At 36.4% G+C, this 72,089-nt stretch overlaps 1 protein-coding gene across 2 annotated transcripts; it reads right to left on the bottom strand.

Moving 5' to 3' along the window:
- Positions 1-2,117: 2,117 nt before the first annotated feature.
- On the bottom strand, positions 2,118-25,463 carry VSTM2A (V-set and transmembrane domain containing 2A; the record flags this gene model as incomplete). 2 transcript variants are annotated; one of them, XM_080340428.1, is made up of 5 exons in its annotated part: positions 2,118-2,206; positions 17,823-18,159; positions 21,820-21,870; positions 22,781-22,947; positions 25,385-25,463. In XM_080340428.1, 5 exons carry the CDS (start codon positions 25,461-25,463, stop codon positions 2,118-2,120), a joined length of 723 nt encoding a protein of 240 aa, XP_080196554.1. The 2 variants fall into 2 exon arrangements, with proteins under 2 accessions (XP_080196554.1, XP_080196555.1); XM_080340429.1 differs by lacking the exon at positions 2,118-2,206 and adding an exon at positions 2,252-2,328.
- Between the last annotated feature and the right edge of the window lie 46,626 nt (positions 25,464-72,089).

The following is a 72,089-nucleotide window of genomic DNA, read 5'->3' on the forward strand; positions in this document are numbered from 1 at the left end:
TTCAGAACACTTTAACGGTAACTGTTTTTATTTACTTTGTCAGTAGTCTGATAAACTGTTACTACTATGGAGCAAAACCTTTTCAATACACAATATGCCTAGTGGATCATTAATTTTATGTTGATATAAAATAACTTTTTCTCTTTTTCTCCTGACAGTTATTCCTAATTTGTCTGTATTAGACCAAACTTTTACTCTCTTTATTACTGCTAAACATTTTCTAAAATCAAAGAAAGACTGACTCTTTCCAATCAAGTTTACAGTACAGAATACATGGTTAAGGGAAATAAGATTTGCACTAATATGTTGTCCTCTTCCAAAGCATTAGTGTGTTACAGTTTGATTCTATGCTACTATTTGTTCTTTCTCCTGCAAAATTAATGAATTAACTTTAGACTTACGGGCATTTTGAAATAAAATGTTAGACCTGTAGGCCATGGACTGGTGAGATATTAAACACAGTTTTTAAACTTCCTTCTACATTACTTACAAAAAGAGGAGAAATGGCACAGCTGACCACACTGCAGTTACTTAACGCTGCTCTAAATAGTTCATAATAAGCATGTGGTACATGTGATTGTGCTGATAAATGAAAGGGTGTGGATTGTTCATCATCAGTGGAAAGAGTGGAACAAGAAAAAAACCTTCCTGATTGCAGCTGCAAATGATAGCAATTTTTCCTTCCTGCATTAATGAATGTAATTCATGTACTGCATATTACTTCATTCAACAGCAAAATTCTTACATTCTATTCACAGGCTTAAAGTATTTTAATTAAGAACATCAATGAGTAATGACAATCCACTTACAGAAAAAGCAGAGAAAGATGCTTCTTTGGTCATGTAGAAGGAGCTGTGATCTGAATATATTTTATCAGTGTAAAAACTCATTTTTCTAAAACTCTTTACCAAAATAATATCATTGGAGACATGTTCTGTTTTATTTGTCTGTTTTCCCCTTCTAACCTTCCTTTACATGCAGTATTTGACTGCAAACCTGCATTTTACACTCTAATGATCAAATAACTTCATTCTCTATAAACATCAGGAATTAAAAGAGCTTTCAGCATCTGAACTTGAACACAACATACACAAAACTAAAATAATTCATTGTCTAGAGACTATAACAAATTTTAATGTGCATTTACAGAGTAAACAGAGGGCTGAAAGGGGTTAAATCAGTGGAAGTGAAGGTATGTATTACAAAATCCACACAGTACTGAATTACAAACTAAAAAATGGTATTTTGTCAAAAAAAGGAAATAAGATGTCTATTGGTGGCACGACATATAGATAATATTAAAAACTGGCTTGCATGAGGACCAAAGTATGTCTACTCTGAAGTTATATCACACAGACTGTAAGCAATTTACAGAATTTAAGTTAGTTTTGCATATACAGGAGTTGCAAAATTAGAGAAAACACACTAAAAATAGAACGCACACACACACAAAAGAAAAGGTGTATATATATATAAACCTCCATGTAATCATCAGGGGTTGGCCTAAATCAGGAACTGCCACCATTAAATAAGAAATAAACAAAAATTAAGAGGGGAAAAACCCATGGAGGAAAAGAATAATTAAAAGAAAAAAATAAAAATATCCTCATCTGTTTTCCAGAAACAACATCTTCTACTCTGCTTAGCTGCTTTGTAGAATTTCTTTTCTCCTCTCTATTCCTCATGAAAAAGAAAAAAAAAAAAAAGACTTTTTGATAAAGTTTGTGGAGTGTTTTATTTGGATCAATATTAAATCACTATGTTTTGTTTCATTATTTGGCCTCTGTTTGCTTCCAGGCTGGAACGGTTCTTTCAGCGTAGGAAACCAAATGTCATCCATGGTTAATTCTGTAATACTGATGACTCGCAGGCCAACCCCTGAGAAGTAAAAGATGAGGCTTCTCCTTGCCGAAAGAAAAGGAAACTAGGTCTTGCTGTTACAAAACATTCGATTACATCACACCAGTTCTCTTCAAATGAAAGATCAGTGATACGCCAAAGAAAATAAGATATATCAAGAAAACATGTGGTATCCTCTTCTTTATTATATTTATTTATTTTATTTATTTAGTATTTTTATTTGTACTTCCTGAAGAAGGTGCTCCTTGTGTAGAGATTTAGAGTACATTGGGTGCAGAGTGGTGGTTGGAGGTTAGGGTCAACTTTGCTGTCCGCTCCGTGGATTTTACAGGCGATTTGCTCTTTGCTTTAAGAAGAGAAAGTGATATTGGAAAAAGTCAGCACTTTTAGATTAAAGCAAAGCACCCTTCACAAAGCCACAAACAAGAAGCAGGACAGAAAGTCCATGGCTTGTAGCTATCCTCGCACCTGCGGAAGAAGTTATAAGATATTCGCTCATCTTGCAGATTTCCAATGCTCCTTATAAGGCTGTTTTAAACACATACATTTATATATTTAATTAGCTTGCCAGGTTGGCTCTGGTGCCCATGAATGTCTTGGCATGCACTGCAAATAACAACACATACAAAGTATTTCAGTCCCAGGGAGGTTTTTTGTTTTGCTTTGCTTTTGTTTCTTATCTGTCTTTTTAAACAACATTATCCAGTGAAACCATATACCAAGAGGAACAAATCCAAACATCTTCAACCTCAGAGTGTTCTTTACAAAGTAATTTTCAGCATCACATCATTGACTGCTAACAAAAAAGTCATCTAGTGGCTAGTTAAAGAATATTTTCTTGTAAAACAGAGAAGATATTGGCAAATGGCTATGCTATTTACAATGGTGAAACAATGCTAAAAGATTTGGAGTATTTATTTTTAAGATTTTTTTTTCTTTTTTAAAAGCTATGAAAACAATGATACATGTCATTATTTTTTAAAAACATGACTTTATATTTTGTGTGTTATCAGAATAAAAACATTCACGACTAGACTAATTAAACAGAAAGCTTTTCACACTAAGGACATGAGTATTTAGATGTCTTACATACCAAGTCTCAGTGCTTGATAACTCCCTATATAATAAAGGATTACATTCAGAATTTGAAACGTTACTTGAGCTGAAAATCATAAATTTAATTTGGTTATGCTATAAATAAAAATCAAATTATAACAGGTTTATGCATGATTAACAGATTTTATATCTGTGTTGTATACTTGAAAAAGATGAATGTTATCGATGGTTGCAGGCATCAATTCTATAACAAATACTGGCGTTATAACCAGTCCATAATAATGCTGGACTTTTAATAACTGGTTATTTTTTAAAAAATCTAGTTATCATGTATAAGCTATTTTTGTAATGAATTTAATATTAAACTGAATGCTGGATTTCATCGCAGCCCCCAAAAGCACATTTATCTTCTCATTAAGAGTATACACAATGAAAGCAAAAAGAACTCAAGGCAAATGCTCATTTTTAAAAAAGTTTTCAGATGTTTATCAGTAAAACATTTCTCTGTATCTGCTCTGTTTGTAAGTGTAGCCAGAAGTCTTTATGTTCCTCTCTTTAGCAATTTTTCCCTTCCAAAGCAGGAATTAAACTAAATCCTGAATCTCTGAATACTGCTTCCTTTTGGAAATACATGATGTGAGATGTAGCATATGTAATATTTGCCATAAAAGACTCTTAGTCCTCTGTCACATACACAAGGGCTTCTAAGTAACAGTGATATTTCAATTATCCATGTGTGAACTGCATTTCTAAATGAATATTAACTTTTAAATGGAAATGTGTCTCAAAGAGATTACTAAGATTTTTGAAGAAGTCCAAGGGAACTCTGAGCTTAGTTCCTGCTGGACATAGACAGGAGTGGGAAGCCTGCTTTTCTCCTGCCCATCTGATAATGCTAGCCTACCTGTACTACACTGCAGTAGTTTGCTGGGCTTCTCAAAACACTTTTTCTGTATTAGAAAGAAGAAAACACACAGGCGAATTTCCTTCTTTACATGGTTTGTTCTCATATAGGTAGTATTTACAAGCTTGCGCCCAAGAGTTGAGTTCAATTTCTGGTTGTGATTTTATTTCAGCGTGGCTTTGTTCTCTCTTTTCTATAATGTGTAAAATTTGTCATTTGATAGATTTTTATAAAGGCTTTTCTTTCCTTAACTAGGTTAGCAGAACTTAGTTAGAACCTTTGTTAATGTTAGATCATGTTGTGATGTATTGAATTATTTTCACACATTTTATTCTATTTGAATATTTTTTTGATTGAACTAGAGAAATACAGTGCTCAAGACAATTCTAAAGAGGTCTTTGGAGATACATTTCCTCTGCACAAAATATGTACAATGCAAATAAGCATAAATACTCAGAAGAGTCTCATGAATATTTTTAAAAGAGCTCTTCTAACAATTAATGGCATTATAATTTGAGAAGTAGAAAGCTGTAATGTGTGGAAGAGAAATAGTATGACATAAAATACTTCTGACTTAAAACACTTTTGACTTAAAACTATTTCACAGTGGGAACAGTAGTACCATAATACTTGCAGGCATACATTCTCTGATTGTTGACTCCTTTTTTTTCCATACAAAAAATCTGTAGAGCCCAAATTTAGTGGTCATATTTTGCAAACAAATGACAAATTTTTTATTTCTAATGTTCAGTCTCTGTATAAATCACAACCTCCCTCCAATTCATATTACATGTTTTACATGCATATTTTTCTGTAAACAGCAAGTTCTTTTTTCTTTATCTTGCAAGGGATTTAGCTTAGTATGCATGCTGAAGTGCTAAAGCATTTTGTTTGTTTGTTTTCTGGAGATGTGTAAAAGAGCTGTATTTTTTTCTCTCATGAGCCCAAGTATTTATTTAGATTTTGGGAGGGTGAAAGCTGAAAATATAGAATAATGACATAGCAAAACTGAAAGCAGCCTTTTTAGATTTTTTTTCCTTTTTCTATTCTAACACATTTACTCATACTCTATTATTTTGCTTTCCATCTCAATAAAGGATAAGCAAGCATAAATAGTCAGAAATTTCCATTTTGACTGCAAATCTAAAAGTTATAGGGTGTTTAAATCAGAGATTTACTTTCATTATTTTTAGACTTAAATCAGAGGCAAAGTACAGATCAAGATCCGAATACAAATGTCTCAAAAATACAGACTATCCAAATTCAGAGCTTATCTTTTTGTGTACAATTCTGATCAGTACATAAGTAGTATTACTGGAACTGTGAGCATGGTAATATAAGTAAGAAATGGTCAATCTGGCTGTGAATTTGCTAAATCAATTACTCATTTCCCTGAAGTTTCTAACATTATTTTATAATTAGCATAATGAAAGGTAAAAGAAATTTTATTGCAGATCAAGAACACTGGGAAAAACTGGACTACAGTTTTGTTACCTTCAAAGACTGCGACCTGGAAGAAGAACAGTAGTATGTATGCTTATATTCTTTCTATGTTATTAGTGAAACTCTACTTGGTGTGTGGATCAGAGATTCTCACATTTTGACCTATCGGCCACAGGGATCCAGTTAAATTCTTCCTGACAGATGTAAATGTTCATGTGTTGTCCTTTGTTTCCTGCCCCTGACATACATCCAAAAGAGAAAACATCCATGAAAACCTTAGTCTTCTCCTGTACACAAATGCTGTATTGCCAAAGGCATGTGATCATGAAATAAGTTTCTGTGTAACAGCATGAAAGAGTAGTTCATGCCATTAAACTCTTTGAAACTGTGATTTATTCCAATATATGGCTTATTTAAATGCTAGGCAAACAGAGAAAAAACAGAGTGATAAATAATTTTGATCTTAGTGTTTAAAATAATAAACTAATCTGTGAAAAATGCTGAACCATATTTCATGGCTCATAATTTATGGATCAAATAGCTAAACATCAATTTTGTTCTGTTAACGAGATTAATTTTAGAGCATCTAAGTATAAAATAAAGCCAACAGAAGTTGTAAATTGTTAGTAAATCCTGACTGATCAAAAACTAGTTACTCACTGCATGCCTGAGTAGCTATATCCTTTGCTTTCATTAAGATATTGATCAGAAAAAATTTGCGTAAAAATACATGGGATTTTGGAAATCAGACAGAGAAAAGCAAATGCCGGTTTCACAATTTTGCCCATTTATGTGTCACAACTGGACAAAGTACTGATTTGTAAACTAAGTAGCTGTCTCAGGCCCTACAGTTTTAGCGTTCCCTATTTGTAAGAGTACCATACATGGTTAACCACTTTGGATCTCAAGTAGTTTGCATATGCATGAGTTGAAGTTCAGCAAATTTGGCATTCCTTGTGCTTGCTGTGGTTTGGAAGGTCTTTGGGATATAATAGCCTCCTGCACTCTGAGCTTCAATAAGCATCAGAGAGTCTGAAAACTAGATTCTTACAGTTATGCTTTGAATGAGTAGCATATTGTCATATAAATAACAGAATGAATCTGTGAATTCAGCAGCACTGCTTTAAAGTTTTAATAAACATATAGGTTTAGTGAGTGTATCCTTGTGTTTCCTTTAGCTAGTAAGCCATTGACTAAAAGGGAAGACTAAAGCTTGAGTAGAGTCCCCGTTTTGTGCTGACCAGGACAGGAAAAATACAGCCAGTCACACAGAAGTCCATCCTAGATCCTCTGTGTGTATTACATGATGTCAAAATACCCCTTTGTGTATATGGGGGATATATGAGTTAATTTTGTTGTACTACTGGTTTCTGAAATCACAGGTGTGTTGAAACCTTGGAAGTCTCATTTATGAGGAATTTGTGCTGATATTTTCCATCTTTACGTGCCTGGTTTGATGTTTTGCAACACTTGGTTTTGCTTGGTTTTGCTTTTTTTAGGTTTGAAATAGCCTTCTTGTCAGTGCCACTTGAAACCACATGAAATCATAATTTTCCATTATTTCCATGTAAAGTAAGTAAAAATTTGTGAAATACCAGCTTTATTTTCACTGGGAATATTGATGAACCATAAGACTTTTTGGAACACATTTACAGTTTTACATCCATAAATACAGGTGAAATCAAGTACAATTTACTTTATTTGAAGTTTTATTTTATTATGTCTCACACAGATTTTACATAAATAGATTCTTCCCTTCTGGTTTGCCAATTACTATTTTTTTTTCTTCCTTTGAATTGCAGAAACCACAATTACCTGTAGATCTTCTGTACTGCTAGAATATATACCTACACTCGGGAAGAAAATTTCCCTTCCACTAACATAAAATCCTCCTTTCTCTCCTCGGGGGAATTATTCCTCATGTGTCTTTTAAGGTTTAACCACCTGTGTTTGATTTTGGGGAACTGAATGACAAAAGACGAGCAAGTAAGTATCATATTCAAGCCTCCTTGCACCCTCGCACAGACACATTTGCTTAGGCTTCCAGTTCATCTTTCTCCATTGGCTGTACAGTAGTCAGCCTAAAACTGTATCAATGGCTCATTACTGTCACCATACAGGGCAAATGAATTTATCTTACATGCCAGAAATTCTGAAATTCTAGGTTTTTTTTGCATTTTGGAAGAAAACTACTGCTTTAAAACCCTAAACATATAACTGCAATGAGAAGTACATCAACATTTATAGATTTCACACTGTTCTGATTAAAATAATAAAAAATCACTTTTGAGTTTCAGTACAATGTTTCAGGATGATGAACTGGACAGTGTAGTTGGCTTAGTCCACCTCTAGTGTAATTTTTGCTCCTTCTTATATCCTTTATCCTGTAAGTCACAACTTCTTTCTCATGAGTGTATTTCCTTCTGTTTTCATATGCAGCTTTGTTTAAATTGTATTAATAAGCAGTTCAGGACTAAATAATATTTTGCATACTAGCATGATTAGGAAATCGTGATACAGTTTTGAGTAGACTCATGAGTGTCATTCATTTCTGTAGCAGTGATCCTAAGCTTTCTTCAAATATTTATGCTTCTCAGAAACTTATTTAGGCTATTTTGGTCTTAAAGTAAGTCTAGCTATCTGGACAGACTATTCCATCAAAAATTCAGCTTCTGAAATTTTCATCTTTCTAGCATTTTCATGTAATATTCTCATAAACAAGCTTAGAGTGGCAAGGTAGCACTAAGTTAGATACTCATTCAGTGAAATTAAGTGTAGATGAACTGTCTCTGCAGGTAATATATTGTGTAAAGCATGTCAGAGTCAAAACATTTTTTGAACATAAGGCACACAGCTTCAGATATACCCAGAAGCATATTCCTCCTTCTAGCAGCTTAAAACTTTTTGTGTGTGTGTAGCTACCTCAAATGTCATGTGTTCAGCCAAGGATATAGTGAGTTCTTGATGTCTCTGAATTGTTTAGTAGCTGTACAACTATGGCTACTTCCATCACTATATATTTACTATACTGTGGAAGCTTTTTTTGTCTTGATACTCAAATTTCCCTGACTGACTTTCTTTTCTTAGAAGAATAAAATTCTGCCTGCCTAGGCCTCTCAGTCACAAATGTTCAGACATCAGCCATTTGTAGCAGGTATCCTAATTCTCTTCCTCCCTTTGGCTGGTGTTTGAGCCTGCAAAGTTTTAAAGTTTTTTGTTTCTGAGTTGGGTTGTTTGGGTTTTTTTCTTTACATGTAATCTCTTCAAATCTATAAGTAATGCATTGACTTCAGCTGTTTCTATTTCAGTGAGAAAGTACTTTGGAGAAAATGGTTTCTGAGAGAAGTGTTTGCAAATAGTCTGTGAAACACCAGTGTTAGTTACTTAAATAAAAATAGTGTGAGAAGCAGTCAAATATCCAGTGCCCATTGCAACACTTAAAAGCTGAAGGAGAGTGGCACAAGCTCAAATAAATGCAGGCCCTAAATTGGTTAATTGATATTGTTTGAAAACCACTGGTAACTGCTTTATGATTGCTCTTATCAGCACTGAGTACCTTTCACTCTCATTCTATCCCTGAAAACCATGGATGCAAAATGTCTTACACCTTTTCATAATGTGTGACAGAAAAATATTTAAACCAGTACATTTCTATGTATCTGTAGAAAATGTCTGATTCCAAAGCAAATGTAGTTTTTTTGTGATTGTCCTGTGGTAACCAATCCTCATCCATTTACTTGCATATAATTATGGCCTATCCTGAATCAAGGTGGGAACTTAGGCTGTTAACAAAAAATCTTCTTGAATTGACTCTTTTGTTAGTAACTGACTTCTGCTGTTGTAACTAAGCATGGCTCCAGCACAAATTGCTCAGCATTTTTGTGATATATAAAATTGTGTGGATATTTGATATATGCCACATTATAATTAAACTGTTAACAGAGCCATTTCTGAAAGACACCTTAAAGTTGCAACAAGAATTTTATTTGAAGAAAAACAGAACTGATCTTTTCCTCCTGTGCTTTTTGCATCCTGTTCATCCTTTCACCTATTAGGAAAAAATCTTAAGTGGGATGATACTTAACATTACTCTATCATCTTCAACAGCACTGTCATACCAAGAAAAACATATACAAAGAGGGTTATTAGAACATAGATAGAAAGAAAATTATCATTCTTTGTAAATATTTCAGCATGAGATATTCAATCCTTTTTCTCCTTTTCACACCTGACACAGCTTAGGCTTATGTTTGACTTCCAGTCAACCTGATCTCCTTCTATTTATATAATTTATGTAAGAGCTATTTTCATGCAACTCAGCTAAGCTCCCATTTATCTGTATCCATCTGACTGGATGACTCTGTTTTCTTCTGACTGATTCCTAGATGGTAAGTGTTTTGAGGCAGGGACTGTTCTTCTGATCCTTTGTTTGCCTGGTGGATAATGCAGTTGTTAAGGAGATTAGAACAATGCCTCTGACTAACAGAACATACCTCTGCCTAAGGGCTGTGACTCACCAGCTCTTAATGGTTTTAGCTGGAGCAGTTGAAGATCATAGTACCTCCCTCTCTTCATTTATCTTAATTTAACAACCAGATGTTTCAACTTATCAGCCATCACAAAGGCTTTATTTAATGCTTAACATTGTGAGCTGGATAGCAGGTATCTATTCTGTCATCCAGGTTTGGGGCAATAACTTCTGCAGGGACGTTGAGTGTTAACATTTTAAACTGCAAGGGCTAAATCGGAGTTCACAAGTCAAGATTTCACACTTCCTGTTACTGTGATATTAATACAAATTAAAGAAGACGTTTTCACCCCTTCAACAACAGTACACTGGTTTAAAAATGGTAGATTGTGAGAATGAAACCTGATGTATTTGTGCCAAATCCTGTATTAATTCTATCTCCCCCATGTTCTCTATTGTTTTGGTTTTGTTTTTTTTTTTTTAATTTCAGATTATTTTACCTTTCTCGTTACAGTTCTGAGATGTGGGATGAACTGTCATCATGAAATTTGTTCGTCACTATTCAAAGACTCTTCAGATATAAGATGGTCACTGATCAGCGCATATTGTATGCATGTGAATAATTCAACAGAGTACAAAATTGGTAACTGACCTATTATTTTGGCAGAGTTTCAGACAAGCATAATGCTATGTGGCTGTATTCTCAAACAGTATTATTCTACTAAGCAGCTTTGCACCATGTGAATGTCTAGCTCACTATGAGACTTACTGGTAGTTCTTGGCTTCAAAACTGATTTATTATTGCTTCTTGATAAAACATCTTGCCCTTTTAACTGTTCTTTTTTTTTTTTTTTTTCAGTTGCACAGAATGAACTGGAGATACACTGTGTTTTGTAGTCATGTAGAAGTTACTTCTACAGTCATTATAGACCTATAGCAGTGATTTGGTGGCTCAGTCAGTGTCTCAGGCAACAGCAGCAGCTGAGGGAATAACAACAGTAGAAGTAGGACTGGCAGCAGAAGTAGCATACCGATTGTTACCTGTATTTTTGTTGCTGTTGATGAGTACATGAATTGCATGTATGAAGCACTGGCAATGCTGACTGTGACAGTTAACTTTCACATTTTTATTCTTCTCAGCATATTAGGCAGCTTTGTTCCAAGACAGTAGCATTTGTCAGTAGGTGGGGGACCAAACGTCAGTGAGATGGATCAGACAGGGCAGCAAGTTGCACTGCCAAAAAAGTATGATGGTAGCTTCCTTATGATAAGGTAAAAATAAGGGTTTAGAGCAGAGTCTTCACAAGGCCAGTGGAAAGATAATCAGATACTCTTCAAATGACATCCAGCTTTATCATCAGTAAAGCAGGATTAATTGATTATTACTGTAGTTGTAAAGAAGGTTATGTGTCTGGAATATCTTTGAAGCTCATTAATTTTTAGTCAAATGGAAAATCCCTGTACAGAGAATAAGAAAATGCTAAGAGTGTTGAGCTTTCTAGCTAGTCCAGTCTGCTGGACTAGCTGTTTCAAAGACAAACACTAGAAAAATGTTGATCAAAGTTAAAGAAAAAACACACAAAAAACCTGAAGCAATAAAATACATTACCAAGAATGCCCTTTCCCCCTGAATCTGGATGAGCTGAAAAGAACAATTTTCAGGTATTTTCCTTCCCTTCATTCTGCTTCCAGACAGCTTTGCTATCTTAAACTTCTTTAGGTGGTATAAGTAAAGCTTAGATTCTTCTCATAATTCACTTTCACTTTATGAAAAGAAGAGAATTCATCTTCATCCTTTTTTCTATTTTAAAGGAACTCTGTTATTGTGGCTTCAGCAGAGATGTATCCATTCTCCATAGGAGATCCTTCTACCCATTCTTTTTTAATTGTAAGTGATGCAAAGAATTTTTATAATGAAGTAGGGCACCATACGTGGGAAAATTTCTGCTTCTCATCTGAAACAAGGGAAAATGTCTTCTGCTTTGCTGTAGATGTGTCAAGTAACAAATGGGTTGTGTTTGGACGCAAGGAAATCCCATTATTTGTTTCAAAAGCAGGCAGTCACATATGCTGCCATCTCTGATGGCCCAGTGCAAACTGCCGGATTGTGTAGCAATGAAAGGCAATTTGAGTGAGCTGACGAACAACTCATAAACAGCTCCCCTCGGTACCACCTGCCCCCGCACCCCTGGAATTTTTCTTTTCTTCTCTTTCTTTACTAAGTGTGGCACATCTGCAATCTTTCCAGTGGTTAATTACCAAAGATATTTATATCAGGCAGGTAGAACAGAATGACTGTGATTCTAATACTCAGGGAACTCCTGTGAGATCCCCTACCAGATCTTAATATATCAGTTTTGCTCTAAAGACGAGGTGAGTCTGAAAGGTTCATTTTAAAATAGATAAAAGAAAGGAAGAGATGTGATTAAGTGCATATGTAGCAATGACAGATAGAGAAATATACTGGTAAGGTTACTAAAAGAATAAGAAAGATCTCAATATACATGTGTATAGATAAACAACAATTTACATGGAGACAGGACAAAATTAATTTCTTAAACTTTGTGCATTTAGTTCCTGCTATGTCTGTCCTTACTGTTTCTGGATTGGCTTCATAGGAGGCAAATATGTAGTTCAGCATTCAAAGACAGTTTTCCATGTTTTCATTCATATAATCTACATGATATATGGGTAAGAAACTGCTCAAGAGTATTTGAGGCTATGTTTTAATAATAATAATGGAAATCTCTATGGAGTCTCCTTTCCTGCAGTAGGCTGTTTCTAATCTGCAATTATCTGCTTTCTCAAATTCTTTCCTACCCCTGTTTGTGATTAGCTAAGGTTACTTAATGTTTCTTCCCAAACACCATCACTTTTACAGGAATATGAGTTACAGCAGATATAACAGGTTTAAGGACAGAATCCTTTACTATCTCAACAAATCTGAGATTATTGTGATTTTCTTCTGTCATTCAGTATTAATGCTTAACCATAGGATAACTAATGATAAAAAGAATATCTCTGATTTCAGAGATGTTACATTTAAAATTAAGTATACCCAGTACTCAGTCTGGCATGGGCATGTAGGATTGAACAACTGGTAAAACTAGTAGAAAACCAGAAATGAACACATATTAGTTGGAGAGTGCTTTCCTGAACTTGTGTTTTTGTAAGAGGAATAGAAATTAATAGAAAGGTGACAGTGGTGTAGTATCAGCAATTGACAATGTCAGGGACAGATGTTTACAAAAAGTAGACACCATTTTGCTTGTGATAACAGTTAGAACTTCAGATCCACCAAATCCAGCTTGTTTAGTACTGGGTTGAGTTATACTAGGCACTAGGAACAGGAATTTAAACACTTAAACACATTTGGTTCTAAGTATGTACATATAAGAAATTAAGGTATGAGGTTTCTTGAAAGAAACATAAGACAGTAGTGAATTAATTCTGTATTGGAAATCCCGACCTGAAAAAACAAACAAACAAACATGCAAAAAAAACACAGGTCCTAGCTGCTCTTAAGACCTTGTTTTGCCAAATGAAGTTATTTAGAGAAGATTTCAGTTCTCAGAAGATGCTTACAGTTTCAAGGTCAACAACTAACTGGTTAATAAGGCTACATAAATTAGCATGGTTAGAATTCATCCGTTGTTCAGAGAAGCTAAAAAAGTAGGGTGACTTTATTGCAGAAGAGAGAATTAAAGTGCAAATTTGAAGTAAAACCAAAGATTGCAGTGTGTATGGGTGTAAAATAGGATAGTCCTTGCATCATCTTTTTGCAAAAAAAAATCTGAGAATGGCTGAATAAGTTTCAGAACAAGAAGAAAAAAACTCTCATTTGGCTTTTGCTTTAAGGCAGTCCTAAGGAAACACAGAAATTTTTGCTGTTCAACAATCACAGTAATGATTGCTGCCTCCCAGCCTTATGAGAGCTCACAGGTTCTAAAACAGCAACTGCAAGAGCCAAATTCTTTCTCTTATTGAAAAAAAGCAGAAATATTGGCTGTCACCTTGATGAAGGCTAAAAGAGACTTTTTGTCCCTTCACTTTAAGAAGAGATGTAACACAAAAGAAATCCCAGAAAATCCCAAATTGGACATAAAACCTGTGCTTACAATAGGTTGATATTAAAAGATTCCCGGATTCCGTAGGTAAAAATGGAGGCTGGAAGGAATGTCATCAGTTTATCGGTATCAAAAGACTGAAGAAATGCATTTGTCTTCTCCTCTTTGCATTCTAGCCTGATGATCAGCTTCACAGTGTGTTTTATGATGTCAAGAAAGAATCCAGGTTGTTCTATCTTAGGTAAGCACTACCTTTTCCTTTGTGCTCCTTTTCGTGTCACTCACTGCAATTCTGCCATCATCACAGGGACAATTTTGGCATGTAGTTAGGTCAATAGTTGAATTTGTTACTTCAGGAAAGAATGAAACGTTGCTAGAAATGCGAAGAATCTGTATGTAAGCAGTCAGAAAATGGACTTAAAGTCATTCATTTGTAGCTATTCCATCTTGAGTTCTCTGAGCCTGCTCTTCTTGACTCTGAAAAGCAACTAGTGGCTTTGTGTGATTTAACAGAGCATTGGCAGAACAAGAAGAGTTTGGAGGATATACACATTGTCAGCACATCAAATTCTGCAACCCCTTGTGTTGCTGTAAATGCTGAGTGACTTGAATGCAGATAGCAGGGTTTATCCAGATCTGTATCTTTGAAAGAGTAAGATTTAGTGCAGCCTGTAGATTATTTTGCATCCTTTTATATGAATTCATTGCAGCTCTTGGGTCTCTGTTAATTGCAACATTGCTTAGAGTTATAAGGCTCTGTGATAACTTTGTACTTTTACCTTTTGACTAAGATACGTTGTTACGAATTATGCAGAAAAAAAATGTCTGTCACTCCACCTACATAGGACATTTTCTGGATATATGCAGATTAGCCTGTCAAATTACTCAGATTCCTCTTAAACTGTGATGACTTACTTCATTTGCTGCAACCCATTAATATGAAATGAAAGGGTCAATCTATGTTAGTGATGACTTTTACTTTTGTGACTTTTTTGACTTTGAAGTAGATGTTTAGTGCTTCTCAGTATATTATTTGAAGACTGACTGTGGGAGATGCTCCCATTAGCTCTTTCTTCCTATACTGAATCTTCATTATGCTAACAATAACAAATATATTTTTTACACTCATATGGCATTTTTCAGAGCAGTGCAAAATGCTGAATGGACCTCATATCACTTTAATTTGTCAGTCCTGGCTATATAACTCCCTCATAGTTATCACAGATATTCTTACTTTTGAGTAAAATAAGAGAATGGCAGAAATTTCTGTTCAGTTGGGAAATGCTGATATTTTAAAATGGCAGTGACTGTACACTGCTTTTCTAGTACTACCTATTAAATACCTGTTGTTAAAAAAATAAATGAAATACTGCCGTGTGCTTCAGGATATAAGGAGTTACACAGAGTGCTATCTACCTTTCGAAAATAAATTTTGGGGACAAAATAATTATATATTCAGAATCAATTTTCTTATATTAGTAGCCAGGTTTTTCAGAAAGAACTAAATACAGATTTTCCAATAATTTTGCAGTGTCACCTTTCCCTCTGCTGCAAATGTATTTCAGAATAGTCTCTGAGAATGGCAGTAAAATTTATTGCTTGCCAATAACTATGTACCAGGTCTCTAATATTGGAGAATATTTGATACAATTACCTGTGATTAATAGTACTTCTCTCTTCAAGCAGTATTGATGAAGTCAATGTATTACTCAATGTGAACAAACACATCATGATGACCCCCTATGTCTTTCAAATACAAGCATGTGGTTAATAATGATAAATTTGTATTCAGCTATGTATCCATCCTAGGCTGGACGGATACATTGTTTGCATGTAATGTATTTACACAGCAGTCTTGTGCATGCATATATAGTTGGCATGATGCTGAAGAAGGGAAGAGTTTCTCATTTGACAGCATGAGGAGATGGTGCTGATTCAATATCAGAAAAAGAAGGACTAATAATCTCTACGACACCTCCTTTCTGTTTTTCTGAGGTCTCACAAGCCATCTGTCCTTCCTCAGCTGAAACTCCTCAAAGCTACATAGAGCTAAAAACCCAGTAGCCTTGTGATCCCATTGGTATTTCTGTTGGTATAGAGTGAGCATAAAATAGAATGAAAATCCAAATCACACCATACCTGGAAAATCCAGCCCAGTTTTTCTCAAGTAAAGGAAAGCAAATCTTGGTTCTCAAGAGTTAAACTGATGTTAATAAAAAATATCACCAAGAATTGCTGTGTAGAAAGTTGCCACTACATTGAAATTAAGCCTAACAGATAAGTTTCACCTGTGACAAATACAGCATTAATCTGTGCTTCATAGTAAAACAAATTAATTAATAAACTAAATGACATTATAATCTGTTTAATTTTTAATTTCTTTATGATTGGAATTGTCTGTACTTGATCTGTAGTAATCTTTATTTAAGGAAAAAGATAGAAATTAAGTTTTTCTATGGTTTTTGGTTTTGTTTTTTATTTTTCTTAATGGCATCTTTCCATGTATTACCCTACTAGCTCTCAAATAACAAATGTCTGTTAATCAGGCAAGACATTGCTTGAACTAAAGACATAAACAATGTTATATATTCAATTATATATCCAAAGTGATTTAGTGAATGAGCTGTTGTGTGCATACTTGGGCCACAATGCAACATAGTCTATAGCTACATATTTCATAAACTCGTGAATATTTTAATTAATGTCACATAAATTAAAGAGACGCCAGAGTTTTCTCTTTATGGACAAGTCAGTGACTTTGAAATGTGTGAGTCCAATGGAAAATAAGCAATATCTACATTTCTCTGAAAGGAAGGCTATGGTAGAATGATGATTTTCATAGAATCATAGAATTTTAAAACTATTGAAATATTTTTTTCTTTTAACAGTTTAAACATTTTTAGAAGAGCTAAAAATTGAAAGTGGCTCCATTTCAGGGAAAGAGAACAAAATGCAACTATTAAATAAATATTTTAAAATGTATACAGAGGTAAAATGGTGGTAGTATGTGCATAATATTTTCTAATATAAATAAGAGTTTTCATATGAATAATCATATTGTTCCAATCTGTAATGAAATGCATTTTCCATATCAAAACACTTTTCAAATAATATTTCTGTAAGATGAAACTGATTTCACAATAAGTGTGCTCTGAAATTTGTTGTATTTCCAGTTTATTTTGATGACATGGCATTTGCTAGCAGGAAAATGATGCATCAGAACAAACTAGGTTAGCTTCCACTATAGATTTTAAGCTAGCTTGTGATCTCCTGCCTTACATTGGGCTCTTGGCATATACAGAAATAAACCAGAAACCCTTAAACTTGCACCATTTGTTCTCCTGAGGATTTTTGATCATTTACAGTGTCTCAATTTTTTATCCTATTCATCTCTCTATTCCTATCATAAAATGGTCAACAGCTCCTGTATATTCCTGTACCTTTCCATAACTGTGAATTTTACTGTATCAATGTAGCAAATGCAGACTTACATTACTTATAGATTATTTATATCATGTTGTACAAAATCTCCCAAACAAAATAGGTAAATATGTTCATTTCTACGTGAAAGATAATTCAGACATCATTGCCATTTAATGCCTGATTTGAAGCTAATGCTCAAACAGCTGAAGATGACAGACCCACATTCTCTGACAAATGCATGGTCTTTCTGAAGCCTAACACAACATACAAACAATCTGGGGTATCTAAGGTCTGTTTAGAGTTAGAAAACAAGTTCAATAGGATAGATAAACAAAGTAGATTAATTTCACTAAATGTTAAAGGAACAAAAGTTAGGTGACTGGAGTAAATCAGCTTATGAAGAAACACTTCTCAGTGGGTGTTTTATTTATTTTATCATGCACATCCATCTTAAAATGACATGAGGAATAGGCCCAGAAAGAAGGAGGAATAAATGAGCATCACACTCTTCCTAGTCACAATTCCTGGTTACCTTGTTGAGTTAGCCTCCTTTTACATGCTGGTAAGCAATCAAATGAAAGCTCAAAATGCTTTACCATACCTGATTGTGGACTTTGTTTGGGGATTTTGGCTGCTGCTTCAGGGCTGGAGGTGGCACGCACACGCTGATTGGCAGAGTTATGGATGCTACTTGGAACAGCTGCTGAGACATTTTTGCGAGGTTTCATGTCTTGCAACCACATTGGAGATGCCTCAAAGGCTTGCATTCGCCGAGAGTGGCTGTTAGCGTTGACTTTGAGAAATGCCTGGGCCTTGTATTCCTGAAGGTCTCCATAGTTGGCATCGGTCACCCTGCACTCATACAAGCCTTCATCCTTTTTCCTCACTTTTGAAATCTGCAGCTTGTGGGAGATGTCATTCCCTTGTACTTTCACTGTCTGTAAATTTTCCAGGAAAAACAAACAAACAAACAATCAAATGTGTCGTCAGGTATTATTCCTTCTCTGGGAAGACTCTACCAATATAGAGCCTGTTCAGAAAAGTCAAGTGCCAAAATAATCAGTAGTGTAATTGTGCTTACTGCAGGGAAGTTGCATCAAGGATGAGTATGATTATTTTTATCTGTGAGCATGTCTGACATCTTCTTTCCAAAACTGTTTAGATCGTTTGCTCTGACATGCTAATTGGCCTCAGAAAAAAGCCAAACTACCATGCTCATTCCAATTAATTGCTTAAGATCATGAACATTCTTAATGAGCTTTCTTATATAAACTTAATATCTGTGTACTTCATTGGTTAAACTTTTGCAGTTAATTGGCTTTATTGAATAGTTCAGTTTTTGAACTAGTGCACTGACAATTTTGTTGGAGATGTTTGCCAATATTTAAACTTCTTTAATAACATTTTATTAGATTAGCTTGTAGTCTTTAATTACATTGAAACTACATATTTGACATTCAATTCGTCTCCTTCAGGCATGTCCAGACTTTTGGTATTTTTTGTTTATTAACCATAACAAGACATCTTGTCTCAGGCAGTTCCTTTTGTCTCATTTCTGTAAGTGTGTACTTACAAAAACTCAGCCATCATTTCTGCAGCACATATTCTAGTAGCATGTATTCAAGATCATTTTAAAAGCTGTCAGATAAAATAAGACTAATTTATTTTTAATTTGTTTTAATATCTAAGGGTAACACGATATACTTTTGTCTCATATAATTAAAGCACACGTGAGTAAATTATACATCCAGAAAAGTGTGATAGCTATTAGGGTGCATTAGGGAAAGTAACATAGATTCCTTGCTGTGTGTTTATCACATTAGAGAATTTATATTTAATTAATTGGCTATTACTCTTTATCTGCATTAATATCTGTTGCCCCACAGGAAGACAGTTGGAAGGGATTCAGGGGGATAGAAAACTTCAGTTTTGAAGAACTCCTAAATCTGATTTACTTCCACCATTACAGAAACTTGGATGCAAATGTTGCTTTGTCTCATATCAATGACAGGCAATAAGGAAAAATCAGAGTGATGAATATATAGTAGATCACAAAAAAGGAGAACTGTTAGATTGAAACTAAGCATGTGTTATTGGTGATTATACAACACATTGTTTCTAATAGTTTGGCATGCTGCAGTAACCACTGTTTGCAAAGCACCTGTTCTACGTTCTTGATAAATTTAAGGGCAATACTTGTGAATATAATATTCCTTTAAGTTACTGGATGGACTTTACAGCCCGTTGTGTTGTATCCAGCTCTGAATTTTTACTTGGCAAACTGAGTTGGAAGTATGGATTGCATACTTTCAGGCATAATGTATGCAATATTAACTACACAGAAAGGGCTGGATAGTTATTTAAATCTTATTCAATAATAATAAATCTCTACAGAACAGCTGATCTTCAGCAAAAGGATTAAAGACAGAAAGTAGAAAGAGGATCTGTAGGTCATATTCTGTCTTCGTTTGCTCCCATGCAAGATATGCAAAGTTAGAGGTGTCCCACAGTACTAATGAAAACCCGTATTTGTTCCGGGTTTTGCATTTGAAATTCAGAAATTGTTGCAGTCAGCTTGTATGCATGTTATCAATTTATGCCAGATTACTATTTAAAACCAATAGAAGTAGTGTATTTCAGCACAGTTTAACAATACATTTAGTATATTTTAGCATTTCTTTAAATAATTTACTAAATGCACTTATAACTTTGCTCTTCTTTTCATGAAGATACTTTGCAGTAGTACTAATGGTGACTGTGTGTCATCGAGAGGGAAAAAAAGAAAGGCTATGTTTGTAACAAGTAAATTTAGACTGTTAGCCTAATGTTGACTTTTATTTTTAGTTTCAAATATAAAATGGTTTACACTGTATAGATATCCCATAGTAGAATCATAGAATGTCCTGAGTTGAAGGGACCCACAAGGATCATTGAGTCCAACTCCTGTCCCTGCACAGGACAATCCAACATTTCACACATTGTATCTGACTGTGTTGTCCAGTCTCTTCTTGAACACTGTCAGGCTTGGGGCCATGACACCTCCCTGGGGAGCCTGTTCCAGTGCTCCACCACCCTCTGGGTGAAGAACCTTTTCCTAATGTCCAACCTAAGCCTCCCCAGCACATCTTCCTGCCATTCCCTTGAGTTCTGTCATTAGTCGCCATTGTGAATTATCATATATAATGAAAAAGATACTTAACTTGAAAGATGGAACAAGCTTTACAGCCTATACTGCGTCACAGATTGTATAGACTACTATGGGGATTTTGAATGAGCCACTATTGACAAAGAATAAATTGTCTGCTAGAACTTCATATAGTGGAACAGTATCCAAAGACCACATGTAGGCTTCGTTTGTAAGATAGTCTACAAATATAACTACAGATATGGTTCATGACACAAATTGTTTATAGTGTATGGTGAGAAGTATCATAGGAAATATATGGCTAAAACAGATATATTTTGAATATAATGTATCTGAATTCTCATTTATAAATGCATTTCTGCTATACCTAGCTGCACTTTGACCTGATGTAGTCATTTGGTTAGTTATTTGCAGGCATCAAAGAGCAGCAGAGTAAAGAATTTAGCAGAAATTATTCACCTCTGTCTGTTTTAAGCTGTTTTAAACTTTGCTGGTACTTACAGCCTTGGCTGCAGCTAAAAGGCACTTCTAAAGGGGTTGTGTTTGAGAAAGAGAAACCCGCTTTGGGCTCATAAGGACTACTCATGCTGCAGTAAGTATCCATGTCTTTCCACTGCAGTAAGCACCACACCATGACCGCACCACTATACATTTCTTGGCATATTGAGGGAAAAGGGTCTAAATGCTTCTGAGGTCAGTGGCTGTGGCTGTGCCTAACTCAGGATACAGGTCTGCTGGGGAAGGCACCCTTTCCCTGGACAAGGGCTGGAGGAATGTTACTCATGATTTTGTCAAGACAACATTCTGGCTCAGTCTCCAGATTGGTAGCTCTGGTGTCAGAACCTCAGTTTCCTAAGAGTCTCAGTGACCAAGAGTGGAGATCAGTCCTAACACGGAGGTCTTGTCTAAAGACTTTTTGAGCTTTTTTTTTTTTTTTTTTCCTGCCAGCAGACATGAACCTGGGAAACCACCTATTTAACTAGTTGCACAACCCACTGAAGGAAAGTGCAGCTTCATGGCCAAATGTCAGCCTTAAAACCAGCTTTGGAGCGCTAAAGCAGATTCAGTAGTCGCCCAAGGTAAAAGAAAAGAGGTAACAGGATCAGTGCAGCCTATCTGCTTCACGGAGTGGAAACAGAGTCTGCCGAAGGTCTACCGCTTGGGCGTCAGTTGCTGACGCCTTCGTGCTCAGGGGTCCCCAGGGGTGTAGGCTGTGTGGGGCAGGCCTGTCCTGGCTCCCTCTGTCGGGGTCGGCGAGGAAGGAGCTGCGGGCTGCCTGCTCTCTTCAGCTTGCAGAGCGGATGGGGAGTGGATGCGGGGCGGGGGGAACTGCCCCTCCGCACCCCGCCGTGCCTGCTCCGAGCCGGCCGCTGGCAGCGCCCGTGGTGGGCTCTGGCTCAGGAAAGTCCCCCCCGGCTGGCGGGGGCTGCCCGCACCCTGCGGCGCCACTTACGCTGATCTTCGTGCCGTCGCTGTCCAGGTCCCGCTCGGGCAAGAGCTCCACCTGCAGGAAAAGGAGCGATGCCGTGGGTTGCCGCCGCTCGCCCCGCCGCTGTGGCCACCCTGTTCCGCGCCCCGCTTTCCGCTCCCCGCCGTGGAACCCGTGGAGCTGCGAGCCGCGTCTGCCACCTATGGGCCACGCCGGGGACAGGCGGTACCGGTCGCGGGGCACCCCCGAAACGTGGCAGGGAGGCACTGCCCCACGAACGCCTGAAATCCGCCCGACTCTCTTGGGCGTCTTTTCGAGGCGGCTGAACGCCGAGAACGGTGCGGAGGTGGCAGTGGAGGACGGGAAAAGCGTCCCTGGATGGCAGTATAAGTGGACATGGCCAACTCTGAAGGCTGAAATTGCTCTGCTGTATGATTTTTATTTTTTTTTCTTCTCTGGGGCATAGGTTTTATTCTGCTCCCTACCCCTGCCCCCTCCCGCTCCCCAACTCCCTCCCGCCTCAAATGTGTATCCTCCTGTGGTAGCTGCATGCAGACTTGGAGCTGCCAACTCAACTGCACTAGCTGAAAATTGAAGGGCACTTGTAGGATCTTGCCATTTGGGAAATAAAAAATTTCCTCAAGGAGTAGTCTCTGAACAGCTGCTTTCCAAAGGGAAAATAAGAGATGGGAAAATAAATAAATAAATAAATAAATAAGGCTTTGTAAGTCCATGTGGTTTTGTGAACATTCCTATCTGCCTCCTGAGAGTGACAGGCACCAAAGGCACCATCCCTTGAGATGGGTATTTTTCTCTGTAGGTTCATGAACTATGATTTCATGGTTAAAATTAAGTCCCTGGGGAGATTCAGAACCTCTCTCTGCTCCCTCCCTCACCCCCTTCTCTTCTTCCCTCCCTTTCTCTCCACCCCTTCTCCTGCAGCATTTCCACGTGGTTTGGGGACCCCATGGCTGAGGATCAGTACCTGAGTGCCTGTCACCTCAGCTCCAGCCTCTTGGTCCTCAGCCGCCCGCAGAAACCACCACTGGATTTCAAGGTACACCGAAGAAGAACCACTTTGGAAAGCACAAGACATCTCCACGTTCTGCCCTTCAGTGGCAGTGACGTTTCGGGGAAACTCAGTGAATTTTGCTGCAAAACAAATGCATAACATGTTGGGATCTCCTGTTACCTACTCATTGTATATTCTCTATTTTTTCTTCTTTCTGTCTCTCGTTTTTCTTTTTAAATAAATTATCTGTTTTCTTTTCTCATTCTCCCGCTTTTCTGATTTTCCAGTTTTCCTACACATTATCTCCTCCAGTTTCTCTCATACCCAGGTATGCCTTTCTTGCTTTATGCACAAATCCACCTTCTTCACACTCTAAACTCATGGGAGATGCGACAGACACCCCCACACACTCCGTGCTCCCATGGGCTAGGAAAGTTTCACTTAATTAGGTCCAAATACCCTTGGGCAGAATGCAGTATTTCACTAGACTCACTGAGGGATTTTGTGCAAGATCAATTTGGAAGAGGAAAAAAATAGACCAATTTATTGTATTTTGTAGGGCTGAGCTACAGATGTGCAAATTGTTAAACCTTCCACAGCCAGCTGGAGCAGCTGTTGGAACAGACAGTTTCTTGAGGTGTGGGTTATGACCACTCATCAAAATGCTTATTACAAAGGCTTTACCTGCGCTAGTTACTCTCTTTGAGAACCTCTACTTGCATAATCAGAGCAAGAAGAAATACATCTTCTGTTAGCAGTCCTGACAGACACTTTCTTGAAGTAACCTTCACCTTTATATCTCAGTCATTTAACAAACGGGATCTACCCATTTCAGCATACCACTGCTAGGCTTAAAATGTAATCCTGATGGACCTAGTCCAGGACACAAGTCTTTTTAAAGGTCTCAGTCTTTACTTTCTTCTCATCCTCTCCTATAACTTACTTTAAAATTGTGCAACATAATGAACCATGATAGCCAAGTAGAGGGGGCTACAGATAATAAGTAAAACCTATGTTTCAAGAAGAGGAAAATGTTGAAATACACTGCAATGTTATTTTCTGTTATGAATTGTTACAGATTGACTAGACCACATTATGATGTGAAAGAAAATATTGCTCATTGTCTCCTTCTCTCTTTATCCAGTCTTCCTAGCCAACCTGGAATCGGTGGGATAATCTGGCAATACACTCAGCCAGTGTTACTCCATTCTCCCCTTATGTTCGAGCTTGGCAACAGATACTTAGCAAAGCTACCAGCTTTATATTTCACAGTGTCCCTTTTTCTGCATCCCCTGGCCCTCAGCAGTTAGTGACTGGTAGTCACTGGTTAAACTGACAAAAGGACTGTGCATTTTCTATATTCGAGGTTCCAAGTTGCTTTTGTTGCTTGTTTGTGTTTTTTGTTTTTTTTTTTTTGTTTTGTTTTGGTTTGGTTTGGTTTGGTTTGGTTTGGTTTTTTCTTTTTTTCTTTTTCTGTCTGTTCGTTCCGTCGCCTCCTGGTCAGAGCGTGTGAGTGGCATGGGGGCGCGGAGGGGGAGTACTGCCAGCAACCTCCCGGTGCGCACCGCCGAGCGCAGCCCGGCAGAGGCTCGCAAAGCCGGCGGGGAGCTGCCGACAGGGAACGGCGGGCGGGGGGCACGGAGCCGGGGGCGGCGGGCATGGACCGGCGGGCGGGGACAGGGGGCGGCAGGAGAGGGACAAGGAGCAGGGGTCGGCGGGCGGGGGGCGGCGGGCAGGGAGCAGCGGCCGGCGGGCAGGGGGCGGTGGGCGGGGGCAGCGAGCGCAAGGGGCGGCCCCGCGCGATCTGTCCATGGTGCTGACACGGTCGCCGCAGCCTCGAGGTCCCAAACAACTGGTTCCTGCGGCGCCGGGGCTGCTTGAAATGCAAGGCGCGCCTTTCGGCGAGGAGGGAGGAAGGCGACGGGGGTTGGGAGGGAGGTCTTCAAAGAAGTCGGTTTTGTCTTTTTCTACCCCTCCACCCCCCCCCTTTTTTTTTTTTTTTTTTTTTTTTGATGAGGGGTGCAGATAAACACGTAGTCACAGAACCGAAATAAAGGTCTGACTGAGGATTGCAGGATAATAGAGGAGGAAAGGGGACGCGGCACGAAAGGAGACTGCAATATTTTAAGGGAGGCAGTAGATTTAGTCATCCGGTACTCGGTCTGAATGCAGTAATTATGCATGCACCGATAGGTGTTTATTGTATGCCTACATGCATATACACAAACATGCACAACCCAAACACATATATGTCCGTTCAGAAACACCCCTTTACTCTCCTGCAAAGTGCCTGTAATCTGCCTCTTTACAATCGAGTAAAGGAAGCCTATTTTATTCCCACTTTGAGGAAACTTCTCACTGTTGGTCATATTTACAGACAATTTTTACACTGAATGTAAACCTGATGCTTGGTGTCCTCATCTCATATGCATTGTTCTTGTTTTCCTTCTTTTTATTCTTTATATCATTCTCTTCCTCCTGCTTCTCCCCCCGCTCCCCCCCCCCCCCCGCCCCGCGTTCTCAGTCTATTTTAGCATAGAAAAACACACGTGCGTATTTGACAATAAGTGATCTTACCTTGGGTAGAAAGTCCTTGTTGAATATACATAACTGAAAAGAAAATGAATCCAACATAAGCTAGAAAGATCCCCATCATTCCAAGATGAAGAAGAAGTCACATCAGGGTAAGAAAAGCCAAAGGTGATCTCAAAAAAGGAAGAATTGATATATGAGTGTATGTACGTTTGTGTAAATATATGAACAGAAAGAGATTTTTAAATGTTACAAAAAGGCTCTGTATCGTAGCCCTAGCTGCGACACCGGCAGCATTCTGCTACTCAGTGGAATCTTTTTCTTTGGGAAGAGCGAGTATTGCAATACAGTGTGGTTCAGATGAGCTGTCTCAGGCGCTGTGTTGCTTGAAGTCCAGATTCAGACTACAGGAAAAAAAAAAAAAACAACAAAACAAACCACAACCACCAACGTTGAAAAGTGGGTATCAGCTGCCTTCTGTGCCTTTTCTCAGCTACCTGGCAGCTTTGTCCAGCGTCAGCTTTGCTGCTCAGGATGGCGTGATGACTGCCCTCCCTACACACTGATCCAGCTTGGAAAGAGGGGTGTGGGGGAAAGAGAGGGGAGGGGGGGAGAGAGAGAGGAGTCTACTGTGCTTGAATTGCTTCAACTTTTCCCTCTAATGGCTGCGATAATGCCTTTAACCCTTCCCGCTCTCTCCCTGTTCTCTACACCTCTCTACCTGTTCTGACTTGGACTTGGGCTACTGGTTCTGATGCTGGGGTAAAGCTGCGATTCTTTTTTTTTTTTTTTTTTTTTGGTGTGCAGCTTGTGATTATAGAGAGAGCAGGGAGTCTTTATTGTACTGATGTAATCTTCGGTCTCACATTCCAAAACACTCAGTGGCTAAGAGGGCAATGCAGTGGTTTGATTTTTGGTGAGTTAAGCTGTTTCTGTTTTCTCCTTTTTCTCTCTCACTTACAGGGTCTGAGGAGAAAATAGTTACTCGGTAATCCTATTGCAGTCGCTATTGCCTGCTCCAAATAACTATGCTTCAAGCATCTTACATTAAAATATTATTCATTTTGTCTTTGAAGACAGATAAAGAAGATGATACTTAGAGTGTGCATTGGATACATACAGATGCATCTATATGGATATATAGATTTATATAGAAGAAATATTTAGCAAGATAAAAATGGATTTTGATATCCTACAGATTACTCACAGTAATATATTTATTTATGTACACTAGAGAAGGTGTTTACCACATATTAAAGAATGATGCTTCCTGCAGTGAATGTTTTTTCTCTCTTTCCTGTTTTATGCCTATGTATATTTATAACGTTTAGAAAAGAGACTAACCTTGACTGTGTCAGGTGTTTAAAACACCCTGAAAAACGTCTGCACTGAGGGAAGTTTTCTGACAAAATCACCGTGCTGCTTGTAGTAAGAAGCGATCTAGAAAGTGCTTGTTGCACTAAGCAAACACCAAATACTTTCACAAGGGTGAGACAAAGACTAAATAGAATCTGAAAAGAGCACCTGATAATCACTCAGACTGCCAAATAGCTGAACTTAACTGCTAATCACAGACTAAAAAGAGATGTAAGTCATACCAAATTAAAGAGAATTTTGTCCACACGGGCAATATGTTCTTCTGTTGGATGAAGAATTGAACAGGTTCTGTCATTTCTGGCAATGGGAGTGCAGCATTTTTACAATGGTACAAGGTGTAACTTTCACCTTACTTACTGCACCACTCAAATTATTACAAGCATTACAAGATATCTGACATAGCTGCAGATGTCTGTTTCACAGAACTATTGCTATCTGACTGAAGAACAATAATTTTGCCTATATTTTAGCATGAATTTGTTTTATAACTGCATGAGTTCCCATGATTTTTTTATGAAAATAAGGGAGTCATTTCCACATGGTAATGCTCTATTCCATTCATGTAAGATCTTAAGCATAGCAATAATTTTGAGAAAAAAAAATAAGTACAATAAACCAAAAATGATTTAAATGTTTAAAATGATCCCCCACATAGGGGGAAAAAAAAAAGTTGCCTGAAAGATTTTTAGAGTTTTAATTACTTTAAGGGGGGTCATGATGGATATAATCAAAACTAAAGAAACCTTCAAAATGAAAGAAAAGCATAAGTCTTTAAAGGTGGTGGATCTAAATTATTTGAAGTAGCTAAGGACTTGAGTGATTCAGTGATTAGACACACACTATCGAGGTCCTTACAGGTTCAGATGGTGAATGTTTCAATAATTTCTATAAAAGAAATCAGGTCCTTTTCAGATGGGCAGCCAAAATCCTAAGTCACTCCTGAAAATGAAGGCTGATTATAGGATTCACTTCAAATCCATGTACGTCATCAGTAATCAGTTGAAATTACAAATTAGAGACATATTATCAGCAGCCAAGTTAAATGTAAATTAGACAGGAGGAAAAATAATCCAAGCAGCATCACCTGGTCTAGAAGGAAAGCAGAAAACAAAAATAGATCACTTTTTTTTTTCCCCCTCTTTTTGGCCTATTCCAGTTTAAGACACTTGATAGGTAAATTTAATATTATTAAATTGTAATTTCGAAAGAAGAATAATTCTCCCAAATACCTTGTAGTCAATGGAACTAATAAATTCTGAAATTACTGCCACAGAGAGGTAAATAATAACATATATGGTTATTAAAATATCAAAAGAGAAGATGTATTTACTAGGAAAATAATATAATTGAAAGAATCCTAAAATTTGGTTACATGTTCATTATTTTTACTTTATTCATATGCTGTAACAAGCCATATGATTCTGTCAAGTATTGCAAGCAGAAAACAGAAATAATCCAACTTATTCTATCAATGTTAAATTTCACCTTGATGGATATGTCTTGTCCACAATCAATCACGCTATATGAATCTGGACAGTGCATGTGTCTCATTACTTTAGAATCATAGATTCATAGAATAGAGTGGGTTAGAAGGGACCTTCAAAGGTCATATAGTCCAACACCCCTACAATGAGGAGGGACATCTTCACCCAGATCAGGTTGCTCAGAGCTCCATCCAGCTTGGCCTTGAATGTCTCTAGGAATGGTGCATCTACTTCTGGGTGACCTGTTCCAGTGTTTTACTACCCTCATTGTAAAAAATTTCTTCCTCATGTCCAGCCTGAATCTTGTATGAAACCTCTACCTTTTGTGCTGTAGAAAGAGTTTTCATGTAGCCTAACTTACGTGAGAAGTATCAGTTGTGCTTTGGTGCTGAATTGCGTAGTTCATCCTGTGTCTTATTACGGTTTCACTACATGCTCCAGATCAAGTGCTCCTTCAAACCCATAAACAGTTGTACACTTTCACCACTCTGCCCTGTTTACAGACTCCAGGTCTATGCATCTGCTTTTAACTATTAAGGAAAAAAGTGCCTATGGAGATTATGATTCCAACCTCAATAAAGGTTCAAAATGAAAGTTACTGTGTTGCCAGCCAACAATAAGGTGAGAATGCTTTGCTCCCACAAACACATGTGAAGGTACGGGTTGCCTTGTCCCACAAGAAGCTGGTCAGCTGATGTCTTATCTCTCTGAATGAGACCATGAATGAGTGTTGCTATCCAACAAATTGTTAAGAATGAAAATAAAAAAAGTTACTGGTTTATATTATATTATTTTGTTTGATATTTTATTTTTTCATCATTATTGTTATTTCAAAGATTTATTTACTATTTCGAGGGAAATTTTACATTTCTTGATGAAATTTCTGACTTATAGAAGTTAAAAAGTTGGTTGGTTTTCCTTGCTGAGGACTACTGTTTTAATTTGTTAACTGAAGTGCTCATATGAGCCTCTTCCAGCATGTCACTGTTGACTTTCTGCAACAGGATCACTGTATCTTTCCTGTAAGTAATTTAAAATATATAGGAAGATTATGAAAAAGCTGTACCTTTAAAGGAGAAAATCAACCAACCAACCCATCAACCAATCACTTTTCAGTGTTTCTATACTTGCAAGTTTAGCAGATCTAGTAGCAGCATAACTCAACAGTAATTATTTTGGTAATAATTCTGCAAAAATTTGTGGAGGGTTAACTTTCAAACCTGAGAGTATCAGTGGGACTTCTTACATAATTGCATATTTATTCAGTTTAAAGAGGTAACATGTGCACAGGATTTCCTGTATCCAAACCAGTGAGAGCCTTGGCCATGCTCAGAGAATTTGCAATCTTCAAATAACAGAGAAAAGTTAAACAAATCTGCATGTTTTAAGTACTTCTGAGATAAGAATTTCTCACACTTGTGTATAAGGTCACCATGGGTTCCCAGAAATGGCAATGCAACAGAGAGCTATTTCACAATGAAGGTAACACCATGACCTTAATCATGACAGAGACTAAAGGTATGACCTTTCAAAACTAGTAGCACTAGGGACACTTACCAATCTGAAGATTGCTTGTCAAATTATTCTTTTTATTACTTCAATTGGATTGCTTGTTCTGATTACTGTTCTTCATAAACACAAGCCATACACTCCATGCTCGTAATTTATAAATGCGTAATTTTGTGAAACTAAGCATTTGGGCTGTGATGTTTCTATTTTATTTAGAAATGTTAGTTTCCCCTACTGTCATTCAAATATATAATATCTGTCTATGAAACCAAAAGTGGAAGAAGAGGGCATTATAATAAATGTTGGAAATATGTACTGTTTTACCTTTAAGATCTTTTGTTTTAAATACCCTCACGCTCTTACTCTTTGGATCAGGGACATTATATATTATAGAGTTTGCATTTGTGTTTAGACATTGTACCTCTGCCAATCTTGTAAATATTCCTGCACAATTGGCCATGTTAAAAGGCCTGAAAATATATGGGTTGCATATATTCAATAACAGCGCATATCCCTTAGCATCCTGTTTTCATTCATTGTGCCTAAACTTCTTACAGTCCTGAATGCTGACTAAGTGCATGTAGGGCATCTTCGCAGAATGAACAGACATGTAAAAGGACTAGCAGTGCAAAAACCCCTGTAATTAGAATCTGCAAAAACAAGAGAAAGGCAAAAGAAAAGTGTGACAAGGAGCTGAAACAACAATGAAGAGGTTGAATGTTAGAAAATGTCATCATGAATTTTATCCATTATCTTAAATCATTCCTTTCATTCTCATGCAATTATGAGCAAGCTCTACTTCAGGTGAGCCTCTCTTATTTTTAATCTGGGCTCATACTTCACTCAGTAAACAAAGTTGTCCCAGTCTAATAATGGCTATCTTCTCAGGCCTGGGAAGTAAAGGATGTTATTGTACATGGTACTTCTGCCTTATTTCTTACAAGGTTTGCAAGAGAAAGGATGTCTTCCCCTCAGGACACCTAAGTTCTGACGTGGAGAAGCAGAGTACATCTTTGACTGCCAGAGTATCTGAGAGATGCTGCACAGTCACTTACATCAGGTATTTCACAGATTATGAGTAACAGTGTGCTTCTCATTGATGAATGTGCACCTCAGGATCCTGGAAACTGAGATAAAAAAGCACTGAGCAGTCATAGCTGCAATTAACATGAATTGGTGCTGTGTTTGAAGGTGGAAATTATTACAAAACCTGCCAAAAAGCACAAAGTCCTGGGTAGATCAGCATTGACTGTTCCCCATGTGCCCCTGCTGCCTGTCTGTAAGGTGGGATATATTATCCTGTTACTTCAGAGATGTTTTGTTAAGATAAATTAACCTTCACAAAGCTCGCAGAGCTTTGTGTGACAAGCACCATAGGGAAGCCCTTAAGGAGGTGAATAGTTCTGTCTTCAATTCAGGGTTGGAGTGGTGGTGGACATGGGTGAGGTGTAGGAACGCACACTAAACAGTAGAAATAAACAAGATATCAAAGACGTGCTCATTACTTGAACTTCATTCTTCACATACCCTGAATGAGGTGAGGGGAGGCTCTAGAAAAAACCCTGCATCATAGTGTAGTTGAATATTACGTGATGTTACATATGAAGGGAGGCAAGATTAATTCTTGCTTTACTGTCTCTTGAGTACGTGATTTTACAACTTTAACAAAGCTCTTTCAGTACAGCTTTTTATGTATAGTGAACATTTTATGGCTCTCTCTCTGCCATTGTCTCTATCATTAGGTAACTGGGAGAAAAATGCATAGAACCTTAAAATAGGACTTTGGGCATCAATCCAAATGCTTTTTTGCTTGATTTTCTCCTTTTTTTTTTTTTCTTTTTCCCCTAGAGAAAAGGGAAACAAACAAACAAAACTATTTTAAGCACACTCTTTTACTCTGGGTTTATCAAAAGCATGTGAAGCTCAAAGTTCTATGCAGAAAACCTTAATACTGTATTACCCTTGTTATGAATCTTTTCTCTTTTTTTGTCTTTTTTTTCCCCCAGTTGGTTCATACCCAGAATAGTGTAGAACTACCTTTAAAGATACTTATTTCTGTTTTAAGTGGGTTTTGAAAACCTGAGTTCCTAAATTTCTTGGAATTATATAGTCAAGAGCTTTTAATCAAAACAAAACAAAAAGATACAGAAATGTTCTTGTAGGATTTTATAATGTCTGAGCTATGAATATTGTCTGCAGTTTTTCTAAATTCAAGCTTCAATGAAATTTCAGTTCATTTTCCCCTTTTTTTGTGTCTTTGAATCTCTCAGATTGTTGGTCCCAAATATAGTAATAGTTGAGGAGTTTCTTGGAAGAAAGGCACACTGGAGAGTAGAACAGTAGCCAGACTGTTTTGTCCACACCATTCAGTGTGCAGTTGGTGAGAGTGTTCTTACCAGGTTCAAATCAAATGGGGAGGGCTGGAGACAGCTTTCAGGCCGGTCAGATAAAAGACTTCATTCCTTTCTTTGAACCATCACATTCTGTCCATGAGAGAATTAATATTTTTTTTGTGTGGGAGTAGCCCCAAAATGTACTTGATTCCTTAAAATCCATTAGTTTGATGAAGGAAAAAAGTGTTCTCATAACGCTTAAAGACCATACTTAATTTTCTTAACAGATGATTAACAAAGGAGAATTTACCTTTTTCACTTCTTTAGTTTATGTTTTTTCCCCTACCTTCACTGGCACAGGCATATTGGGTGCAACTGTAAACTGAAATAGCAGCAAAGAAAGCAGAAGAGGCGCTTTTTTTTGTTGTGTTGTGTTTTGTTTTGTTTTTTTGTTTTGTTTTGTTTTTGGTTTTTTTGTTAGTTTGAAGCTTTATAATGAATCATGAAGGCACAGAGTAGCCTTAGGGAAAAAAACTGTTTTCTTGCAAGACAAGTTCTTTATTTAGCATTTGAAAATACTTTTTCTGGTGTTGCACGTTAGGTGTTATCTGTTAATTTGTTTTTGAAACAAAATCTACTTATTCAAATAAGTCTTTCTAAACAGAATAGCTCTGTGGTCATTTTTCTTAACTTGTAATTTCTAATTGTCAGTTAAGCCTTATGGATGTGCACAAGTACAAGTTTAACCATCTTACAGGCTTATGAATTTCTACCTACTATAGCATTTGCATTTCAGAAAAATTCCAGTCCATATAAAAATCCAATTATGATATTGGTGTCTCTATTATTTTTAATGGATTTTTGGTTTGTGTTTTTAAACTACGGAATGTCTAGCCCTCTTGTGGACAGTTATTTAGGGAAGGAGACAGTGAGGAACAGCTGAGGAACAGCTGAGAATAAGGACAGTTGTTGCAATTTTTCTCAGCAAGCTGGGAAACAGGAAACTGAGGGAGTCACTGCAACTCACAGACAAGACAGGTTGTGGAAAGTACTATTTGATCATTGTCTGTATGTGGGTGACTAGGACAAGATCATTGGACAATATTTGTGATTGTTCATCCAGAAAAGCATGGGACACAAAAATTTTCATTCGCAGTATTCAATTCCTTTTGGCTATTCCTGAAATGCCTTTGTGATTTTTAATTATTTATTTTAAAACAAACAAACCCACAAAGTGTCTTTTGCAAAACCAGGGAATGAAGTACAGCTAGCCTGAAAAGGGAGAGGCCTTTGATAAAATAAAACTGCAATCTTTCATTATGCTGCTGCTAAGAACAAATATAAGAATTTCAAACTAAAGCAGGCTTTTTTTTCAACAATAGATATTGCATATCCCTTTGAGGTAACACAGTGACAATGCAAAATGTCTACTATAATGCCTTTTCAACACATTGGAAAGTTTAATAGAGGAGATGGTGAAAACTACAGTGATAGCTTCAGCTATCAATTCAATTCAGTATAACTTTTTTTTTTTTTTTTTTTTTGGTAAATAAATCCACTTCCATCATTTTAACTACAGGTATACTTTTGTTCTAATTTTTAAGTAGTTCAGTGAAGAGCTACTATAGCAGTTTTAACTTGTGAAAGGAACATTTCTTGGGAGACAAAAAACAAGACTGTCAGCATTTGTCTTTGGGCATTATTTTACTGCATTTGCCCATCTATGAAACAGTAGCTTTCAAGTAGGCTCGATAACTGTAAGGCTATCTTCACCATGCAGAATCAAGAAGCCAAGGGGGACTGGAAGCTTCAGAGACGATTGCAAACTGAGAAAGTTTTGATTACAAAAGTAGCTGGTAAGTAGAAATCCATCTGAGCCTCACATTCATCTCAGCTTTGTTAAAAAAATTGATCCAGTCTTGGACATACTCACCTTAGAAACAATCTGACTTTTTCTTGGTGTTTTTTTACATGTTATTCAGTCTTCTTTATTCAGTGAATCAGTAAGAATAGGTTCCACTCTGTAAAGGAAATTACATCCTTGGAATGAAGTGTGAGTAAAGATGATAAAATCTGTCCCATAATACCCACCATGGTACAATAAATCCATCGTAGTAGGTAACATCCATGGAACAGCAATCCACAACCCAGGGGCATGTGCCTTTTTCAGTAATTATTTATCAGATATTCACTTTGCAACAATCAAAATTGATTTAAAATGGCAAAGAGTTGTAATTTTGATTTTTTGAATCTACTTTAACAGGACAAATTCTTTAAAAAGTAAATAAACTTCTGATTGGCTAAGCAAAAGGATTCATCATCTTCTGTACAGGAAAAGCCTTAAGGACTATTCAAGATTCTGCATTTTGACAACACAATTATTAATTAGAAGCTTAAAGACAGAAGTGGATCCATGTTGAAGTGTGAATATGCCTGTAATTAACTGTTAGTATTTGTTGATTGGAAATGATTGATGGGTTGCTTTGTTTTTCAGGATGATTTATCAGTAAGATTTAATTAGAGCATGGAGGGTTGGTTTTCTTTTTGTCTTCATTGGCTTTTTTGAGAGTTTTTGTTTTAGGATTATAATTTGGAATATTGTTATACAAAATAAGCCATAAAATAAAATGAAGTTAACTTTTATTGGGCTAAACTATTAAAATAGTTTCCTGTCTTTGAGACACTCCTAGTATATCCTCATTTTGAGTTTGACACAAAGCTGATTTAAATCAATTGGCATCTTTTATTTAAATTCAGTGGCCTAGGATTCACAGTTTCTCTGTCTGATAAAGAATGATGTTAACCATATAAAAACCCCATCTGTCTAACTGGGGCATGAACAATGTGCTTCACAGAATCAAACACTTTTAAATTATTGTCTGAAAAAGCATTCTGGATTGGTTAGTCAATCTGACAATGTTTGACACTAGTGAGGTCAGGGGGTTCCATGTTTTTGTACTACGATGAAAAAGCTTTCAGAATATACAAGGTTTGCTCAAGACTCCCATACAATTGAATTGGAGCAAAATCTTCAGTATCTTTTTAGTCACTGCCTGGTTTTCTTCACTCATTCTTTAGCATTCTTGTTCTTTTATGGTAACACAGTGTTAGAAATCTAAGAAATACCATTTGTAGCTAAGTAGTTTTTCCAATGCTTCTTTCCTCATCTTGATTACTATCTTGTGATCTTGACAGGGTAAGAAAAACCTGACTTGAAATAAAACTTCTTGAGGTTTGTAGTTTATTTTACTTTTTCTGTTCCTTTCATTCTTCTCTTTCATTATTATTATTATTTTAAATATCATTCTGAATAATGGGGGAGATTCTGGAGTACAGAAAATACAAAACCACACACCAACCCTAACACTGTAGAGCAAGGATGACTGTAAGTGCCCTCCTTGGAAACACTTGTAAAGAATATAATTCAGAAGCTAGGGGGGAAGGACCTGTGAGAAGAAACTGAATTCAGACACAGCATGCCCTGTAACCAAACAAAAGAATGTTGCCTTTCATTATTTAATATTCCTAGCAGTAAGATGGTACCACTTAGGGTGTTGAAAAGTAACACATGGTGGGGCATATAATTAAGTGAAGCCTGAAGAATAATTATGCAAGTACAGCTCAGCATAATGAGGAACCAGGGTTGTTTTTTTTTTGATATCATATTTTGACATTAAGTACAAAATTGAAATGTGACGCTAATGCGTCTACTGGAAATGGAAGGAACCTGCAAGTACAGGCATTTCAAAGAAAAGACTATTTTTACCTTCTGTGGAATAGTGCTATTCCATACTTTATTCAAGCAAAAATAAAGCTTTATTTATTAAGGGCTTGATTTAATTTCAGAAGAATGCGAGAATTTCCATTAATCTAAATGGAAACTGGCTCTGTCCTTCTGTTGAAACATTTATATTTTACTCTGTAGTCATATAAATAAAATGTCACAATTACTCTGAAAACTGCAATGGATACCAGTCAAAGTTTCTTGGGTGTTCAGAAGAAGATACTGTAAACTGAGGATTTCTGCATGGGCCTGTTCATGAGGGACAGCTTGCCACAACAGTGGGCTTTTACTGCTGTTGCAGAAGATTACAAGAGATTTTAATTAATAAATGATTCAGCAGTGGGGTTTTCTTTCACTACATGAAGTGTATTTTAAAAGGAGAACCAGAAGACATTTTAACTTCATCCTTTTTACTGCCATTGCACCCTAAGTACAGGAGTTATAAAAATGCCACCTCTGGCCAGGCTTTGCTGGTGCTAGTTGAATCTTTAACACTGCTCTGCAATAGGGGGACACTCCAACTGCTTATCCTAAAGGTGTCTGCTGCTATTATTAGGTTCCCTAGACTATCCCAGGTGTTGTCATGTGGTTGGCAAACGCACAACAGAACTTGGAGCAATGCTACACCTGTTTGAGAATGCAGCTAAAGATGAGCCAGGGTATCCTAAGGTGACATTTAGCCAGTAGGTGTCTGTGCTTAGGCAACTAATGTCCTCATAAGGTTTCCATAGTTTCCCCCATTCTTCCATGAAATAAGTGTCAAAGACAATTACATTAAAATTCATCTATACTCATATAACCACTTAATGGGATAAAACAATCATAACACAGAATATGGATATAGAAATATATGAAAAATCAAAAGAAATCCTGATGGAAAATCACACTGCTGATGGTCTCTTTAAATCCATTATATTAAGCTTTTGCAACAGGGGAAAGGTTTGGGAAAATGATCCTTCTGATACTGTGATCAAGGAATTATGCCTTTTGTGTCTCTTGGATTAAAAACAAAACAAAACAAAACAAAACAAAACAAAACAAAACAAAACAAAAAACAAAACAAAACAAAACAAAACATATTTATTTTACTCAATAAGATTTTGGTAGAAATATTAATATTTCTGTCTTTAAACTGTAAAAGCTTCACCTCTTGGTGCCAGGAAAGATGACAAGTCATTGATGTTTCACCCCAAATTCAAGTGGTGTTTTGCACTCCTATGACTCTACGGCTCTATGACTCCTGTATGACTCTATAATTTCCAATCAGTATTCCCTAAATCGTTACACAAACAATTTTAAGTCTGAGAAAAAAACTAGGACTTTGATTTCATATCTCTTTACAGGCTCCTTCAGCATTTGTAAACTCCCATCTACTGACAGCTTTTGCGTTTAATTGCTTTCACTGATATCCACTAGAGGTAAATATGGACAGTGGTGGCTCATTTGTATAATTACAAATTAATGGCAAGAAACCCTGAATTGTTGCCATAGTACCTAAAGAAAAAAGAATTTTTTAGAAAAGTCTTTTGCATCTAGAGATAGGAAATACCCATTTGAAGATAATTTGAAATATCATTTAAACGTTCATTTAAAATTTTGCTTGGAAGAAAAACATAAGAATAAGGTAACCAGAGCACAAAATCACTTAGGTCTCTACAAGTAAAAAACTATGTCACTTATTGTAGAGAAGAAGTTGGCTGACCCTGCTGTTCATGTCTGACAACCTGACTCATAAACATTAGGAAGAAGCTACCTGCCAAGAATGCTTAATTTACATTGCCTGCCACATCTTTACAGCTGGAACAGAAGATGTCTGAAAGATTATTTTTTTTCCTTAATAGCAATGGAAAACTGTCTTCTTTTGAATCTGAAGTGGGACAGTGAGTCATTCTAGTTCTTTATACTGTAAAGTTGGAGGCATTGAGGAGGACACTGTTCTGTACTATAAAACCAATGGGAGCATTTCAGGTGTAATTCTCTCCAGTGCTGGTGTAAGTACTATGCTGGTAGTTACTGCATAATGCACAGTGCTGCTACATAAATTGACCCCTGGAGAGTATTTAGTAAATTGTAACAGCGTGTGAGGGCACAAAGTAAAGAAATGTGGGCTTTCCTGCTGAATACACTGGTGTGATTCCTGCAGAATCTGGTCTGATTCCTCAAAGAGTAATGAAGAATTTAAAAGTTGCCCAAAAGCAGTAACACTTCTTGTACATAGTACAAGAAGATGACACCAACTTTTTCTTTGAAAAAAGCAAAGTGATGCTTGCAGAGTGATGTCTTCCTCCAGCAGCCCACAGGAGTGATGTGGGGGCAGACAGCAGGATGAATTACACACCATGCCTGCTGATGACTTTTTTGAAAACATGCGGATTTCTCCGTCACTGTCCTTAAGCATGAGCTGGCCACACCCATTAGTTGTGTGGCTTTCTCTATTCCAAAAAGAGTAAAGCTAGGCTCAATTAATTAATGACAACTGCAAACAAATAAAATAAAGGGCCAGCCTTTCCCTCAGTGTGATACTTTCAATCATTGATTTGAAATGTTCATGAAGTACTGGGAAACTCCAATCCACAGTATCAAATTCTTCCTTTCAGTGAGCTATCTAGTTATCAGAATGCAGTTTTATAAACTGTTGGTTAAACGCTACTGTTCAGCCTGCTGGTTAAATCCCATCAGACATGTCTTTGCAGGAGCTCTGCTCTGATCTTTGTTCTGGCATTGACTTTCTCTGCTTCATTGGGAATGCTGCATATAATTAGAAGTCCTTTATCCAAGTTTATGTTAAAGATGATAGCTATTTCTAAAGAGCTCTGGAATTCACAGATTAAAGGTGATGTATTGGTCCTAAGTTAAACTTGCTAGTGGCCACTTGCTAAAACTACCTGCTCGCTGTAGCACAGTGTCATTACTTTGTGTGCCTAATTCTTCTGAGGGTGATATTTTAATGTTGGAGTCTGATAGAGCTTTCCTTAGTGTGGAAGTTCTATATATCAAAGAAATAGTGTAAAAAGACTGTAAGTAAAATTCTCATCCCTGTTAGCTTCAGTGAGTTGCTCCAGTTTGTATCTTGTGGAGTTTTAGTATTAAAAATGCACGGAGATATGCAAGTACTGACAAGTTTTTAAAAATATTTTACCCTGGCTTTTTCTCTTCCATACTTTGGAAAGATAATGAACAGGAAAATAGATTTCCCCCAAAAAAAAGCAAAGCTAACCTTTTCAGTTATTAACTATATATTGGTTTAGATTCTTTTTGAATCTCGGGTGCAGGTGTGACTTTTTCTCCAGCTGCGTTTCTATAGTTAGTTATATAAATCTGTCTACGTTTTTCACAAAGCAAATTCTTTGAAAATGTGGCTTTTTTACTTAATTTTATTTATTTATTCTTAGAAAAACATCCATGTAAGATCTCTGTAAAGGTAAACAGCAGGAGGAAGCCCAAGCAGCAAATGGAGCACACCAAGTCTCTGCTTACAATTTGTTTTCCTCTTTCCCTCTCTGCTTTCCTCTCCACTGCAAATAAGGGACTGAAGAAGAAAAAGCTTACACAGCAACATTTGCATTCCTGCCTTTAGTTACTCACACTTTCCTAGCTTGAGGTGGTATGCATTATTGAGGAGTATCCAGCACACTCAAGTAAATATGTGCCACTCAAATAAATGATTACCTACTATACTCCTCTGTACTCCTAGGCAGTGTTTATAACAATACACATGCAGCCCAGTTTTCATTTTTCATCCTTGCTTTCATTTTTCAGGAAACAGATTTTTTAGCAAATGTCTCAGGTATACAAGGGTCAATCAGGATGAAGTAACAAATGATATTAATTGTTGGACCTGCACAGTAGCATTGTGACAGACCAATATTCAAATGCAGCTGCCTGCTTTTAGCCATCTAAGTCCATGCTGAGACTAAGGATCTGTGCAGCAACTGATTCTGTGAGACTTTTGGTGTCTAACCTCAGGTATCCAGCTTAAAATATTTGGTCCATGTTGCACAGAAGTACAGCTAGTTATTATCTAGGAGTTAATTAACCAGTATAAATTAATGCATTAAGATCTTGCTTTTATTGCAACCTGACACAAGGAATCTGCAACAATATTTAGTAAATTACAACTTGAGCAATTCCCCATTAACTGCATAATTTCTCTCATACATTCTGCTTCCCTAAGTTGTCCCACAAAACATTTTATTACTTGTAAGTTAGGATAATTATGATGGGCTGAATAGTGTCTGAGATTTAAAAAGAAAACTTTTGGGGGTGATGTACAGTTGTTCCTCCTTCATATGACTACCTGATAAAGGTCAGTCATTCATAATTTCCTTGAACTGTGGTTCAATTAACTGGTATCTACCTGTATGGTTTTGGTGTATGGCTACTAGTCTGATCTGCTGGCAAGATTTAATATTTCTAATGTTACATAGTAGAACCTTTCTAATCACATGAGCAAGGTAATCCTCTGCCATTTGAAGTTTCATATTTTAGCAACCTCCATGGACTTCAGCAAGGAATTTAAGGTGAAATGCTCAACATTGCACCATATGGTGAAAAGATTTCAGGTGTATATCCAGAGGAGATTAAAAAAAAAAAAATAAAAAAAAAATCCAGTTTTATTTCAGAGATCAATTCACTCTATCCTTACAATTAAAATGACTGTATCATTTTTGTCTGTACACATGTATATTTAAATATGGGAAGAAAGTAGGCAGGGCTATTCCTACTGGGCGTTCAGGTATATTGAGGAATATCAATGAAGCTTTTTCTATACAATTTGCTTTGAAATATATAACGCCCTTTGACTATGTGAGTACCTTGTGTTCATGTTAGTTAGGAACACTAAAAGTCATTATTCAAGCATTATTCCTCAATATGGCATATGTCAGAGAAACTGCTACCTGTAAAGGGAGATGGACATGATTTAGGGTGTCAAAGGGGTCTAGACATTCAAAAAGCTTGCCTGACTCCACTGTTTTGGGTTCCACACAGCAATCAACATCTTGATTTTTACATTTGGGTTAAAACACTCATTTTCAGTCTGTAGGAATCAGGATAATTCATCTGTTGAACCCCAGGGTTTCAAATACACAGTGTCACTCCACAAGCAGAGTGTCCTAAACAGGACTGCAGACTGTTTTGGGTACATATATTTGTTGCAGTCCTCAATTGTGAAACTTTTTGCTGTAAGATATTGTGCAGGGAAAAAAACAAAGGTTCAGAAGTTAATTGGGCAGCTTTATTTCATGAATGCGACTGTTAAGTGCACTAGCTTGGATGCAACTTCTGGATTAAAAAAGAAAAAAAGACAAAAAAGAAAAAAAAAAAGTTGTGGGTGGGGGAAACCTTAAGCTTCTCATGATTGTAAAGCAGAAAATTACAACAGTCCATGTTTCATCTGTTTCTTACACTCTTTCTTTAAGAAACCTCTACTAACCGTTGTCAGACATGATACTGAGTGCCCTTTGCTCTGTTCCAGCATGGCTCCCATTATGTCCTTAATGACATATCTCTCTATTCCTTTATGCCAAAGGACCCCAATTCAACCTCAGAGAGGGTGGCCTGGAGAGTAGAAACAGAGTGCCTTGGAGCATGAGGGAGGCTGCTTCCTCAGGGCCCCCTGCCTCCTTTTTACAGAACCCGGAACTCATACTATGCCTGAGGCAAGGCTACAAAGGTTACCTCAAGGTGGGGACACTGAAAAGCTGATTTCTATTTCTGTCCCTGAAACTGCCACAGAATTTTTGCCTGATGATAGGCCAGTTGCTTAAAACACTTTTTTCAGACTGCTGACTAATGACGTTTCCCATTTCTCTCATACCTGCCTTTGATTCTTGGTGGTAGGAGTTCCCCAAATGGGAAGGCAGCTGGTGCTGATGGACTGGTGTGAAGGCTGTAACCTATGGGAGTGGTGATTCAAGAAGGGTGGAGCAGGCAGAGTCCTTGAGTCTGAGTGATCTGAGACCGCAGGCTCCCAAAATCAGTGGTTCTTAATCTTGGTGCTTTACCTAGGGAATAGGGGTAATATTATAGTCACACTTTACAGGCAGCTGTAAAAATAAAGGCATTTATTGTGGGCACCACAAAGAAATCTGAAGAAATATCTTCAAAGGAAAGTCTGAATAATGCAGTACAAACAAGACTTAAGGACACACTTTTAAAAAAGAAGATAAAAAAAATTTTCAACACATCATTATTTTCCTGAATGTAATCCATTCTTGTACTGAGCAAGGCAGGGGTCATGTGTAAGTATCCAATTGAGTAATAAAAACCCAAAAGTAAACTAACATTGCAGAGACAACTTTTTCTGCATCTCTGTCATTTACATTTATTTTCTGGCACAGAGAGTTTTTGTTTTATTTTTTTTTTTTTAAGATGGCATATGTACAATATGCATACAAGCTAATATGAAGGTTAGTTGTGCTTGTAAAACTCTCAATAACTTAAGAAAAATTCAGTGACGTAATTTCTTTTTTTTTTTTTTTCCTTGCTAACTCTATCTAAAGACAACGTAATTTATAATTTGAGGGCAAATCTGCTAACAGCTGATTTTAGGAACCACAAATGATATGGTGGCTGCCAGAGGTGGTAGGATCCCGAAGCCACCTGGTGTCACCAGCCATCTGTCAAAGATTTTTGAGTGGGGTTCTCCATTATTTTCAGTGCCACTATCAAAGATATTTTCTATAGATATTCTGTTATTCTCTAGACAAGCATTCTGTAGCCTGAGAATATTTTTCTAAAGAAAAATTAGGATACTTGCAGCAAAATATTTATGCCTTTTCATCCAAAGAATGATACAATACAAAGATGGAAGCTTCAGGCAAATTAATCAGGAACACAGAAAGAGACCCATTAACATTTAGTCAATCCCTCACAACTGGAGAAAATTCTGATGCATTGTCACATCTCATGATTGCTGAGGTGTTCAATGAAAGTAAACCACCACCTGCCTCTGGATTTTGCAAAACATGTCTGAATCTTCAACTTCATTTCCACCGCTTTTTTGGGGTTACAGTCATCCCAAATCAAACAGAAGCAATTTTTGTTAAAAGTATTAATGGTTTCTTTTTTTTTTTTTTTCCTTTTCTGTTCGTTTGAATCCAACACTTTTTGTTTTGTTTGTTTTAATGCAGAATAACAGAGGAAAACTTTTTATTTTATTCAACTTAGTCTGATTCTTCTTTGTTCACTTCTAATTTGTTTGCCTGGATGAGCAAATAAAAAAATCAGCCAGCTTAGAGTAGAATAATGTTACTGTTTAGACCCTGGCAGAAGCCAAATGGTAAACAGCCACCCTCTCCCATTTTCCTTCTCCAGAGGAAAGAAAGGGTAAAAGGGGAGAACACTCGAGGTTTGAGATGGAAACACTTAAAAGAACAATAATAAAAGAGTGATACAAAGCAAAATATTTAGCCCCTGGAATGTGTGCTCCCAGTAGTGAAGGCCAGAGGGCAGACACTGCAAGCACAGCAAGAGCAGTAAAATGCGGAGATTGGAATGGGCATTGAGAGCAAGAATGGGAACTGGAGAAGGAGACCTCCCAGATGGTGGCCATTGAGGAAGGAAGCCAGTTACTGGCAATTTCCCGCTTATTTATGGAGCATGATGTTCATGATATGAAATGCATTTGTTGCCCAGCTTGGGTCGGCTGTCCTGGATCTGCTTCTCCCCGGTCCTATCTTGCACCCACAGATGGATAGTTGAAAAGTCCTTCTTCCCCTTGTCAACAGCTAAGATATGAGTAAATTCTTACATTCTTTTCATACCAAATCCCAAACACTGAACAGTTACTTGGAGAAAACTTTTTACTTTATCCTAGGGTGAAAAGTTTTTAACTGCATGAAGAAAATTGACTCAAATTGCAGACAAGTCAACACAAGACCTCAGAGAGAAAAGTGTGATGTAGGTTGTACACAAGATTTAGAAGAAATTCCCTAAGTATGTCAGCTTTTTGGCCATATTTTTTCAAAATTGAATTGTGTGAACAGCATTCATGTGTTTTTTAATGTGTCTAGCACATATTTGAACATAAAGAATTCTCTACTACCTTAAAATAGGCAGCCAGTTAGAAGAGTAAGAAATGGTCTTTACCATTTGAAAGTGACTATTAAAATGTTTACTGGACTTCTGGTCCTTGTCAGATTGAGGCCCAAATTCTACAGCTGAAGTAATACAGATAGGAAAAGCTGACTAAAAGAATATTTTGGGGAACTAAATCCACACTGAATATACATTATTTTTTGAAAAGGCTCTCGTAATTACATAGGTGTATCCAGGAGAAAGCACTTGTGCCATTGGATGTGTCTGTACCTCCCTTCTGACCTGCAGTTCAAGTCTATCTTCAGACCTGGAAGGACAAAGCTTTGAAAGAGAAGTGGAAAGAACCCTGTATGGTATTGCTGAACAACACAGCTGTGAAACTCAAGGGAGTCAGTTCCTGGATTCATTACACTAAAATAAAGAAAAGTACAGAGGGAGTAGAAATCGGAAGAGATCACTCCTTTAAAACTAAAATTTAAGAAAACTTAATGAACTGCACTTGGACTGAAATAGAATCTTATACAGAATTTGACTGTGTTCAAGAAGGTTTATTAGTATTGATTGTAGCATTAATATAAGCCTATTTCCTTTGTAGATATCTGTTTAAACATGTAATACAGTTTTATAAGTCTTTGCCTGTTATATGGTATAGTAAGTTCAAAGACTGTTAAATCAGAAGAATCCATGGACCCAAAATGTACATTTTGTAATGATCCAGAAGACCATACAGATAGCTAATAAGATTAATTGTTGGGTATGGACACATTTTCTGCAAAATTCAAATAAAGAGGTTCTTATATTACAAATACCCCCTCCTATTAATTTATCCTGGGACCACTTTTGGGTAAACACTTTATTTGAATGTTGATCAATCTAAAAGAATCACGACTGAGAGGAGATTTGGAAACAGACTATAGTCTTCCGTGAGGTACAGAAAAAACACACCTCTTATTGATTTGAAGAAGTATGGACATGACTGTTATCCTGGATTCCTGATTTACAGATGTGGATTTTGTATTAGCAATTGTTATCTTTGTATGTTTGTTTGTTATGTTGCAATGTGTGGTTAAGTGTTGTGTTGCAGTCACTAAAAGAGTTTAGAAGAGCTTTTCTGTATATGAGTCAAAAGATGATTTTTTTTAACTGCCTACTGTACAAATTCAGCTAGGAATCTTCTCTTACTCTGTTACATCATCCTCAATAATAAATATTCTGCAGCTGGAATTCACCTGACAGGTTTGCAGGTGATATATGAACCAGAGTGAAATCCTGTGCAATCTTTCAGACCTGTCTTGGTTTTGCAGTGCTAACAGTACAAAACATTTGTTTTAGTCACTAAAGTAACCAGATATACATCAAGTACATAAGGGGATTAAATCAGCTGGGAATGAATATGGGATTTTTCCTAATAATTTTTCAAGCTGTAACTGTACTTTAAAGCTTTGGATGTGGTGACACAGTTAGTTTGACAGCATCACCACTTTAAGCCTTTTAATGTCACTGCAGGATATATTAACACACCCAGCTTTGCTGTAAAGGAAAGGATCACTTTCAAACCCTGAAGTAATAAACTAAGTACTCCAACAAATATTGTCAGCAGCTAACCACCCACTCTCTGCCTGGGGTAAGCATTTCTAGCCACTGAATTTCAACCCACCTTAGTAAAGAAAGAAATACAACACAGAAGAGGGATAGTTTTACATACTAACAGTGCTCTTGAAATGATATCATAGTACAAATTTGACATCATAACCATGAGTTATACAGAAAAAGAAACCAAGCACTCCAGAGTTGCAGAAGCATGCCATGGTTCAGCATACAGTAGTATGTAGCATGATATACTTCAACTTATTTTTCTTAGCCTTAGATTTCCAAGATTTATTTTTCAGAGTGAAGAGTAGATGGTTGTTCCTCCTTGCCATAAGCAGATGTTCATGTATGTACTTACATATGGTAGTTTTGTTAGTATCAATTTTCTCAGAAAAAATGTGAGCCTTGTATGCATTTGGAACTTGAATATGTTTTGAATATAATAAATCAATGAAAAAATATAATTCCAGTCAACATATCTTCAAGAATTCATCAAGAGAACAAGCCCTTTAGGTGTTTGCCAACTAAACATGCAATTCATGCTTGTTTATGGATGGTGGTGTAGGATTCACGTAGAGCAACATAAATTTTGCAGCAATGCATTTTCATAATAAAAAATTATTTGCTAAAAGCAGTGTGAATTTTATTTTGGAGGGGACTGAATCTTTATGTATGCTTATAATTGCAGGATCTGCTTCCAGGTTACAAGAATGTATCCATTGGAATCAGTCCTGCCATTAGAACTAATGCAGTGCTGCCAAAATAAGAGCTGGGCATACGATGATTATGCAGAGCTGTAGTGAAAAATCACAGAGTATAGGACTCTTGTGATGTCACTGCTTAAATCCTGCTCAATTCAGAATACAGCACAAATGCTCACACATTTAGATCAATATATACAAATATATACAAATACTAACCGAATTCTTTGTAGTCCCTTACAGTGGTCTTTATAGGCACTAACAAATCAGTTTTCTTTCCTGAAATCTGGGGCTGTTTTGCAGGTTCCCATATCCTTTTCTTTTCTTTTTCTTTTTCTTTTTCTTTTTCTCTTTTCTTTTCTTTTCTTTTCTTTTCTTTTCTTTTCTTTTCTTTTCTTTTCTTTCTTTTCTCCTTTCTTTTTCTTTTTCTTTTTCTTTTTCTTTTTCTTTTTCTTTTTCTTTTTCTTTTTCTTTTTCTTTTTCTTTGTTTAGAACTATTCTTAATTTTATGGTACTTGACCACCCAGCTTTTTGGGTTCACAAGAGCTTATCTAAAAATTATAAAGAAAAAAGTAGAAAGATTCCTAAAGATTGCTAAGTCCAGCTATTATCTCCAAGGAGAATCTTGCTATGCCATATATAATTGCTGTTGTTCAGTCTATTCTGGACTCCTGCCCACCGAGGAATGGTATTTTACAGCCTTTTCAAGCAATTCATTCCAACGTTTCCCATTCTTCATTATGAAAACTACATGTGTGTGTATATATATATATATATATATATTTGTACACATGCATATTAACTAATCTAACTTCCTTTCTTTAAATGAGCCCTGTTATGTTTTCTTCTGTCGCTAGTGGCATGAAGAAAGCATTTACTCTGTCCTTTTCATCACTAGGAATTATCAGCATTCCATGTCTTCCCCTTTGTGTTTGTCTATCCTAACAAAACCCCAGCTCTTTCATCAGTGACTGTTTAGACTACTGATCTGTCTTCTTGCTCTTCTCTTATTCATACACAGCTCATCTTTTTGTTATTGGAAATCTATACTTTGTAACTCTGTAAGTGATCTTTCTAACATGGTCTGAATACTGCTCAAGACAATTATTTGAAATTATCTCCTCACAACTGATTTTTATTTCAATTTTAAAATAAATTGTAACCTTATAGTGCAGCAAATATGGTGTTGCTATTGCTAGAAACAGACCACGGGCTTTGCATTAAGCTCACAGCACATGCTTCTGTTCTTGTTGGGCTATAGCTGGACTTCTCTTGACCTTTCTGCATCCTGTTTTAGCTTGTATAACTAAAGACTATTATCTAATGAGCAGGGGACTGTTCCGTCCTATGTTTAAGCGTTTGTACAATTCTACGGTGCATACATGTTATAAACAGACACAAGAACACATAATTTTTGTGTTTATCTATACATGTGTAACTAACAGTTTGCAATAAAAAGTAGTTATTCTTTGTAAATGAACTATCCATTATCCTGGAATAAAATGCTACCTAGAGAAGCATGGGTATTATTTGGTAAGCAAGGCACAGGAGGGTGTGGGATACTCAGGGCTGTAAACAGGTTAGTTAGGATGATTACTGATCATCAAAGAAAGGTAACCTTGGGAGCCAGCTAAAGTTACTTCAGGAGTAACTAAGGAAACAAAAGAGTAGATGTAAAGTGGAGCCACAGACAATTGAAAAAAGAGCATAAGGTAGAGCTTATTAGTAAACACATAAAAATTAACCCAAGTAGACCCAATAATGAGGAAGAAGAAATCATCAGTGTCAGTGTCATATTCCTCCTGGCAAAGCACTTGGGACACTTAGTAGCTTGCCCCAGCTGAAGTCATTGATTGACCAAGGAGCCAAAGAGGCCATGGAAGGCTAAGTACAATGGCAAAGAAAGGCAGTAAACACCAGAAGGCTTGTGTGTGTGTGATTTTAACTACATTTAACTTGAACTATAAGTATTAGGATCACTGTAAGAGGCCTGGTAACAATTCTCTGATTAGTCTGTTAAGATTTAATTAGACTAACAATATAAATCTTGGGTTTGTTTCTTTTGCCTGTAAGAAGATCTTGAGCTTAACAAACTAGTAAAATTAAAGGAACCTCTGTAACTTGGTGCAACAAATTGATAACAAAATATATATGGAGCTATGTATTTCCAACTTCTAAACAGTTTTAAAATTTAATCAAAATGGTAAAAAAATATGTATTTCTGCCCAATATTTTTATTGATTTTTATTAGTCAATGAAAGCAAGCAACACTTATTGGATACTTAAAGCAAGCTAGTGATAGTAAGCAGAGTCTTTTGAGTATGAACAACTCTTTCAAAGGCTTGAACCACTTGTTCAGTAGCAGCAAATTGACTTTTAAAAATTAAATCACTTTAAGTGTACAAAATGTTGTGTTCATGTATATAAAGTATTTTCTTTCATGGTAACTCTGGTTTTAGCTGGGACAGAGTTATTGTCTTCCTAGTAGCTGGTATGGTTCTGTGGTTTTGATTTATAATGAGAATAAGGTTGTTAAAACACTGATGTTTTAGTTGTTGCTAAGCTGTTGAGGACTTTTCGGCTTCTCATACTGGCCTGTCAACAAGATGGTGAGGAGTGCACAAGAAGTTGGGAGGGGACATAGCCAAGGAAGCTGACCCAATCTGACGAAAGGGATATTCCATGACGTATGATGTCATTCTCAGCATATAAACCTGGGGGAGCCTTGCTGGGATTGATCACTGCTTGGGGACAGTCTGGGTATCAGTCAGTGGGTGACAAGCCCTTCCATTGTGCGTCACTTGTTTTGTATATTTCATTATTATTATTAATAATAATAATCTTCCTTCGCTATCCTATTAAACTGCCTGCATCTCAAGCCATGAGGTTTTTCAGTTCTCTGCCCCATCCCACTCAAGGGTGGTGTGAGTGAATGGCTGTGTAGTGCTTGGTTGCTCTCTGGGGTTAAACCATGACAATGGTTCATTATTAATCAAGGCTGTGCCCACACTCACTAATTGCAGTGTTCTCTTGTTCAGCCCTTTTGTAAAGGATGCTGATTGCTCTATTAAATACAGGATCCAGATTAATTTATTTCTTGAATGTAGAGCTGAAAAAAAATACCAATTATCTTTTTGCAAGTATTTGGTGTCTTCTACAGGTATTTTAAACTTTGAGATTGCTGTTTCTTATTTATCTTTGGGGTTTAGAAACCTCCCTTACTGAAGTAAAAGGGCATCAGATAAGCAATATCACACTCAATTGAAAGTTTATTTTTGTGTCTGTTTTGTGAATGGGGGAAACATAAGACTGCTTCTTAGCTCTGCTGCTGCGGAGCTTGGAAGAGGGAGAACATAATGCAAGACTGGAAAACCATTTATTAAGTTTTCCTTTCTTGATGTGTATTATATTGAACACTAGAGTATGTTTCTTCCTTGTAAATACTCACACAGCATTACAGTAAGCAGTCCTACTGTGGTTACAACATCTGATGATTTAACTTATACTGGTTTATGAGACAGACTATTGTAGGAATTAAATTACTGCAGAAAATTTTGAGACAAAAGTGTGTGATGAACATGGAAGAAAGCAGCCTTACTACATTTACTTATATATGTGCATGGTCATGAAAGTCTGTGATGGTGTATATGGCAGGTAGAGAGGCTCACTGTGCTGATTTTTCTGGTGTTAAATGGTGTGGAACTGTTCCAACTGGTTCAAATACTGAAGTAATGTTATTACTTGAATCCTTTCAACACAGTATTTGGTAGTTTGAAGCTATACTCTTTAGGTGTCTATTTTGTTTGGCTCATTATATGTCAAAATGTAAGCTTTTTACACTATACAAAACCAGAAGTGATACTAACTTTCATGTACTAAACACAACGAAACTTATCTCTTTAAGTTCAGAAGTCCTCAGCATAGATCTTCTGTCAAAGCTACAAATTGAAGATCCATTTATAAACACTTGAAACAGAGGATATAATTTAAATATATGCTTTAAAATGGATTACATCTTTGACTCCATTGATCACTGACTGATTTTTATTAAAATCATAGAATCATTTCGGTTGGAAGAGACTCTTAAGATTGAGTCCAAGCATAATCTAAGTCTAGCACTTAAACACATCCCTAAGAAACTCATCCACATGTCTTTTAAATGCCTCCAGGGATGGTGACTAAACCACTTGCTTAGGCAGCCTGTTCCAGTGTTTCACAACGTTTCCTTGAAGAAATGTTTCCTAATGTCCGATCTGAATCTTCCCTGGCACAACTTCGGCCATTTCGCCTAGTCAAAGCAATTAGCAGAGGAGCTTAAGGTGAATAGTTGAAATATAGATTGATTGAATATTGTGACATTATTCAGATAGCCTGTTACACTCAAAATAATATATTGACAAAACAGAAACACATCTAATATGCAAAGTTAGGAATTTATTGTTAGTGTAATTGAAATCTTAAAAGCTTAATCAAATTATTATTAGTACAGAAAAAAAGAAGTGAAGGCAAACAAAGAAAAGATACTCCTACAGAAAAAGGGCTCAACCGTAATAGATAAGAATCACACTCTTAAAATAGTTACATGAACTAGTACTAGTCTAGTACTTACCCCTTTTCTCTGTTGTTATGCTTACCGATCCCTATACTCCTGACACCTAAGGTGAGTGACTTCAGTCTGGCAGGAGGTGGAAGAAGGAATTTATGGGGAGGTGACAGGGTCCCAGATTCTTTGCCAGGAGGACAGTGATGTTGTGATGGGGCTTCTTCCTCCTTTTTTTTTTTTTTTTTATTTTCTCCCAATAAAGAGTGTGAAACTGATCACAAAGACATGTTTTTCCTCACTCTAGGGCTAATTTTATATTCTCTGACATACTTTATACCCTGGTCTTTCTTCCTTTATTTACAAGTCCACATCACACTCAAGTTTCCTGTAAATACCATGGTTTAGATGCGCTGAGTACCTGTTTGTTGTTTTCTTTTTATCCCTTAAATTGGTTTTACCCAGCTCCCCTGGTTGCATTTCTTTATCTGCCCTTTAGTGAGCTATTTCTAGCTATGGAGTCTTCAACGTTGTTGTATCTCTTACCATCCCATTCTTGCACTCCCTACTCTGCATCCCTTGTCTTCTTTTTCAAGGGCTCTGCTGTTATACCAAGTCTGTGTTTCTCTATATTGCACCATCATGCTGCAGTTTTGAAATTTAGTGGCCAAATTGGTGCAGTTATATTAAAACCAGCTGGGATTTAGAAAAGTGTTTTAGCTAGTTTAAGCATGGATCTACCCCATGTATGAATGAAAAAATCTGATTCTGAGCTTTAAAAAGAAAAATAATGCCTTATCATGACAGGCTTATGCAGACACTTACAAAGTGAACTTCAGAAAAGAATCATGTAGAATGGGAAAAATGACATGTTTTTCTCCTATTAACCGCTGGTCAATATTATCAACAGGATTTTGTGAAGTAAGGAGTACCAAATAGCTGCAGAATGGAAGAAGTTAGAGTGGACATTTATGGTTGAAGAGCTGGTGTAGAGAGAGAACTGCAAGAGCACTGTTGCAGTGGAGGAAGGAAAGTCTCTTTCAGTGTGTTCATGGCTTGCTCAGCAAAGATATTGCACAGCAAGAGGTGGTACATTACAGCCAGCAGTTGAAGGAGACTGACACACAGCAGCCACTGTAGGATGCTGACAGCTGTTAGAAGTCGATCTATGATCCTTTTGAAAAGGATAAAATCCAGAGAATGTGTGCCAGCTTTTCTTCAGTCTGAAACACCTATTTTGTGGTTTCTTTTTCTTTTAATAATTTGATTAATTCCCATTTTGAAAAAAAAAAAATATTGTCTCCTTGCAGGACACAATTGAAAGAAGGCTCTAGAAACCTTAAAATTGTGAAGATTAGTCTTTATGCTGTAGCAAATCAAATGTCAAATAGAAAACAACATAGAACTCGAAATTGTCATGCTATCAGAGCTACTCTTATGCTACTTAGCCCTATTGTGTGTGTTAAAGCTTGTTTCTAGGGCTTCTCTGAAGATCTTGAAGGAGCGTACTTTTAGAGGAATAGTTATGAGAAACTGTTACAATCTGGAAATATTTATTCTTATGTTAGTGAAAAAGAAAAAAAAAAAAAAAAGAGTAAAGAATTGGGATAATGCTTCTGCCAACCACCCAGGTAAACAATTATTATGCAAAGTGCATCTGAAATAATTTAAATCCTTCAGCTGAAGTTCTTACCTACTCTCTAGTTAGAACCATTGCAGTAACATTAAAAGGGTTCCTTTTGCACATTTGATGTGGTTTTTATCCCAAATAAAAATCCAGTTTGACTCATAAAGTGGTGATGCACTTTTACTCAAATTTATGGATTTTTTTTTTTTTTTCAATTTAATCACCTCTGTTAATATTAATAAAATATATGAATGAATGAATGAATGAATGAATGAACGAATGAGTAAAATCTTCTTGGTAATAAAACAGAAGTCAGCATAATTCTTAGCTATACATTCTACAGACTTGTAATTCTACTGACCATCTTTCCCAACTTCATTAGAGATTCATATGTTATCATAAAGAATGTGTTCAGAGACCTACATGCAGTACTGTCTAATTCTTTTTAAAGACAGTTTTCTAAAAATAGAAATATATTAAATTCTTCTGAAAATGTTTACATATGAAAATTGTCAAGTTCTCAAGTAAATATATGTCCTGTACAGTTCTCACATCAAAATTTAAGTGTGGCAGTGCTAAATAAATACATCCAGGGTTAATGAACTTTGTTAAACATCACTGAAATGACAATGCATTGGCTCAGTTACAGTTAAATCTGTGAACAGCCATTATGTTAATGAAATCATTAGAGTTCTGTTCATTTAAATGTTACTTGAAAAGCTGTTTCACAAAGATCTTCACATTGTGAGAATGAGACAGAGCCTGAAAATATTCATCCTCAGACATAGAGGTCTGGGAAGGAGATAATGCAAGATGCAGATATCAGAACTAGGCCTAGATTCACAGTAGCATTAAGTGGCCAGTAAAAGCATAAAGGGTGGTTTCATTGCAAAGGCCAAATGAAGCAGAAACACATTTCCAAATTGTTTTTTTTTTTTTTTTTTTCCTGCGTTATCCAGTCTTTGTGTCCCTACCAATATAACCCCGTGCTGGTACCTTCTGTTCTGTCTCCTAATTTCTCTCAACTATTTTAAGAGCTTAATTATTATTAAAAAAAATAAAAATCAACTATTATGCTATTACACTATAGTGCAAAAAAACATAATACTATAACCTATCACCTCTGTGGACAAAAATCATGCCTGCTTGTCTTTAGAAGTATGCAAAGTTTTTCACAGAAATGTGTATTTGTTTTGAGCATTTCTTATCTCTGTGATTCTAAATATGTGACTGCCATGTGAAATTCCTTTACTGGTAATAAGACTGAAAAATCTCTGATGTTTCAGGGATACAAGCAGATCTCCTTCCAATTAAAGTAAAAATAGCTGAAGACTTGAAATTTTAAAACTGAAAATTAACTTAGTATTTTCATTGTTTCCTTCTCCTTTGCTCACCAGCTTATGGTACATGCCTGCCCTCATTGATTATTCTTGAGTCTTAAACAGCTTCCTCTTGTCAGTGATTCAACCTCAGCCAGGCACTGTGAAAACGTCAGAATTGTTCTGTTGAGAGTTCAGAAAAGATATGATGGTATATTACGTACATGTTGATGGTACCATGGATCAGATTTCATTATTTCCCTTGAATTGCAAAAGTGCACATAACATAGTTAATATAGTAATGGTATGTATTTGTTAAAGTAAATAAGTTATTTTAACTTGGCTATTGAAGGAAAGCTCTAAAAGTCTACACCAGAAACTTGTACAGCTGCATCTTTTTCCATGCCCACTCTGAGGTGTTGCTAAAAAGGAAAGGCAAGAATTATGGCAGTATAAGACAATTTGTTCTCTCAAAGGTCTGGATGCATGCACTTAAGACTTCAGAGGTCCACAGTATCATAAATATTTTCTTAAGTTTTCTTAATCAGCATGAGCAATCTGATCTTTGTCCATTATAGAGTCATTAGACCAGTTTCATATGACACTTGGTTTTGATGTTTTTGATTTTCACCAAGTAAAATTAAGATTTATTTTTTTTTCAATCTTTTTACTGATCTTAATCAAATACAATTTGGAGACCAAACAAATGTAAGTCTAAGTTTATTAGATGAACTACAGGAGTTTTATTATTGCAATATTTCCTAGGTGCTCCTTCATTTTTTCTCCACCTGACTCTGAAGTATAGAGAACATATCCATGCCTGCCATTTTGTTTCTTTCTAGTTTCTCTAAAGCCAGAGCAAATCTGCAGCATTATAAAGCAGCCTGCATTGTGTTGTTCATTATGCCCAGTCTCTTCTTGACTTTTGGTATGTTACTTAACAGGCTCTGCCCACAAAGGATGATATGCTGTGGTTTATGATCTCAAGGGCATGAAGCTGTCATCCAAGTGGGAAAACCAGGGGGACCTCAGAATTTTTTAAAGAAATTGTATGACTGCATCAAAGAACATGCAAATATCAATATCTCCTCCTAGATTGCCTTTTATCACAGTTTATTTTTTTTCAGAAAACATCCTAACATCTTATTTTAATAAGTGGTGACAGCATTTGCTTCACAGTTATGAAAAATGAGGCCCGCATTTACAAGGCCACATGAGGATTTAAGAAATTAGTTTTGTCACTCAGACTGACTTGTTTGTTTATGGGTGGAAATGTGCAGGCGGAAAGTGTAACTATAATATAAAATGCTATGTACAGATGAGCAAGCTAAATTGTGATTATTATGAGATTCAGCAACCTCAGCTATACAGCTTCTTTGCTCTTTATGGTTGTTACAGGTGAACAACCAATGGCAAAATCTATATCTGTATTCATAATATATGTGTGCTTACTTTTCCCACTGTCTCAGGATAGTGTTGCATTAATGTTAGTTACTCACAGAAATATAGGGTAGTCTGATATCGGCAGTAATATACCATATGAAGCTAGTATAACAGTGATGAGTGAGGGAACAGTCAATCAATACTGCAAATTATTGTTTTTAACATTGTACTCATGCTGCTGCTTACCCTTCTTCTGTCATTTTTCATCTTATGCTCCCAAATTCATGAACTCTTCTGTACTACAAAATTCATAGAAACCAAGGAAAATCATACCAGTATCATTCACTAGATATAAACTCATAATAAAAATGAACCAGAAGTAATATACTTTCTTTATTTTTTTTCCTCTCTCTCTTTTTTTTTTTTTTTTTTTTTTTTTTTTTTTTTTTTTTCCCCTCTAAAGCCTTCCTGGAGTGGTACAGAAACTTCTGAAGGAACAGAATTCCCTCAAATCCTTACATATATTTAAACTATGAGATCCTTTTTTTTTTTTTTTTTTTCCACTACATAGTGAAAGGTAGAGGAGAGGTAATGCAAATAATGCAAAGCTGATGTGGTACAAGGTAGCTCTGTGCAGAGACATATTGCTCATTGCTATCAGAAAGATGCAATGCCTACTTCCCATTAGTGCTTATTAGTGTGGTTGCAGAACCATGTTGAAATAACGATTTAACTTCCAGTCGGTTTAACTTCCAGTCCTAGTGTTAGCTAGTACATAGTTGGGTCTAGCACCTGCAATGCTTCTAATGTTGATGAATCCACAGGTATTCAACTTTTGGGGGTCTCTTAGTGAAGAAACACCCCAATTTTCAAGATTAAGAGCTTTCACTAGACACAGGATGTATCACAGCATCATTTTTTTTTTGTGGTGTTTAGGCACCTCGATGTAATTGAGGCATTGACCCTATTCTGAGCCATGCAGAAACTTCAGACAATGTTATCAAAGGTGATTCTTCACTAATTACATCTGATAAATTATTCCTAGCTATTACTTTCTGATTTCAAGTGTGGTCTCAATATTCGGGTGGGATTTGGATAGGTATAGCCCTTGATTATTGCGATATGAGGTCCTATCCCCAAAACTCCACTATGTTTCATGAAAATTGGTCACAGAACTAGTAAGTTGACTCCTCTTTCAGAGCATAAGACACCAATTAGTTTTACAGAAACTAAATAAGCTTGATGAAAGAACACTCAGTAAATATATCCCTCTCAGGCTGCTAGTCTGGCTCCTGAGGATAAGGTGCTGGCCTTGAAATAATAAAATATGAGTTTATCTCCTTTTCTTGTTAGCAATCACTTGAATAAATGACTCTGTCCTTTGGTTTTCAAGTCTGTTAATTATAGCTAATGATCTTCAACACCTTCAGTGGAGTGAATTGATAAATATATGTGAGAGAGTTTACACTGTAGAGCTATATAATATTGTTTCAGAGAAGTTATGTATCTAAGGACCAAATATGGCAACCACTTCAGTGTCTGTTAGGGAAGAGTTAAATGGGAAGGAAAAGAAAGCCCTTCTTTCTTGGATCTTTGCATAAAACATCTCTGTATGATCCTGTCCTGTTGAAGGCAAAGGCAAAATTCTCATGGACCACAAGGGAACTAGGATTCATCTCAGGATTTTTAACATAACAGTAGAGTTCACAGACCTGACCTAATACTGAAGTCTAAAGCTCTAGTGAAACAAGAGGAGCAGCCTGAAGCTATCCTTGTTTAAAGAAAAAAGATGAAGAAAAAAAAAAGACGAAAGAAGAAGGATGACAAAGATGGAGTTATACTCAGAATGGACAAAAGGAGAATGCCCCAAAGATCCTGCTCAAAAGATTCAGGATCTGCACAATACAGCTATAAATTGCTAAAAGATAGGCTTTCTTGTGAGATGTCTTGCACTTCCCACTTCTTACTGAGCTGGAAATACCCTACGGACAGCCTTTTATCTGTTGAAGTATTTTGTCATTTCTGTGCCTGGGAGTCAGAGTAGGAAATAGACAGCAGTAAAGCAATCATTACATATTCACAGTAATAATAATAGTAATAATAAAGCATTCTTAGTAATAGTAATAATAAAGCTCTCTTTGGATGACCTGTTCACATTCACATTATGCACTGTGACACCCTAAAGAACCTGTGAATGTTGTAGTGCTATATTCTTTTGTCACTTAAATTTGTGTCTCAGAAAGTCCTACGTTGCAGAAGTTCATTATCTGTAGGCTTGTTTTTTAATACGACATCTTTTTCTTTTAATCTAAATTTTCAAATTTTGCTCAAAGAATGCTTCCAGGGGTGTAAGCAATATAGATGTATGGGCTTTATTTATACAGAGAAAAGATTAATACACGCGTTGATGTGAATAATGCAGCCCTCCCAGCAAAGCAGGGTTAGTAATGCGCTTTTCCATCAGTTAACAGAAATCAAAGATGCAAAGACCAGTCATCAACTGGAGATGTGACAGGAAGTGTGCTAGCATTCTCTTCTGGGCTGCACAGGTCTCTAGGCAGTTCTTGTGCATGTGCAAGAGCAGATGGGACCATAACCCCACATCTTGTCACACACCAGGCAATGTGCACCCAGTGTTGTTCATTTTAAGAAAAGTAAATGGAAAAAAGAAAGTGTTATTACCTGCATCTAACAGCATGAAAGGAGCTTGAGAATGTGATATTTGTTGAGGTCATATAGAAAATTTGAAGGAGAGCTGGAAATCCAAAGATATGAAGTCTCTGTCACTAGGCCAGCTACCTCATCACCCTGTGTCTGGTTTAGTTTGACGTCTCATGAACTCAGTAAATCCTAGGGCTGAGAGAGGAGTCAATGGACTGCTTGTAAGGATCCATGAAACTTATACCTAAATGACAGTATAGTTTAGGTAAACTGTTTCTATGAGAGTGATCTTCATAAAGCTGGAACAGCTGCATTACTTGAAAGCTGAGTTAAAATTATGTAGCACATTTTAAAAATTTCAGGCCAAATAGGCTTTGCACCACACACTCAAGGTGTGTGTTTTATTGTAATTCCAAGAATTATAATAAGAATTTCCAACTCATTTGACACGGCAGTGCATTTAAACTCTGTACAGCATATAAAGCAGGAATACCTAGATGGTATTTTGCTCCCACTGTGTGTTTCTGCCTATTAAGAGGTAGTTTTATGAAGAAAAAATGTATAATTTCAGTTCATTTTTGACTCCTGAGAACATTACAAACCTCTTGACTAATGCAAGTGACCTTTTTCATTTGATCCACAAGTAGGAAGATAATAAACATTGAGATACCAGAAGTTATAGACAATAGAAAGGAGATACTTTGTCAACATGTAGAATCTAAATTGAGTGAAGAGATTGTTCATATGCTCTGACTTTTCCTTCAGATCAACCCATTCTTGGACAGAAGGATTTGACTCTGAGGATGAAAATAAAGTTACGCCCAAGGTGTTTTTTTTTTTTTTTTTCCATTTCAAATACTTTCATCTTTCTTTCCAACCCATCCTTCTTTCACAGACTATTTTTAAGTTGGCCAAAGAAGGTTCTTCAAGAGTGGTGAAAAATTTTCCTGGATTTTATACTGGGGAGACAAAATAGGGAGCTGAGAAATATTATTGTTTTACTAATTCAATTAGTAGCATTAGAATTAGTAGCCTGAGAGAAGCTAATTCCGGTTTTAGCCAAACTCGTAAGCATTCTCATTTAATCCATGTTTTATTCTTAGTTTTGTTTAGTCAACAATTTAATGGTAACATGGTATAAAATCCACTTTTAGTGAAACTTACATTGTACAACAGTTTATAAAATAAAAGGTCCCAGTTTTGAAGACTGGAGCACAATTTTCCATTCTTCTTTGTAAGGATAATTTTCTAATCAGCAATCAGAAGGATGATCAGAAGTGGGGAGTGGGATAGTCATAATTTGCCTTTTTTTCCACCTCCTCCTATTCTTTTATTGTCAAATTGCTCACCTTGGTACATCAGGTTCACTTAACTCTTAACATTTTTAATGGGAGAGAGAAGATATTTTATATTGTCTCAAGAAGGTCGGTTTCCTAAAGTAGTAGTTGTTTTTATAACAATATCAGCATTTGTGTCTGTGAATCATAGACTAATCTCTGAGATATAATGGATGAAAGGAAAGCTCCAAAAATCACTATTTCATTATATGATGATATAAATGTATGTTTACACCAGTGCCAAAAATAGAATTTCTACATGTTCTTTTAAAATGTTTAATATGAAAAACAATTCAACAGTGTTCATTTGCTTAAAATTCTGATTCAGAGGAGGCACATGGAGTAACTTATTTACATGGTATATTTATGGATTTCCATTTTGTTTATCACCTCTGCTAAATGTTTGCCTTGGTGATGGTGGTGAAGATCCAGACATCACCCTTGCTCTACTGCAGATGCAAAAGGGACCATGCCGCATTTTTGTCTAATTCGTGGGCTCAATTTTTTAAGCCAAATATATTTTCATGCTTAAATCTGTTGGTGTTCACAAAGGTGTTTATAACTCTATCCATCACTAACCACATGCTTAAAACCCGCTTAAGTCAGTCTGCTTAGGTAAGCATGCCTTGGTGAGGAAAGATGGAATTATACTATGTTTAAATTCAGGAAAAGTGTAAGTGATTTATTGACAAGTGCCTTTTAGTTTACCAGATTTTCTTTTTTCTCTTTCCAAGGAGCATTGCTGCAAGTAGCCAGAGAACTTTTTAACCAGTGTATTATTTGGGTCACTTCCTATTTTATTATCTACTGAGGTAACTCATAATGCAGTATGTCTTGAACAGCTTCTAGTCTCAGCAAGTAGGTGTACAGAAGTTACAGAAGTCATTCCCATTTAATAGTTTCTAATCTGATACTGAACTTCTTTTTTTTTTTTGACTATTAATCATGGATTTGTAAATGTACTCAAAAATATTTCTACAGTAGCCAAATAAGCATGAATCACTTAGTCCATTTGTGATTCAGGAAGGAGGCTCTAAAGCTTTTGCAATCACTCAAAAGCAATATAGTGCTCCTACCACTGTCAATATTTCACACAGTTGGGTCAGGAACTATGGTTGCAAAGAGCATTGAATTATGGATCTGTACTTTTCAAACAACAAGGTCATTTTTTGGAGCTGTTTGCCACATGAGTCCAGAGAAGGATGTTTAATTGATTTTGCACAAGTGAGTTAATGAGTGAAGGGCACTCATGCTAAACTTTCAGAGACTAGGTAACCCTCCAACAACTCCCATTGTCCATGCAACTTTTGACACCTTGGATTGTCAAGAGTATTGTCATTCAGAAGGAAAAAGAATGAGTTGCCTCTTGAAGCAAATACAGAGTATGATAGAAGATGCAATGAAGAGAACTAACATTTGTGAACTGTGATTATTGATGTGGAAATTAGACAATGAAAAAGCTATTCTCTCCTCCCACCCACCAAGGTCTTCACTGTCCAGATGAGCATATCTGGATAACAGTCACTTTTGGCAGGTACCTCTTAATGTTAAATGATGTGAAAAATTTTGGTTCTGCAGATGGGTTCTCAGATGCTCTACATGATGAAAAACAGAATAAAAGTAATTCAAAAGTAGGACTAATTTTAAAATGTATATTGGATAGAGTATTTGGAAAGAAGCAGCAAAATTACATGGTCTCATGATAGAGGATGTTGTGAAATATGCAGTTTAATCTTCTGAAAAAAAAAATAAAAAAGAAAAAAGAAAGGAAAATTATGTATTTGGGAATGTATACCATAGACATAGCAAAACCCGTAAAGGAAAATAGCCTTTGTAGGATGAGAAATTGGCAGATATCTAAAGAACAGGTATCTTTGTGCTAGTGAGTCTTTTGTATGGATGTGGAAACGTGCTACATATAATGGGTTATTTTTTACAAAGTCTTAGGAAGTTTATGGACACTAAAGCATCTGTGGTTTTAGTTTTAGGTGTCAGTATATTTGTTGATTCTTCCAGGCTGATTGTGTGTTGGTGACATTGATCTGCCCTATGTTGTGTGTTCCTGTAGGCTACACAGGTACACTGGACAGCCTTTGTCTTCATTGAGGCACTATTCCTTCCAGAGTCCCTTGGTGTGAAGGGAAATCTGCAGTAAACCAGGTCCCTTTTGGATCTGCATTACAATTATTTCTTCCTAGGCAACACTTACATAAATGTCAAAGTTATTTTTTTCACAGTTACTGACATGAAACTAACTGGCATATCTTAAAAGGTTTTGCTAAAGAAATTGACACAAAATTTCAATAAATAATAGTATGAAAAAAGAAGAGCAGATTGTTTGTAGAAGTTAGCAGTAGTTTTGTGAGAAATGTCAAATTAAAAAGGGCCATTTTCATGACCATTTTCCGAGAAAAAAAGTGCAACTATCTAATCTATTAATCCATCTATCCCTACAAAGAGAGAGAGACAAAAGCACTGAGGAAGATACATAATAATGTGTGCATATGCATATCTGGCATATGTATATGTTGTAAATGCACACCAATAACATCAAGAAAATACTCTTATGTTGATAGTAGGAGTCATTTCACAAACTGGTGCAGTGCAGCCAGATCAGGAGAAAGAGGTGAGATTAGCCCTTTTCTACTTTCCCAGTTGTAGAGCATTTCAAGAGCCAGAACTGCTGCCAACATAATTCAGACAGGCTAGGTTGATGTTCTAAGTTACAGATGATTTTCCTGGGTTGCCTGTGGGTAGTTCTGCAACCTGCAGCTGTCAAGGGTATTTAGAGTACCCATAGCACTGAATGCTATTATTTCCTGCTGTGCGAAGTGGGCAGGAGCTTACATGGCAAGACCTTCAGTTTGGCTGTGTCTGGTTAGCATTTGAGTTTTTGTAAGCCGGGAAAAGTACATGTGACTATGTAAGCGTGTGTGTACACAGATGAGTGAGTTAGGAATTTCTTCTCATACAGAAGTCCTTCTCTCTATATTTTATTAATATCTTCTACACTTCATAACAACCCCTTCTCATGGCATCAGGGATTTACTAAGATCCCAAAGGAGCACTGTGGTATCATTCCCACTGTGGCAATGTAAAATGACTATAGACCCACCTCACTGGCTAAATAACTGCACTTGCCATGTGGGTCCTGGGGAAGGAGATGTGAGCAAAATCCCACTGGTCATCTGTAGGCCAGGGTCACTTGACAGGATGTACCCCTACACAGAGCCAATGTGCAAGGGTCACTCTTCCTACCAGGACAAAGGCATCCCAGAAATGCTGAGGAGCAGGAAACAAGTCATTCTGGTAACCTAATTGATCACTACGTGATTTTTTTTTCCTCCTCAGATTTCATAACCAAACTGTTCGGCCATGTATTTTTCAGTATCAAAAATAAATTGACTTGTTGGTTAGTTTCTTGATTTCTGTGTTCAGTTACTGAGAACCAAAATTAACCTTATAGACTTACATCAAAAATTATTTTATACCTACATTTTAATGGAAAACAAGGCACAATGAACAAGCTGCAGTATTTTGTTTGCTTTATACTTTTCCTACTCTCACAATCTACATACTGTCAGAAGAAAAGTCTGGATACACTTCAAAGTCAAGAGGCATGTAAAATTCACTGTGATAAATTATGTGTTGTGGGCAGAGTGGAATTTCATGTGAAGAATAGAAATCTGTGGGTCCTTTTCTCTCAGAAATTTGTGTGCATGTGGGTAGGTGTGTAAGCACGTTCCTAGTATTCTTCCCGTTGATAATCTGCACTCATTAACCTATCCGTACATATTTTTATTTGGATAATTTTCATTGGAATATTAATTTTATATCACCCGACTTTAGCTAGGTTTTGCAAAATACTCCAAGGAAACTTTATCTGCAAATTGCATTGAAATTCAGGGGAATGGGGGCATATACCTGGTTTAGGCAGCACTGAAAACACAGCTGACACACGTCTGTTCACAGTAACATAACGTATAGATCCAGCAGAAACTCCAGTGTCAATGAATGAAAAAAGTTATGTCACTGTAGGATGATTTTACAGTGAAGAAGTCTCATGCAAGGGAGTTGTATGCAATGTAATCACATTCTCTGTACTATTTTTATTAGTGAGGAAAAGTCCACTGCTATGACATGTGAAGAAGACCACAAAGACCCTTCCTGAAGACTGTAATGAGAATAGGTTATATTTCTACCAAGATCCACATTCTCATTACAAGCTTTTTAATGAGAAGGGATAATTTTCTGCCATTTTCCACTCTCATTACTACTTAGTCAAGGAAACGAGTTATCAGGAGTTTAATGCCTAATTTATATTCAAAGAATCTTGGTAGTAGCTGCACTCTTTTGACCTTTTCAATATTTTATACTTTGATTGGGTGGTCACTTGACTCCTGCATTGTTTATAACCTTATTACAGTATCATATAGAAGAAAAAAATGACTGATTATCCTATCAAAACTGCAAAATAACAGAAAGGTCAATTAATACCATACACATGTATCAGTTCCAGAATATACACAGCAATGAACTTTGGAAATCTTCTTCCTGTCGGAGCTACAGAAATGAAAATGACACTCCAGACCATGTGATCAACCTTGCCAACAGAACTGGGAACTAGAAGAAACCAGATATATTCTATAGTGACTGAGGTTGCTTAAACTTCCTCCTTAAGTACTCACTTAAACTTATGAGTAACAGAGTTTTTTTTACAAAAGTACTTTACCATGTTTTACAGTTCACTTGCCAGCATTTTGCACAAAGGCCAATGAGTACAGAAGGAGCAAGATGATGAAAAATCAAGTTCATTGTACTGCCAGTTAATGCTTCTTGAAATGCTCATTGAATATCTATGTGAAATATTTTAATGTATTTTTATAAGAATTGTATAGTAAAAGTGAGATGACATAAAATTTGATTATGAAATTTTTAATCTATGAAAAATTGATCTGTAATGCCAGATTTTTAAAGAAAAACACCCACAAAAATGCCAAAATATGATGTATTTCTGGTGCATCATTTAAACTGACTTGTCTAAGCAACCAAAACTGTAGAATCAAATTTTCTCTGAAGTGCATACCTTAAAAAATTAATACAGGAATGCAACTTCCTCTTATCTGTTAGTTTCTTTCAGGCTTTTTGTAGCCCAAAGATACAAAAAAAAAAAAACAAAACCACAACACCCTACACCCCACAAAGAACTATACCTTGAAAATATGATACCTAATTTATCCCTTGTTTAAGTAGGATTGTGTTTCAATTTATAGTTACAAAGATATTGTGACATTACTTAATTTGGAGTCACTTGCAGAAGAGATGAAATAAAAAATTACCAGAAGAAAAACATTCAGAAAAAAAAGAGTTAGTTAAAAAAAAAAAATCCATTTTTTTTTGTTCGTAGCCTTCTACCTTTTTTTTTTTTTTTTTAATTAGCAGAACATGTTTACAGAGCTCAGATAATTATTCTTTTAAACCTGACTAAATAATTAACTTATGTCAAACAAATACCACTTCATTACTGGAAAGAAATATAATTGATTTCTCTAACCCTCTATATAATAAACATACTACTAATTCCTTCACCATTAATTCTCAAAAATCACGTTCAACAGTCTGTTATAATTAATTTGCCATACAATACATGTCTTATTAAATGTAAATTAAATCCAATGTGAGACCCATCGTTTAAAGCATTACTCAGAATGTCATTGGTGGACTTATCTGAAGAAACATAATTTAATACAGTTTGTGAGACCAGAGGGAGAAATAACCATTTGGGTAATGAGAGCACTATCAGACCTGTGCCATTTTAACTGAAAGAAAAATTAATACATGAGGTCCTTGCAAGACAGATTAGAAAGAAGGAAGTGACAAAGTGATAGTGTGAATATTGAAGGGACTCTTCACCTTAAACGAGCCTGGTCAAATCCATTTTTAGCCTCCGTTATGTCAAACTGAAATACAAGAAACAAAAGATGCATGTCTACTTCAGTAAAGGCAAAACAGAAGTCATTACTGCAGAATCTGGTGGAGCAAGTCAACATGTCAAATAATATATGATTATGTCCCTTTTTGTTGGGCAGGTGAGAGAACAACAGATTAGAAAAACAAGTCCGAGCATCATTCAGAATTTGGCTTGTGTTTTGCTAAAGCTTGGTAATTAAATTTCAAGATGATACAGCTAATTTTCTTGCAAGGTTCTTTCCATCATAGAAAACTGTTATCATTAAGCTGAAGTGATGCTTTCAATAGATTAAATGCAGTTCCTTCAGAATGTGGTATGTAGCATCAATTAAAAGGAAAAATTCTTAACACGATCCTTAATTGTGGTTGTAATGGGCCAATAATGGAGCGAACTATAGGTGTCTTGGCTATGAAAATCCTGTATACTCAGAGTATGTTAACCACAACATACTCTCTGGTTTTTCTTTTTTCGTATAAGCTTGCTGCTGTATCAAGAACTGTGTTCCTCTCATCTGATCTCTTTGGTGAGTCCACAAGACAAGTCTGAGCAATACATGGTTATTGTATAAGAACAGATACTTGCTGAAATTCTAGTCATATTTTGAGACTTTCTTTTACATAGACCAAATATGCTGCAAAAGGTGATGTTGCAACAATTAATTATCTAGGGTAACTGGGAATATTCTGAAGAGAGATCACTGTGTACATGCTATTCATTCAGTCTATTAATCATTATATGCAGAGGTTCCTGGCACAGGTGCACTGGATTTTTGCCTGTTTTACCACTTGGTTTGATATGTCATGTCATGCTTAACAGTATCAACAATGTATGTACACATAGACATATACAAATGCCATGTATAATCACTATACTTGTAGAAAGAACAAGAGATCACTTAGGTTGGAAGAGATCTTCAAGATCATTGAGTCCAACTGTAGAGAAATATATGATTATATCAGTCTTATTTTTTATTAAAGACCAAACACTGTGCAGTAGTTGCCACATAAAAAATTAAATTAAAATAAAATAAAATAAAATAAAATAAAATTAAATTAAATTAAATTAAATTAAATTAAATTAAAAAGTAGCTTATTATCTTCATTCTGTTAACTCTCACACTTTGGACCTTGCAAGGTTGAGTCATATCCTATATGTTTCCAAAGGGTCTAAGTCAGCTCAGAGTGTCAAGTCCCATTCTCAGAAATAAAAAAATTCAAGTCAGTAACCCTCAGGGTAGTCTTACAACCACAGATGCATGAACTAACTTTAAATCAACTAGCTCAGGTACTAGTAACAGTTTAGTTGTAGCACCTCTGACTTTACTGCATGCTATTTTAAGCCCTATCTTCCTCTGAGGATTAAAGCTTACAAACACACTTCAGTTTTGGAAATGGAACTTGAATTTCTAAATCACTTAAGACCCTTCACGAATTTTATTCTTTATCCCTAGGCACCCTAGTTTTTCTGCTGTGTTGTTGTGGGGCATCAACAATACATTTTCTATGGAGATTTTCTGCTCATAGTATCTTTCAGAGCAATTATATAGCGTCATGGGGTGAACACATCTGCTGCTACTTTTTGGGGAAGAAAAATGTAAAAGATTTACTGAAGACTCGCCAAGGACTCTAGTGAGTTCTCCATGAAGATGTTCTGTTTTGCACTTTTATGCCATATTGTAAAAGTTAGGAAAATAAAATAAACTTGTCCTTCATCTCGGAGCTAGATCCTTACTCTGTGACATCAGTCTACTTTGTACAGTATTTTTTTCCTTGTATGGAGATCAAAGATGAAATGTTTTATTCGTTCAAAATTAGCTCACTATTCAATCGATCTCCAGTGATCAGAAAGTAGCATAAGAAGCGGGAGTAAAATACATTCTTTTAGATATTGCTGGGGAATACGCACCTGTCACCGAACTAGCTGATATACAGACTTCATATCTGTTGTGCGTAAAACCACAGCTTGGTATTTTATTTTATTTTATTTTATTTTATTTTATTTTATTATTTTATTTTATTTTATTTTATTTTATTTTATTATTTTATTTTATTTTATGGCAGTAAATAACTTAGCTCATATTACAAAGGAAGCTGCAATGCCAGAAGCAGCAATGACAAAACAACAAATTAAAGACAAAAAACTCTTGAAAGTCTGAGAAAAAGATTCTGATGAACACCTAAAGGACATGGTCTTTCTGCTACTATCAGTTGACCTAGCACAGCACTACTCTTGCCCCCTTACCTGTGGCTATATTTCCAGACCCTTTCAGCAGCATGCTGTCTCATGAAGTTCTTAGCTCTGTAGCCTCTATATAAGACTCATGGCTGCTTCCACTTACTGACAGAATTTTACAATCCCCTTTGCATCTTTTATTTTTTCCAGTTGAAACACTACACCTCTTCAAGTGTTGTAAAGTTTCCTCTTTGCTTTTGATTTCCATGATGAATCATCTTGTGACTCAGATGGAAAAAAACCCAAACCAAACCAAACCAAACCAAACCAAAACAAAACAAAACAACTATGTCAAACTTACACAATCTGAAAAAGTTTTTGGATACTTTTAATGCTGTCTTTGAAAAAAAAAAACCAACAAAAAAACAAAAAAAAACCAAAAAAACCCAAAAAAAAACAGATACAGAAAGAGAGAAGGGATTGCCTTTATTAGGTAACTACTTGGTTTTAAATTATTTCTGTCAATTAGGTATATTTTTCCAGTCAGTTGCATTTTATGAAAAGTTAGGTGGGTATATTACATCCATAGAAGTCAATCCTGAAGACATTTTTCAAACAAGTAGAGAACAGGGAATCTCAGATAATAAGTGAACAATCTTCTTGCAAATGGATTTTGTAATGACAATAACAAGATATCAAAGATTTGTCACAATGCAAATTACTCATTTGAGATTAGAATTGGTTCCTCAATGTCGTGTGATCTGAAAATGTGTATGCTCGACCAATTATCTTCATACACATACAAAATTAAATTTATACAAACTATCTAGTCATACATTCATCAAAAGTAAGCTTGAGGTTTTGATATTTTATAAACACTTAACTTTCAGTTCTGTAAGATTTTATTTTCTGTCCTCAGTCCCAGTTCTGACATGGCTGTGCATAGAAAGTAACATTAGAGATGTAAAGAAGCCGTTGAATAAGATCTGTTTTGTTCACATGAGTGGGAATCTCAGAGCAAAGTATTCCATAAATGGAGTAGGGAAGGGAACATGAAATCTGACACACAAGGTAAAATAAAAGCAACACAAGTAAAGAATGGTAAAGAATTAGGATTCCTGTTTTTAGTGCAGCTGTTGAGTGTGGAAGCAATCTTGGACCTTCATTGCTTCTTAGAGGCCACTACTAAATGCTACAGGAGCATCAAGTTTTGTGCCTTTCTCTCTTGCCACCTGGACAAAGAAAGCTATGCAGTCTGTGCAAATTAAGCAGTGCTTAGTTACTACCCTGGGAGCTGCAGACCTGGGAAAGCATTTGTAGCATTTAGGATCGGTGCACCATGGTGCTCCAAATACGTTTTGACTGGAGCATAAAGTAATCTCCTGTCCTCATCATCATGCCCCATAAACTCCATAAATATATTAAAAACATAGTCTTTCCTTTGGCTCCCAACAAAGAGAAATATGCTAGTTGGAAAACAAACACCAAACAGTGAAATTTCCCAAAGGACAGCAATTCTGTTTTCTACTCATCTGTGACACCTTCTGAAGTAGGTTGTCTTGTGAGTATGATATGGTTGTTTCATGTAACATCTTCCTTACATGAAATAGTATTTGTTGAAGATGAGAGTCTTTCAGGATTTATCTATCTTTTTTTCCATATTTAAAAATACTCCTCACTATAAAATTGTGTAGTTTGCAGTGTCTGAATATTGTCCAGATTCACTATCGTTAGAATAATGACTCTGAAAGAAGAAATCAAATCATTGCCTAGCTTCAGAATGACTGGGTAAAGGAGTAGAGATGATTAATGTGGAAATGCCAGGAGAATAAAGAATTTTGAATACATGGCAGGAAACAAGCTGACAGCAGAGATGGGAAAAATGAGATTAAGAATTTAAGATGCAAGGGAGTTGAGGGAGACATCCAGTAGAAAGACAGTGTCTGACTGACTCCTTTTAACCGCAATTGGAGGCTAGTTGGCTCTTCAAGGAGCACAAAGCACCCTTGAGTATGAATTACATAAGAAACTCCAGAGGTCAGCTTGTCTGGATCTGAACCCAAAGCTGACTATTCACCTATTCATTTTAATTTAAAAATATGGCTGCAAATTTTCACAGAAAATGAATATGACTAACTTATGCTAGTCATATTTTTATATTTGAGTCTGTTTGACTGAAGAATTAAAGTGCTTGCTTATTCCTAAGTTTATTTAAAAGCAAGACCATCAGAATAGCATAATAGCTGTACTCAAGGACTACAACTGAGATTTGACTGGGATGAACACAGGAACGGTCAGTACCTGTCTTGATAAGTCCCATTACTCTTGCATTCCCACAGATTTTACACTGGAAAAAAAATCGAACAGAATGAGAACCAAATAGAAAACACACTAGGATGTGTTCAAAGCAAAGAATTCGGTAGTGTCTTCATATTCAGACAAAGAAATGTCACTTTGTAATGTATCTTAGGAAAGGAGTTCTGAATTTCAGAGGGAAAAGGTGTCACATGATTTTGTGATGACATAGTTTTTGTCATCATATGGGCAAAGTTTGATTGGATAGAAACACTGAGAAAACAACACTTTGATCCAAACACCTTTCAACATTGAGAAATTTTTTTCCTGGATCTGATTATAATTGGGGCCTGCAATTGACATTAGAGCCCCTGTAGAAACATCTTCCTGCTTGTTAGATGAGGCATGAGGCCCCCTTGAAGGAATCTTGGCTGTGACTAATCAGCTGGTGCAGCTGAGTGAAGAAGGCATTGAAGTGCTCTGTGTGACCCATGACTCTAAAGTAATTTAAATCAAATATATCTTCAGGTACACCTTAAAGCAGCCATAAAGATACCTTCAGCTGAAGGAGCTGTCACATCTCAAGGACAAAGAGCATCATCTGTATTTAATTCCTACAGTGTCATTTAACTCTCATGAAAGAATGACACTGCAATTGATTCTGCATTTGAAGACACATTTTAAAAACAACATTTAGGAACATAGATCTTCAAGTCACTTTATACTAGCACAGAGCAAGGCAAAGTCATGATCATTAGAAACAATTTTCCATTGCTTCTTTGCACTGTTTACAAAATATCACAAACATAAGGCAATATCTGAATCTTGTAAAATATATGTCATGAATGATTTTCTCAGTTGTATACTCTGATAACTCCAAGAAAATGTGATATATTATTTGTAAAAATCTAAATATTTTGGAATAAACCACTGCAACTTCATGCTACTAAATTTTAAGACTATTCCAGCCTGGATCTGGATCTGGATCTGGATCTGGATCTGGATCTGGATCTGGATCTGGATCTGAGGGTGTTTTAGTGCTCTCACCAACCTACCATGCATAGTGTTAACGGCTTCTAGTCTTAGCCAAGAAAAATGTCATCCAGTAATGAGAAAACTTTAGGCGGTCTGCTTCTAAACTTTGGAGTGATGACAAATAAGTTTTCCAAAACTATTGACAACTGTATAGATTCTCCATTTACATTACCTGTATTTTAAAAGCTGTGTCACCAGGAATCAGCTCATCAAATTCATTCCCAGCTGCAAGATGATGGTGCATTGGCAATACCTGGTTAGTTTCCTAGTCTGTTTTTCCGAAAGATAGAAGTCTTCTCAAGAGAATAAAATGCAGGCACTCTTGAAGAAAGCAGAATAAATCAGTCAAATGATACCATGCTTCTTTTTTATTCCAGGGAATACTGAATTAAGCTTCTATGCTCTTTAAATCACAGTTTTCACAAAGGCAGTTTGGAATCAGTAAATATCTAAATGCCAGAACTAGCTTATTCAAGTTTCCTTGTGGGTATTCACCTCAATATCATCCGCATTATGCATTTAAAAGCAATCTTGATTGCTGCATTCTGAGCTGTTTCTTTTTTCTATGCCTTCTCAGGTTTTGTTCTCTGCAATTTTGGGATATGGAGGAAAATGAAAAGCATATTTTTTTGTGTGTGTGATTTTTTTTTTTTCAATCAGAACTCAGATATCATCTGACTTTGACCTGAATGCTCCTCTTCATGTATGCTAGTGACATTTAGTAGAGATGGAAACCTGACTAAGAAACAGTGGCTAATCACAATAAGACTAATATTCCTCAACTCTTGTATAGACTGCTATCTTACTTTTTCATTAACTACTATTCATAGGAGTAAAGATGGAGAGGAGAGACAGAAAGATTTTCATTGACTCCATAGATTTAAGAGACCAAAGCAAGAAAAACTTGTCTGTAACAACAGAGTTGAGCTTCCAAGAGCAATGAATGTACTGCTTTGACTGACTAGTAGATTTCCTGATGCACGATATCACTCCATCTCCCTACATATATATGCCCTACATGCCCTCCGTCTGCCCTACATATATTTTCTTCAAGCAAGACAGACATGAGCAAGTGTGATTAGAACCCCTTTTCACACTGTAAATACTAGTACCACTGATAAAAGTAACTCCATCTGACTGGAAGAAGGAGGCAAAAGAGCCAGTAGTGAAGCAGTTCATAGAGGAGATGGGACAAAGCAGGATGGTGGTTGAACCCAGATTTCCACTCACACTGAGCTTTAATCTCCCTGGGCAAACAGGGTACCAATCTCAGCTGACTTGCAGCAAGTAAATGATAAAAACTAACTTGTCTTAGATGGAGACACAGTGAGGAGAGACATTTGCCAGTGGCTTAGAAGATGTCTGATTGATTTCTAACTAATAGAGCAATTTGGAAGATCCCCTTTGCTGGGCATGCAACAATAGCCATAGCAGTTCCTAAGGTCCATTGCCCACTGTCAGGTTAATTTCTTTTCTGCCACTTAAAATTTGGAGAGGAAGAGACCTTCAAGCTGCATAAACTATTCCTATTTCTCTCATTCTCCAAACCTATAAACGCAGGCAGCTACATGTTGTGTGAAAAGCACTCAGAC

Source organism: Nesoenas mayeri (genome assembly GCF_963082525.1).
Source record: "Nesoenas mayeri genome assembly, chromosome: 2".
NCBI classification, from domain to species: Eukaryota; Metazoa; Chordata; class Aves; order Columbiformes; family Columbidae; genus Nesoenas; species Nesoenas mayeri.